Source organism: Dermacentor andersoni, chromosome 5 (genome assembly GCF_023375885.2).
Source record: "Dermacentor andersoni chromosome 5, qqDerAnde1_hic_scaffold, whole genome shotgun sequence".
Classification (NCBI taxonomy): domain Eukaryota; kingdom Metazoa; phylum Arthropoda; class Arachnida; order Ixodida; family Ixodidae; genus Dermacentor; species Dermacentor andersoni.
In genome coordinates, this window is record NC_092818.1 from 144,026,357 (window position 1) to 144,098,445 (window position 72,089).

Below are 72,089 nucleotides of genomic sequence, written 5' to 3' on the forward strand. Positions count from 1 at the left end.
TGGACATCGCAGGGCCTTCGTCTGCAGTGGACATAAAATAGGATGGTGATGATGACTATGACGACGACGATGATGATGATAATGATGTATGCGACACTGCCTGTTTCTTTACAAGCGTACACGTTTTACTGCGACAGCAGGTAAAGGAATACTGACATGACATTGGCGACTTGTCTTTTTATTTTTTTAAAGGCGAAATCCTTTTTATGATCATGGTGAAGTTTGTGTCAGCAGACCTGACCGCCGAGTGTCCGCCGAAGCGTCATCACGCCATCTGAAGACAGATTAAAGGCAGATTAAAAAATGAAAAATGATTGATAGTGACAGTTAGTGAGGGATAACGTTATAATAGAGAATCGTAGAGGTTAATAATGACTAGTAACGACTAATAATGGCTACTAATGACTTGCAGTGACTACTTATGACTCCGAAATGACCAATATGTCTGACGACGGCTTGTAATGAGCACAATTGATTACAAATGACTTTTGATTACAATTACAAATTGATTAAATGAGCAGTAATGACTAACAATGACTGAAATGACTTGTAATGACTAGGAAATGACCAATATGTCTAACGACAACTTGTAACGGCTACAACTGACTAGAAATTACTAAAATGCTTAGTAATGACCAGTAATGACTAATAATGACTGAAATGACTTGTAATGACTACTAATGAATATGATATGACCAACATGTCTAAAGACGGCTTGTAATGACAACAACTGATTACAAATTACTAAAAAAGGTTAATAGTGAGCAGTAATGACTAAAAGAAACGAGAGAAACAGATGAGGCAAAGAGAAAGAGGCAAATGATAAGAGGAGAAAGAGTAGGCTTTCGCCGTCCACCTGTTAAAAGAGAGTTTAAGAGACCCTGTATTTCCATAACCTAGCATTATACAGCTTCGCTGTAAAACATTTCCCATCGCACGTGGGAGATCAATGGCCTAGCCAGAAAAAAAGAAATTTTTCATGGGGGTGAGGGAGCACGCCATTGACCGGAGACGAGGAGGGTGAGAAAGGTGAGGGAGGGTGCTTGGCAGGCGGCATACTAACCCCCAACCCCCTCACCATCCTCTGGCTACGCTACTCGGGGGAGTTGCGGGCCTTATACGAGTAAACACTATATCTCTGTCCTTGTACCTTCTTTTTTCATTAGCATGAAAGTCCAAACCCTCTGAACCTTCCGAAAAAAAAAAATTGCTGACAAACGCCAGCGCAGCCCAAACAATATAATATGATTCCCGTTTCTACACGAACGATTTTTTTTTTTCAGCAACAAAAAGGTGTGTGTGTGTCATCACGTCACGATACATTGGCTCGCTCCTTTCCCGCGATCACTGCGACTGACACGAACGAGCACATCGAAAAGGAACACACGCCGTACTCTCGTTTATTAGTACTTTTTTTATTGGGAACACTGCCATACCTAGCCTTAACTATTGAATAGGCAGGAATATGCAAAAAGAGAAATTTGTTGAAGAAAAATACTGTGCGTAAACGCCACTGGTCGTTCTGCAGTGCAGCTGCTTTGTGTACGGCTCGCCATTCAAGTTTCGGGACCGTAAGGCCCGGAAAAACTATTTTTGGCTGCTTGTGCGGGCCTCAGAGTGCATTCAGTGCCTGAACGACTGGTGCTCAAGATCACATATCTCATTCATACATAATGCTTTGACTGGACAAGGAGACGACGTCACATATCAGTGACTTCGAAATCGCCGCGGCCTCGTAGCATATGGCAACTAGCCCGCCGATAACGGTGCTCTGTCAGCTTTCGAGGTGTGCACCCAGATATCGATGCCACTGTCACAGTCAGATGCAGGTAAAATACTTCGCTTCCTGGCACGACACATCGTGTTCTGTATGTGGAACACACAAATCTTTTAAAACAACTGACCGCATCGCCTAGAGTCTTTACTAATGTCTTCGCATTCCGCCAGGGCTTCACCGACGCGTGGCTATTCTGCTTTGTCGGTTATGGCTAGGAGTAGCCTTTTCAACATATTTCTCCTTCCATGTTGGAGTGACCGACAGAGCTGCTTGTGATGAATGTGGTCGCGAGGAGACCCTTGAACACTTCTTGTGTGACTCTTCTCGATACGTTGTACAGATACGATCGTTTGCGAGCGACTGCTCTAGCTCGTATTATTGATGGACATTGTCAGAACAAACAATTTTTTTTATCACCGACCTCCTAAGTCGTCTGAAGAACAATAAGCCTGCACGAGCGAATTTAGCAAAGACTAGTGTTAACTTTTATCATGTGCTGTGAAAGGCTGGGATCGTATGCTTGTCATCTGTGTGTGTCTCTCTATATTTCCATCTTATGTTTTTACCTACACCGTCCTTCAGTGCAGTGTGGCAAGCGAAATTCTCTATTCTGGTTAACCTCTCTCTCTCTCTCTCTCTCTCTCTCTCTCTCTCTCTCTCTCTCTCTCTCTCTCTCTCGCTCTCTTCATGCGTGCTATTATGCAGTCAGCGTGCCCTGGCCAACAGAAAATTCAGGGCTTCTCTTTCCTTCCTCTTGCAACCGTGGGCCAAAGGATCTTATGAGTGGGTGTCCATTTATATACCACATTTCTGGAAGCGGGCATCCTTGCGCGCTCCGTTTTGATTGATTACACACGAGCGGGAGGCCCCTTTGCAGCAAGTCTGAAACAAGCGCGCCTCCTCGGCCATACCGGACTCTGACGAGCAAGAAATGTTCCCTTACGCGCACTCGTCAAACGGCTGGCGCCTGCGGGTCGCCGAATTCTCGGTTAATCGGCTCCGGTGCGCGGGACGGACGTCCTTGGTACATGTGACGAGCCCTTCGGCATCGCCTTGAGGCCCGCCCTTCGGCTTTTGTGAGGTATTGGCGAACGCTTCGATGTGCCTTTGGAGCAGACGCTGCCCACGCGCATTCCGATAGAAATGCAGTTGCGTAAGAGGAGAGAATGCGTTATGCGCCCTCAACGAAGGTACGCCCCTTCATAGCGTTAAGGAGTTGTTCCCGAGCTTGCACCCGTGGTGGTGTTTATCAGCAAACCAGTGCTCCTTTTGTTCAATCTCTTTGAACAAAACAAGAAAAAGGGAAGACGGGGGGAGGGGGGGAAGGGAGGGAACAGCGTTAAATATTTTGTGCCCACTCCAGCGTAACAAAGGCGAACTCTTAATGAGTGAAGAAATACGAAGAAAGTTAAATTTATCCTATACTCGAGTACTCAGTGTCGCGGGCCTGTTATTCTGATCAAGCACCTTACTTAGGAAGCTCCAACCCTTTGTGCAGTCGCCGAAGCACGGCAATTTTCGCGCGAGATGCACACGCGCACACAAAATAAAAATAGCAGGGGAGGGGGAGTGAGGAGAGGGGGGGGGGTTGATTCACGCAAGTATGCCACTGGAGGAGGCTGGAAGAACGCACATGCGAATGCAGAGACACGTATGGTCTCTGCATTCACGCGGTGACACGCGGTGCAAGCGTTCAGTGAAGGCTGCTTCGTTCTACGTCAACTGACGCATCTGAATCTATCTCGTCATTAAATAACTGAATGGTGCCTAAAGGAAGTTCACTGGGAGTAAGTGCTTTGAGTAGTTCACTTCAGACTTTGTGTTGGTTTACTCGCGTCTTCCTGTTGGTTCACTGCTGAGGCCGAGCCTGAGCACGACGCCGTTGTGCTTATTGACGTTGCTGTTCCTTTCGTCGTTCATCGTATAGGAACTGCTCCTCAGGCGCCCTAACTCTGCGTGGCTTGCTTTGAGCAGGAACCACTGCGTCCTGCCTAGCCTGAGCGCGACTCCATTGTGCATACAGGTATTGGCGTTGCTGTTCCCGTCGCCGTACATCGTGTTCACACTGCTCTTCGGGAGTATTAATTTTGCGTGGCCTTTCCATAGAGCTATCACAACACAAATGAAATCAGTTGCTAGGCGAGTTATTCTTTTACATATGAAGGTGTAGTGACGTCTCTCCCTGCTTCGTATGCTACGGTTGCCGCTTCCTGGCAACTTCAGCTTATGCAACCGTAACGTTTACCGGGAAACGCTTGCGGCGAACGCTATGCGCGAAGGCGAGCTCTCTGGTTCTTTTATTTTTCTTGCCGCGGATGGATAGATGGATGCTATGAGCGTCCCCTTTGGAACAGGGTGGTGGGCTGCCCCCCCCAAGCTGTTATTATGTTGCCTAATGTCCTACCTATGTTAAAAAAATAAAAGAAAAGGAGAAAAAACCCACGATGAATTCCCATAACCAAAGTTTCTGAACCCTTATTGTGAACTTTGTTCTTGCACGCCTCCGCTGTCTGTCGTTTCCCTACTTTTCTTCCTCTAATCTTCTAATCGTCTCATACTAATTTATTTTATAAGTGCCTGTTCTAAAGCATCCTGATCTCGCTTGGAAAAGTAATGAGCTTTCCCTTGAGTTATCGCAAATTGTTTTTTTCCTGATATCGTTTTTTCCTCTTAAGTGGTTACTCACGGCAGGTTTCTTTTCCATTGCCACCACCCATGAGATTATATCAGCCTCTCTGACTTTCCGCTTGACGTTCTTTGTTGCTATGTTGCTCCCCATGCATACATGCCGCATACTTGCTGGCAAGCTTCCTAGTTCTTTTCCTCCACTGTGCATCAATGGTATTCCTGTACAAATACCTCAAGACTCTCCCAGCCCATTTACTTTCTTCCATATTCCTCAGTCGTTCTTCACAATCAATTCTACTGTGAGCTTCCCTCACTTCAAAACTTGTACAGGCCATATCACCCTGCACAGCTTCATTTGTAGTCTTCCCGTGAGCGCCCAATGCGAGGCGTGCCACTGACCTTTGGTTGCCATCGAGTCCTAATTGTAACCCTGATTTCAAGCAAATGGATGCGCATAGCCGAGCGCCATCTGGTGATGCTGCGAGGAACCCAGCACCGCACGCGGCGCGCCTTCCGCTATGATTGGTTGGATTGTCTGTGGACGGAGACGAAGAAATCCCAGGATCCTAGTCATACACAGCTTCGCTGTAATAATAATAATAATAATAATAATAATAATAATAATAATAATAATAATAATAATGATAATAATAATAATAATAACAATAATAATAATAATAATAATAATAATAATAATAATAATAATAATAATAATAATAATAATAATATAATAAGTCGCATGGGAAACTACTGCATAGGCTAGAATACACTGGTCTTCCCTGCTATTTAGTGAAATAAGTGGAAGCCTATTTGCAAAGTAAGAAGCAATTAGTTGTGGTGGATGATCACGCATTTGATATGCTCCCTGTTTCTTGTGGTGTCCCACAAGGCAATGCACTGGGACCATTGCTCTCTTTAGGTTATGTAAATTATTGAATTGAATTAGTGTTTGAATACGTGTTTATAAAACATTTTGCAGGTGACTGTACTATATATAAGGAGATATCGTGTGAGAGTGATCATGTTGTTTTACAGGACCAGTTGTTGAAGGTAGAGCAGCGGACGTGGAAGTTAATGTCCAAAAAAACAGCCTTACTAAGGATCACACGTAAATTACAGCCTAGTTTTTATTCTTACGCAATTTACAATCAAGAAATAGTACGGGTTACTAAATAGAAATATTTAGGTGTTACACTTCAAACTTATCCTAGTCGGGTCATGTTTCGGACGTTTGTGCATCAGTCTTTAAGAAGTTGTGTTCCTTATGGAAGTAACTAAGCAATGCTCCAGCAAGGCTTAGGTTGCTTGCGTACAATACTTACATAAGGTCCAAAATAGAATTCGCTTCCGCGTTTTGGGATTCTCAAATTAAGCAGAATATACATAAGCTAGAGATGATACAAAAGAAAGCTTTTAGATTCATTTTTGGTAAATACAAGATGTGTGACTCCCCTACTAAGCTTACACAAGAAAATGGCATTTTAACAACGCAAATGCGTCGTAAGTATACTCGTATAGTACTCTTGCATAATATATTGAAAGTTAAATTAGACATACCGTACCTTCATATGTTCAACACTTAAAAAGTCGAAAGACTCGACACACTCATGATCATGCACTGAAACAGATATTTGCTAAAACCAATGCATCTAAAGATAGTTATTCTTTTTCACAGACAATTTCCGATGGAACGCTCTTCCTAAATTCATTTTTGAAGTAACTGATTTTCAAAAAGCACAGGAACAGACGTTCTTGCTTTACGCTTATTTGTTTGTTGAATTTTTTGACGGTGTCAACTATTTGTGAACTCCTTTTTGTGAACCCGCATTTTTTTTGTACGAATTTTTTTTGTTTGGACATTCCACTCCTACTCGGGCCTATCAGGCCTGCAGAATTGTAAAATAAATAAATAACTAAATAAATAAATAAATAAATAAATAAAAGACGGAAGACACTTTGTCGAGACTAAAGTGTGAAACGGCGGAAGCCTGACACCATTGCCAGTGGCGATTTGTTGCGTCGGAAACACCACGGAGGCACACAAGTCGTGCACTCTTATGTGAATGTTTGTTTGTTTATTAAATGCCTGCAACGTCGTTTACTCTATGTCTATCGTTTCGATGTCTTCCGAGTCCATCATTTCAAAGCTGTCATCTGGGAGGATGTCGGCTTGCAACTCATGGCCGGTGAACTCATTGTGCTTTAATGGGTCCACATCCAGGATGGCTGCTTTGCAGCGCCGAGCTGTTGCAGCACCGTTTGTGGATCAGGAGGAGACGCGTCTTCCATGGCGGTGTCGGGGTGTAGTTGGCCATCCTCATCATGCACTTCGCTCGATTGACTTGTACTTGCTCGGCAAGATGGCGGTCACGGCGCTTCCGAGCTTCATTTGCCTTGGTACCCGGAGATGCAGCGAATTGCTTCAAATGCATTGCCTCTCTTTCGTTGGCCCGTCGCGTCCCTGGACTGTGTGGTGTCGGACGCGCCTCGCCACCGTGATACATGCGACGTATACGCTCAGCCTCTATGGAGCGCCGCTTGCGTTCAGCGGCTGCCACACGTCGCGTGTTGGGAGACACTGGTTTGGCGAGACGAGGCATCCTTCCCACATGATACCGCAAAGTAAACTGCCGCCACCGGCGCCGCCACACCACACCCAAGCAGACGGTCGCCACGCGCGCGGCGCCGAACCACCCCGACACCCGCACTTGACGACAGTGACGTCACGCACGCGAGCTAATCAGGAGGCGCACACCTGCGCCTAGCGACAGTGACGTCGCGACACAGAGGAGACAAATCAGGAAGCCGGAAAGCTGTGACAGTTTCTGCTAACGGCAGATGACCTAGACAATGAGCCATTAAAGGCTTCCACCCTAATAAATAAATGAATGAATGAATAAATAAATAAATAAATAAATAATAGCGGCAGCTGAGTTGTCATGTCATCCGAGTGTATGAGGCCCGACATGCACAAGACCTCCAAGTAACTTTGCCTATAGTGGTTTTGTCTGCGGTTTGCAATTCGACACGGCTTGGCTCTACAGACACCTAAAGACGCACATTGCCCTGCATTGCTGACACCTCCGAAAAATCCCAGCCAGGACAGAGTGCCGTGAACACGCGTCATCGTGCCAGCCTGCATCCACCGGCTCACCTATCCTGCGCAATTAAACGACGCGCAGGCAGCAGTGGCTGAGGCAGAACCACCGACTTTCACGCATGACGCACCTGACGCACTGCTTACTCGGGTAGCCGCCATCTGGCCTGAGAGAGAGAGAGAGAGAAATAAAAAGGAAGAAGAAACTATCGCGTTTCCGCGGGTGAACGACATCATCGACCTCACTCGCGCATGCACGGTAGCAAAGCGCATCTCTCGCGGTGCGACCTGGAGCGGCTTCCGAACGTCATAGCGTCGGCCTCTTCCTTCGCTCCCAGCGGGAGTCCGAGATTCTTGCGCCGGTCGGGAAGGTGCGGGCCGGACGACCGCGAGCTCAATTACCGGCGCGTCGACAGTTCTCGGTCGCAGAGCAACAAAGTTCGGCGCTATACTATATGCATGCCAGCAGCTGCCGAGGATCCTGCCGTCCGGTCAGACCCATTTGCTCTCTTTTCGTTTTTTTCTGTCCTTTCGTTACCTCAACCGGCGAAGGATAGGCCGCTCTTCTGTGGCCACGGAGTGAACTCCATCTTACGCCGATCTCGCGCTTGACGGCCCGTCCGTCCGTCTAGAAGTCCGCACCCACTCGTCGACGCAGCACGGCGCCACGCTCCTGCTACTGTACGGACGCTCATTACACGGCATGTCTTATTATTCGCTAGAGCGGACTTCCCTTCTTCTCTTGTCACCCTAATTACGGGTACGGGTCGGTTCAGGTAGCAGCTCTCAGCTGCCCAGGTGTGGCGGCTCGGTCGCCAAGGCGGTCCCGCTGATGAGCGAGCACGGGAGGCGGCAGGCATATAGGATTCCGAACCGCGTGGGAGGCCGCGCGCGTTAAGGTGCGGACTATTCGATTACCGAATCAGAGTGGGTAACCACAGAAGCTACGCCTGATGAGCCTTTTCAGGGCGCCTCGAGGTAACTCAAGTGCGCCCACGACAACAGGGCACGGCGGCTCGAATGTGTGCCAGTGATGACGCAATGTCCGCTGAAGGTTTTAAACGTAAGATACTGGGAGGCGTAGCCATAGGAGAGGTCTGCATTCCCTGGAAGTGCTCCTTCGTTCGTCCTTGCAAGCGTCGGCTTATATCGTAACATCAAAAGCATGCGGGAGGTGCCTTTGAGGACCGTGAAAGCTGAGGTAGCTTTTACTTCTGTGATATTGCTTGTTTCGTTTCATGACATTGAGAGCTGCGCAAGTACATATGATGGACGGTTGGCCATGGATGTGTACAACTTGTTATTGGGCCTTTGTCCACCACACCTGTAACGGCCTGTATTTCTGACTTCTGAGCTCTGTTCTCCGTAAGGTTTACGCTGTAATTTTTGCAAGTGCGAACTGGTCCCAGCGCACTAGTCCGAATAGGAGTGTTGGTCCGGGAAGAGAAGATAGCATTTGACCACTGTATTTGACACACCATTCGTTTTTTCTTGTTCGAAATAAGTCCTGACGCCCACTGTTAGTCAGTCCTGTCTCGATCCTTGCGAACAGATTACCCCTTGGGCAACAGCATAAACCTCGGGTGGCCTTCCCTGAACAGTGTTGTCCATCTGTCAAGGAGTAACATAGCCCAAAGCAAGGTGTATCCGAAGGATTATTTAAAATAGCCCCTGTGACTTGTGAGCATGGATTATTTGTTTCCGAGTTCGTACGGCTCGTTACTGCCGTGACTAGCATTACTAAACGTGGTTACAGCGCTAAGGAAGAGAAATACATAAACACGAACTGCACAGACTACACGCCTTCATCCAATTCCATTCAAATTTTGACCAAACATCCATAGTGTGCATGAGCGAACAACATAAGGCAAACAAACAAAGAACCTGCGCAAGAACAGCGTCTGTCGTCGTCGTCGTCGTCGTCGTCGTCGTTGTTGTTGTTTGAAAACATGGCTCGTATCCTCGAGGGGGATTGGCCACACTGGATGAATGAAACCTACACCCAACAACATATCAAAAGGGGTAAAAGGCGAACATTCAGAACGAAGCATTTGGCAACTAAATTATAACACAGATTTTGACAGGACCTATACATAAACTTATGGAAAAAAAAGAAAAAATAAGGTTTCCCATTGTCGGTACCCTAGCAGCGTAACCTTCTGGACACTTCAATGAACTTGTGCGGAGCAGTGATCATTGATCCATGGCTTGTGCGCCTGTCCAGTGCAGCTCGTCATTATGCCGTCGTATTCCTTAACGCTGCAACCATCATGCTTCGTAATGGCAGTAACCAACTAGCCCAGCTTCCAACGTTCCGTGACGAGGAATTGGCTTTAAATTCGTGCGCTGCACATTCTGTAACCTCACTGGGGCGTTATACGACGTTCCCACAGGCACTTACGCATACATGCATGCGTCAAGCCCGTATTGCTTCCATGTCACGCTGTCATCCCAGTGTATGCGTTCACTTGTAGGTTGCCCATTTCTTTCGAAACGCTGCGTCATATATTTTTATACATTGGAGGCTATTTTTGAAAGCCGTGTACTGTGATTATTCTGTCTCCTATTACATTGTAGACATCACCCACCTTGAGACTGCTTTCAGTGAATTGGAATTTCAAGATGTTCAAGATGTTCCCCTTCAATATGTTCAACCAGTACCAACTCGCCCAAATGTCGATCCTTCTATGGAACTTTAAGCACGTGAATATACACCTTTGACCATTGAGAAGGAACAGCGAGTTCGTTTTCAAAGCCACAATAATTCGTGACCTGGAAATCTGAACTTGATATTTGAATATGTGCCACCTAGATCTCCCATTAAACAAACAGGGTCGTCGAACAAATTTTATTGTGGATTATTCTTTGGCTCATCCAAGGTAGCTTGCGATAGGTAGGTAGGTATTTAGGTAGGTAGGTAGGTAGGTAGGTAGGTAGGTAGGTAGGTAGGTAGGTAGGTAGGTAGGTAGGTAGGTAGGTAGGTAGGGCAGGTAGGTAGGGTAGGTAGGGTAGGTAGGTGGGTAAGTAGGTAGGTAAGTAAGTAGGTAGGTAGGTAGGTAGGTAGGTAGGTAGGTAGGGTAGGTAGGTAGGTAGGTAGGTAGGTAGGTAGGTAGGTAGGTAGGTAGGTAGGTAGGTAGGGCAGGTAGGTAGGTAGGTAGGTAAGTAGGTAGGTAGGTAGGTAGGTAGGTAGGTAGGTAGGTAGGTAGGTAGGTAGATAGGGCAGGTAGGTTGGTAGGTAGGGCAGGTAGGTAGGTAGGTAGGTAGGTAGGTGGGTAAGTAGGTAGGTAAGTAAGTAGGTAGGTAGGTAGGTAGGTGGGTAAGCGGGTAGGTAAGTAAGTAGGATAGGTACGTAGGTAAGTAGGTACGTAGGTAGGTAGGTACGTAAGTAAGTAGGTAAGTATGTACACAAGTAAGATCCGTATACGTAGGTACATATGTACGTATGTAGATTGCGATCTCGCCTCGTTTCGTCAAAATGAAATTCGTGTCCAATGATAGGATCAAAGCTCTGACACCAAGCACAACAGCCCGATGCTCTAATCGTCAGGCCATATAACACAGTCATCGTGACAATATTAAAATAGATTCAAACATGCCAACCAATCATTGGCTGATTGGGAAGTTTCAAAATTCTTTTAAGCATTCCAGCTGCTCCAATTGGTTGAGCCATGCTGCGGCACATGGTTTTGCTGTCTATATACTTCAAGAAATCTTGCGATAAGTTCTCGTAAACATTTACGAATAGGTCGAATCTCAAACATCTACATTAAACACCGCCAAGCGCTTTTTCCAATTGTTATGCAGTGCAAAGAGCACGACAGCATGCATCAATTAGTACATCATCTCCACAAGGTCTTGGCAAAAACCTTCTGCCGTACGCATCGAGCGGCAAGTCCATTTTATTAGTTGTTCGTTATATGTCCCAAAGGAACTAGACCTCCCTGCAGTCTACGAAGACTTGTTCAGTGGTCTCAGGCTTGCGGTATGCATAGCAATTGAATTCCAAGGGTACATGCAACATCTACTATCGCGCTCAATATGAGTTACAACACGGGAGTCCTTTCTTTTTTTTTTTTTTTTTTGACGACGCTGCCATGCTACCATACAGTACCCGTATGGTAGCATGGCAGCGTCTATACAAAGAAAAATTGCTGATCACCGTACCGATTACATTTATATACATAATACCCTGTTTACAAGAAAACTGACACTTGTCATTTCTATTATTGAAATAACTTACTGCTGTATGCCAGTGTTGCAACTCATATTGAGCGCGACAGTACATCACACGCATGTTTCTCTTGCGCCAAAGACATGACTAGCCAGAGTTTATCGAATAGGCTATGGACTAGCTCGTTGAAACGATTGGCGCGTGCGTAACGTGACATAGCACCAGCTAGAGCACGTGCGCGCGCGATATAGTTTCCATTCGACCACAGTCTTGCAACTATTTCCTTTGCGTCACTGTAGAGGGAGAGGGCCAGCTTTTCCAATTCTGGCCTCGTAGCAACTAATGCTTTCAGATGCACTGTTACACTGCACCGCCTTCGGTATCAGCCCAGGTCGTAACGGAACATATTGCGACGTTTCATCCCAGAGAGAGAGAGAAAAAAAAAAAAAAACTAAGCTATCGTAACGCCGTCTTACTGTCGTCGTCTTGCTTCTGCCGTCACACACACGCTCGCGTCAAACAACTGTTTGCTTTAGACAATCACGTTGGTCCATCTCGCAACTTTACGAAGAAACCCAAACGGTGCTGAAAAGCCAGCTAGCTGTAAAATGCTTCGCATAACATCGATTCCCACAGTGCGTGGGATCTGCATAACTTGATCTTTGTCTTGGATCTTGAGCCGCAGTCACCGCTTGCATGCGAACTAGCCGGGAGTGGCTCTGAGCAGACTGAACGGCTGTTCTCTGTTACATCTTGCGCAAGGCGTTTCTCGTCAATGAACAAGGGATTATAAATAAAGGCGTGGGCATATATGAATATGCCCAGGCCTGACGTGCAACTCATTACCATCACCTTAAGTTATGAGATGATCCTATGCCACCATATATAATTTCAGTAGTGCGCCGTCCATGAATCAGAGAGAGAGAGAGAGAGAGGTTATGAGGGAAAGGCACAGAGGCTAACCAGACTGACCCCAGTATACAGAGAGAGAAAGAGAGAGAGAGAGAGAGGTTATGAGGGAAAGGCACAGAGGCTAACCAGACTGACCCCAGTATACAGAGAGAGAGAGAGAGAGGTTATGAGGGAAAGGCACAGAGGCCAACCAGACTGACCCCAGTATACCGCTACCCTGCACTGGAGAAAGGGGGCCTGAAATATGCGAAAGAGGAAGGAAGTTCACTGTTCGCACGGGCACAAGATTGCACTAAATGTGAGCGCATGAAGAGCCAGGGCAGCTTCCGCACGAGCCGAACGATACGATCAAAGGAGCGAGGTACGTGGCGCCATCTGTGTTCCTTTCATAGAACTCAGTGGCCGTCGTCTCTGGTTATTTGCAAGAAGCGGTTTTGTTTCAAACGTGTCAGAGGAGTGCTCGAGCGCAATCATAGTTTAGAGAGCTAAGAAAGTGCAATATGAGGTGCGCGTATCTGCGTGATCCTATAGAAAGTAGTCGCAGTAGTAACGGCTTCTAGATTAACGAAGAAAAAGCGCTGTAACTTAGTTCAAGAGCAGGCAAAAGAAAGAGGACAAGAAGTCATACTTAAGCGCCAAGGATATCCTGAGCTAAGTTTTTCGGCGCAATTTAGGAACGAACTCAGGTGCGAATGAGCAGGATATGTCCAGACAGCGCGTCAGCCAAATGTGTAAAGCATGTCGTTTGTATTCGAAGATATTGTCAAATGGAGGGACATACGTTTACCTAGCTCTTTTACCCAAGACATAAAGTATGCGCAAATTGCCTCAGAAACTATGGATGAAAGCATGGATACTTTCTGACTTGGTCATGCCGCTTTGACAAGAGCATCACTTTCCCAGTGCGGCAAAATGTAGTAACCAATGTATAAGCTTGACGTATAGCTACACAGGTATGTAGCATCTACTACTTTCTAAATAGCCCGGAAATTGTAATTACATCGGTAATAGCATCGGATACTGATACCGCTAGTAATCACTGACAGGGGGCAGCTTAACAGAAACATGCAATGCCAACTATCGGTCAAAAAATATTCACTGAACCGCATGAATACCAACCGCTCATGCGAATGTCATATGCGAAGCGCCATATGCATAAAAAAACTCGGCTGTTTGGCAACTGATGCCTGCTGATCTTAATTTTTGTTATCTCCTTTTGAATTCGTTCATCTGCTTTCAATTTTTTTTTTTTCAGCTATAGCGCTCGGATAACACCCGTGTTGTCAACTGTTGCGTGCCCGTGCACGTCACGTGTAGTTTTATATTGAGGCGTCAGTCATCACCGTTGTCGCCAACACCACCACCACCATCACAGTAGACGGCACAAACTTTCTCTCTCTTCCTCTGGGACTGCATGGTATTGAGTATTTATAATGTAGGGTTTGACATGTTTCAAGGAAACTGCGCAGAGGGTTATGACGGACGCCGTAGGGGAGATCTCCGGATTTATTTTTTTTACTGCCTAGGGTGTACTTAACGTGCACCTAAATCTAACTATCACTAGGACAATTTGCATTTTACTCCAATGGAAATGCGGTCGCTGCGGTCGGGAATCAAACTGACGACCTTAATGTGCTCATCAGAGAACGCGGCAGCTACAGCGTCTCCAGTGCGCGTGAGAGAGAGCCGACCTATTGTAAAACCAATGACATATTTTGGATGGCGTATCTGCCACACTTATCAGTCATGGTATAAGTGGTGCGTGTTTTATTTAGGGCAGTTTATAGAGCCGCATGCTGCGGAGCTATACCTCTGGAGAACAGGAATGTATTACTTGCCCGCGGGTTTTGTGCCGCGCTCGCCATTGCTCTCAGTGCAGCGTATACTATATATAGTTACCTGTGATAAGAAACGAGATGTAGGACACCTGCATCTGAAACCCCATATGCAGCCGATCCTCAGCAGCTGGGCGAATACGATATAGGCTCAGAGCACGGTGTCCCCACAACTTTTCGCAACTTCTTTCCTACACAACCTAACGTGCCCTAACGTAACCTCCTCCGGAGCTTTTGTCTGCCGGGAGTTCGCGGTGCCAAGCTATATCTTCGCTCGCCTCTCCCGCTGTCAAGAGATGTCCTCAACAATTTTTATGTCGACAAAGCTACCGTGCTCGATCGTACATGGGTGGCACGGCGTTGGCCGCAGTGCGGCGACGCGATCGAAATCAAACGTGATCAAAGCAGCAGTGCGTGTGCGTCGAGTTATGCACGCAGGAAGCTTTGGTCGCCCTGCACGTACATAGCGTTCGCCGTCGTACGTGTGGTGTTTGCATGCTGTTCCGTGCGCAAAGCTCGCATCGCGTCTCCTAATTTACGTCCGGACCTTATACGGACGACCCGAGTAGGTAGCCCTGTGAACGCACATATCTGGGAGGTGAACTTACGGCCCGAGTAGCACACACCGGCTTGAGATATGAGCGGCTCGGATGTGTCTCGCGCGGTGCTGCTTAAAGTTTCCTTTTCCTTTTTTTTTTCAAATCGCGGGTGCTTCCTCGAGTGGCGCTGGGGGAAGCCGAGAGTGCTTGCTATGCAAATAACCGTGCATATATTATGTTCGCCCGAAAAAGATAACGTGTAGCTTTCCTCGACGGATGCCTATCGGGGGCACTTCACTTGTCTGTGCGAGAAAGGAATTGATGCGAGTCACATCTCCTTCTCTCTCTCTAGGACTCAACCCGGGTTTCTGAGCAGTCGCCGCTATGTATGTATATCGCTATCGTCTCCTCAGTTATCACAATTGGGTCGTTTGCAATTCCGCCTTTTGCCGCTCTTGCCTGCGTCCTGCCCCTCCTTCCCCCACAGGAAGCACCAGCGTAAACACATAACATCGATAACCTTTCGGCGATGTAACGTCAGCGGTATCATAAGATTCATCGGCCTTCAATCATTCAACCGGAGTCGAAGTGCTCCGTTCGCATATTCAAGCGTCGAACCTCTCCCATCCTTCAACGCGTGGCTACGCCCGCGAATTTGCGCGTGTCCGGTGGGAACGCGTCGCAGGCGAGCATCTTCTTTGGAGGACAACGGCCCGACCGAAGTGCCCGTATATCTCGGCGACAGCTTTATAGTGCACGATTGGAATTCGATTTCGGTTTGGCGGTTAAGGCTCGCGTTTGCACGAGCCGCGTTTATCATCGCGTATAAATGCGACCCACTTCGTCGCTGTGACAAATTGCATCTGGCGGGGCAGCTGTCCGATGTGTTCCAGCTGGCTCTCTGATCAGTCATCTGCGTAGTCGTATGTATATATCAACAGACGAGGGAACACGTTCGTTAACGAGTGAACATATAAGGGGACACTGTCCGCACACCATCACAGAAGTCGCTTCGTCTCCACGCAGAATGCGCCCACACGCGAAGGGTATATGGGCTGGTTCGATGTTCGCGTATCGGCTTTTGAAGGCGCGCTCTCGAGAACCAGTCCGCCGTGAGACGATGACCGCGCACGCATGCATAGCGCGCGCGTTTTACACGTGCCGACGAAGCGCGCGCCAAGATATTGGGCTGGTTTACTGTGTCGGACGCTTCGAATGACGCCAAGTGCGCGTGTTAATGCATGGGGTCAAAAGAAGGTCGTTGGCAACTAAAAGCTCGGTCCGTTTCTTCCTTTCTTTTTCTTTCTTTCTTTCTTTCTTTCTTTCTTTCTTTCTTTCTTTCTTTCTTTCTTTCTTTCTTTCTTTCTTTCTTTCTTTTTTAAACCGCTCAGAGCATTGTGCGATTAGAGGGAAACCGTAAATGACGACGAAGACGTTAATGCAAGCCTGAAGCGAAGCCATGTATCCCCACCGTTTTGGGACCTCTGATAGCGCAGATGAGGAGAAACACACGCGCGCAAGCTCTTCTCACTACAGTAGACGGCGAATGGCATAAAAACGCCAATCGGTTCCTTTTATTGGGATAAGAGAGAATTGAGTGGAACTGGCGGCACGCGCGTAAGCTTGTTGACCGGTTTGGTTCAAGTGTCTTTCTGGAAATAAACAACGTATTTCGTTTTGATTCACATGTTTTTTTTCTTTTGATTATCACAAGCCTTCACTTAGTATTGCGTTCACCGTAGCACCTGTCGATGCGGAGTAGAGGTCTAGTCGCTCAACGCAGGTAAAATTATAGAGAAAATGACTCCGTGGCGGTCAAAAACCACATTTACAACGTTTTTGTCTCCGTGATATTTGAACGATCGTGAGTTATGGTGAAGTGCACAAAATACACAACCGCGCAACATACCACAAAGTCGTCCTTACTTAAACGCTCTGTCCTTCAGAAACACTACTCGCGACGAGGCATTTCTTCACTTTTTTCTCTAAATTTGTTCCGTAGATATAGGCAGTGCAAAACTAACCCTTACCGGTATACATTTGTATCTAAACACGTTTGCCCTTAACTTTAGCATGTCTCCTTTTCTTTTATTTCGACGTAAGCCGTATTTGGTTTAGAGTCCTGTTGTTGCAAGTTAAAGTTATTAAAGCAAGCATTGAGGGCATATCTATATACGCAAGGTATGCCTCAAGTGTGAGAGCATATCCTTGAGTTAGCATGCAGTGAAACTGGTGGCCGCTCTGCGGGGGGTTGCTTCAATCATTTTCTGCCCTTCGATGAAGCTAAATTAACAATCGCGCATTGCTTAGCGGCAGGTGGAATGAAACTGCAGCAGATTTTTACGCATATGTACGCAGATGACCGCGTACTTGCGCTATAAGAGCAACGGTGCTCACACAGAGGCACACTGCTGCATTTTCGCGTCCAGTACCCGACAAAGCTTTAGCAGTGGCCTCCCACGAGGCTGTTGCAGCGTCGAGCCGAAAGCGCACTCCTGCTTCTCAAAGCTCTCCCGCGGCGCGTCATTGGACGCTCCTGTTCGCGCGGCGCGCAGGAGCACCGCTCTCTCTCTCCCTCTCTCGCATCACACACTGCCCTCTCTTTCTAGCCACGTCACTTCGAGCGAAGGGTGGAGAAACCGTTAGGGAAACGCGGCGCCGTTCCAATTAAGCCTAATTAATTACACCCGGTGGGCGCTTAAGCGCCGCGGCCGCTTAACGAGCGGGTTTGCTCCTGCAGCACTGAATGTGCCGGTGAAAGGGGGGGGGGGGGGGGTAGGAGGAGGAACCGTGTTCTCGGGACGCCGAGCTCGAACGCCTTCTCGGATCCTTCGTCGCTGTCGGCGGAACGAGGCAGTTTCGAAAGAAGAGCTGGCGCGTGGCGCAAACCACATTTTGCGACCAGCGGTGGGTCTCCCGGCTGCACTATTCGTGGAGCGGAAAAATGCAGTGGCTTATGCAACGTAGTTATAGTTCCCGAAAACAAGTGCTACGGAGAGTCACGTGTCCCAAAACGTTTCACGCTAAGGCCCTGCTGTTCTTCACTACGGCCAAGAGAAAACAAGGGAAACATAACCGAAACGGTAAACCTGCGCATTCTTACTTTCGTCAAAAAGCATCATTGAAGTTCTGCAGCGCAGCCTGTACGTGAAGTCATCACCGACAATTTTAAGGGCCTGCGTGACACTGTCGACCGAAATTTCGTTTCAAAAGTAGCCGTACTAAATGTTGTCATCAATTTTGCCTCACGCGGACTTATATTGCTCCTCACTGAGTGTCCTACTCTCATTTTAACTGACGCACGCCGTTAGCTCACTTAGCAACTCATTCGCCAAGCGTCCACTCGCACTCGCTCCCCCTCAATCAACCATTCGCTCATGCACTCCCACTCACTCACTCACTCACTCACTCACTCACTCACTCACTCACTCACTCACTCACTCACTCACTCACTCACTCACTCACTCACTCACTCACTCACTCACTCACTCACACCGGTAGTCGCTGTAGCTCCGCTCCGTGCAAAGCGCTGCTCAGCGCACCTCGCAGGACGCTGGCGCTGTCCGCGTACGCGCGGGGTCCTCCGCTGCCTCCACGTGAAGTGCTGAACCCCTTTCGCGCGGCCACTTCTCAGGCGGGCGCCGGGGTGTTGGGTGTAATGGTAGCTTTAAATTAGCAGCGCCTGGCTCTTTCAACGAACGCAACGGACTCGCGCGAGGATAAAGCGAGTGCCGTCGCTGCTGCTGCTATAGCGCGTCCAAGCGCGCACACACTCGTCAGCGGCGCGGAGAGAACGCTGTGCGGTGAAGAAACCGCTCAGCGGCGCGTGTGAATGCGTTGCGCCTTTTGCTTCCTCCGCGGAAAGAAGAGGACTGCCCCACACTTTCGGCACGTGCCACAGTCCGTGATACAACGTGCCATTAAGGCGACGAAAACGGGTTTACCTGTTAAAGCGAGCTTTATAATTTACGCGAGTTCGTCAGAGCGAGGCCCCGCTCCTGCTCAGTATGCATGCACACGAGGACGGGAATAAAGTATGCCCCACTATGTGCTCTTATTGTACTTCTCGCGAGCTTCGAATGTTCCTCGCGTTCCTTGTTTACGTGTCTTCAGCTTCTGAGACTAAGTGCCTATGTGATTTCGCTAATTTTGCTTCATCGTTAACGGAAAGCAGAGAAGAACAAGCTGAACGATGTACCTTGTACTTCAGACAAGTTAGCTGGATAGGACATGCAGGTTAAGCGTAAGTACGAGAAGCTTATTGTCGCGTGAGCGTCATTAATGCACTGCGCATGGTCTTGACGTGATAAACAAATGCAATACTTTTTGTTTTCTGGATCGATAATTGCCAAGGTGGGCTTAACGAGATATTGTGATGTTATAGTGGATGAGATTTTGACTAGAAAGCAACACTCATCATCATAAAATGATGAACCATACAGTCGAATGATGCGTTTTTGTAGACGTGCTAAGGCACATCATGTGTCATGGGCTGTTATCACTGTATTGATAAGCTTTCTTAACAACAAACCGCAGTTGCTACTATTGGATAAAAGTTGCAATGCATGGCATCCACTTTCGTAACGGAAAAGCTGATGGTGCATGTAAGCGTACACAGTGCAGTTCAATTTATTTGTTCGCCTTGGACAATGTAAGATAATTCGCAATCGGCAATCAAAATTTTACTGCGGCATGTGTCTTTGAGAATATTATTATAACGCTATTGTCTTATATCGGCCGATAATGGCGCTTCAATCGCGCGAATTTGACCGTTTATATTGCCGAAGCATGGTGACCGAAAAAAAAATAAAGGAAAGAAACTTTGTATTCGTCTTTTGTGAGTACTTTTTAAATTATTTATTTCATGCTTTAGCTGAGGGCAAGGACACCACATCTGCGCTGTAACCGTGACTGCAGAATCTACAAAGCGCTTTCTTATTTATAACTTCATCAACGCGTGATGGCGAAGCTTCTGTTGTGGCCTTTCACACCTTACATTTGTTTCGCAGGCCGTAGCGGGGCAGTGCACCTAGTTTAAGTGTGTCAGTTCAGCACGATTAGTTTTAAATCTCTAATTAGTTTAATTTCCTAATTTATTTATTTTATTTATTTTCAGTTACTGCAGCCCTATTCAGGGCTATTGCAGGAGAGGAGTACAGCAAACATAAGAAACAGAAACAAAGGCAGTTGAACATAATAGGGAAAAAAAAGCATGGGGAAGCAATCTTATCGCACTAGTGCTTCTATAAAATCACGCAGTGTCGATTCACGAACAGAACCGGGTAACTCGTTCCAGCACTAGACAACTCTCGGGAAATAACTGTGTTTGAACATGTTAGTAAGTGCAAAGAAAGGCTTTATGTTGAAGGTGTGACAACGTCTGGTTGGAATGATACCGTAGTTGGAGCACTGGGTCGAGAATAATGAACTGAACGTTTCTACGAAGCGCTGAACTTAGCCATCACAGCTAAAGGGAGTTTGATATTTAATTTGCCGTCCTCCGTTTCTGCTATGGCAATGAAACTAACAAATCTGGATGCGCTTGCGGTTGAAGCATTCGGTTCTGAGACCTGCTAAGACCGCGAGTCTTCGTCAGCCGATCGTACGGCTAGGGATCAACTTTTTAATTTTTCATGACATCTGCGCTTAGCCCTTAACTATATATAACCGTCACTCCTGACCCAATTGATACAGGTTACTCCAACGGCGCCCAAACTTGACATAATCTGTGAACTGTTTCCCGAAGAATCAACTCTGGGGAGCGAACAAGGTTCTGACCGTGTGTTACTTGAAAAGCTTGTTCGAAGAGACCGTGGAACCCGACGCGTTGATTCAGTGGTAATAGTGTTCCGCTTCCGAGCACGAAGTCGAAGGTTCTATTTATAGCCACGACGGCTGCATTTAGATGGAGTACGGAATGCAAAAAAAAATAAAGGGAAAAAAAAAAAGAAACGGCTTCTGTGCTGCGCTTTGTATGCAGGCTTAAGTATCCGAGAATGCCAAAGTTATACCGGATCACCCCACCGCCCTGCTACATCGTGCGCCTTATACCGAACGCTAAGCTTCGCAACCATATCTACGACGCCACGGACACTCTGGCTGCCTCGCTCTGACACTCTTCGCTCTGACACTGACTGCCCGAGACAATTGTCACAGCTCCAAAGGTTGTGGGTACTATTAAAGGATCATCATAGTGGCTTAAGAGGAAGATGAACAAAACAAAGCTGTCGGACTAGAACTTAGCGCTCTGTTGAAAGAGTAAGTCGTAATAGATGTGGCCAGACTCTCTACTAGGATTGCTTACATTCAAACGTTCGTGCCGTGGTTGACTTCTCTGCAACAATATGCCCATTGCGGCGAAGCATCCTCAAAGTTAATAAAATATTTCTGCAATGTCCCCGGAGTCGTTCAGGAAAGACGCGCAGAGGAGCCGCGGCTGCAGAACGTTACGACTGAGAATGTGCTTGTCAAAATTCTTCTCCGATTTAAGACTTCAGTGTTACGTTCGTAGCGGAAAGCGCCAGAATATTTGACGTGTTCAAACCGTAGTCAGCATCTCTGTAGTAATAATGGTATTGTGGTGAAACATTCTTAATATTCGAACAAGGAAAAAGTTAGTCATGGGTACTGAAAAGACAATACAGTTATTGTCCTCACTTCTATAGTGACTTGCTGCAGCATATACATATAGTTATCGTAGAGGGGCCAACTGTAGCGTGGATGTGTGAAAATGTCGCAGTTTCGCCCGATAGGCGAGGCATCGATTGCGATAGTAAATTATCAGACTGTTATACGAAGTAAGGATAGTGCTAAGGATTGTGCTAAGGATAGAAGATAGTGCGACGGCGATGCCGGAACTGTGCTAGGAGTGTCCATATAATTTCTATAGCAATAAAAGCGATAATTAACTGTGGGCCATATGTCAGGCGAGCGAGTCGTTTTGAGCCTTGGTGCGCCCACCCTTCTTTTCGTTTAATCTCCGTTGCTGTGATGTACTGAATAAAATACAATTTTGAGGAGAACGAGCAGCCCGCGTGACGTGGGCTATGCGTGCGAGGACAAGCTCGCGAGGGTGAGTCGAGAACGATGTTGGCTTGATGCGCGCCGTCTTCCCAAGCGCCCAGGGTAGAAGTCACGTGATCCGACGCGCGCTAGGGGAGGATGGCGCACGTGTCCTTTTCTAGCCTGGCCTTGGCTGCGCACGACTGTCCGCACGGTAGAGCACACACGTGACCGGCGTGCCGTGTGTTGGGGATGGTTGGAGGTTATCTGCGACGAGTGCCAGTGATAAGTGCGAGCGAGATTGCTGCTGGCTTCGTGCGCTGTCTTGCCGCGCGCCTAGTGTTCAAGGTCACGCAATCTAACTTTTTGGAGATGAGGCCCAGTAGAAGTGGTGAAGCGAGCGGTAGCAGGAAGTGTTCGCTTTGGAACAAGCACGTGCGGTCCCCGCGGCCGGCGTGTTTCATAACGCCACCGTTGTGTCGGCGAGGGTTCGTAGTCATCCACACAGTAAGATCTGTATATGTGTGTCATTGTGGCCTTGACACCATGCATATTTAGCAAGGAAGCGAATGTTCACTCTAATCTATACGGCCTACAAAACTAGCGACTTTAATTCGTATGACTGTCTAATACTTTGCTATCGCTATCAACGCCTCGCCTTCCGCGCGGAACTGCAGCTTCCGCAAATTCGCACACATAATTTCTTTAGCCACATAAAAGCGTGAGAAGAGCATTTCACGGCTCTGTTACTTGGCTGGTCTATCACAAACCCTGTCTCACCCTTCTTCTTCTTAAATATAATTTCTGGTGACGTTTAATTGCTTCAAAATGGCCCGAGAAACTGTAACGGCTGAAAAACTGTTCTCTAACTCAGAAACCTACCAAACGGCGTGAGCATGTATGTCGGAGCGCCACAGTGAGCTATCCGAAGACCGAACTGCGTCGATTTCTCCGCCCAGTTAAACCTATGACACCGACGATTAATCGCGCGCGCTGAAATACGCGCCGTATAATGCGGCATTTTGGATCCGCAGCATTTGCTCGGCGCATCGCGCTGAAAGAACTCGAGCTGCAATTATGGCTGAACAATGGAATAAAGCGCCCCTGCCTGATAAACTGGGATAATTGGGCAGTTCCAATGACTGGCTTCTTTGTCCGAGCGCCCATCGTGGCGCTTCTAGGCGGTCTCGCCAGAAGCAGCCTGCATTGCTCTCGCCCACGTTATCGCTCTGAATGGCGAATTATGCCTCCATCGTCACCTTCCACTCTTTTCTGTCCCTCCTTCAAACTTTTCTGACGCAAGACTGAGTTGCACCTCACAGGCGAGTTAAAGTGCCCGATTGAAAAGCACTTTGTGATTTCAGTCCATAGTCCCTCACTTAACATCTTTGCTTTGAACATTGGCCCATGTATATCTCTAGTCCCTATAGTAGCATGTCGCTTATTATGTTTCCTTGAACATGTGCCGATGTGTTTTTTAAATATACCGAATGCAGAACTATGGACTTGGGTCAGAGAATCCGGATCCATCCGCTACAGCATTTGTGATCATCTCGCCACGTCACTGATACACAATACGGGCAACATACTGCGACGGTCAAGTAACTCTCTTTCTCTAGGGCGAAGATTAGCTAGTTATTTTTGCGCATTGGCATTCTGAAAACGAGCCTTGGCTACAAAAACCGCATAAATACTGGCAACAGTGGCGTTGTGCCGCTCATCTTTCTGTGATCCTGTAGCCAACGCTGTCTTTCATAATGTCGACGACTCTGGCTCTTTCCGATTTTCGTCATCGATGCTTTTTATTAGCGATTTAGCACTAGGGAATCTTCTGGAGGAGAGACATCTCAATGAGAGAAATGCGAAACGCTGGGAGAGTAATCGGATTAGGACGTCCTGGTAGCACGCCTGTGCGAGCTAAAGTAAGAGAAGAGCAGGGCACGAAAGACGGACACGCTCATGAAAGCACGCCGCAGTGAGAGAGAGGCCAGATCAAGTCAATTCACCCCAGGAAGAAATGTGCCTGGTAGGGGCAGGTGAAAAGGCGGCATTCAGATCAGCGTCCACGGATATCTTAATTACCTCGCTCAAGGCAGGCACTTGAACCCGAAATGTTTGGCTGCGGAATGTAAGCCATAAGCTGACTCTGCGATTTCACAGGTGGTGTATTTTTCGAAGACTGAGCGAGTTTAATTCTGCTCAGAGAACTGGCGTGTTCAGCGAAACAGCTCAACGATCCAAGGTTCAGCGCGGCACATCCAATGGCTTCCTGTGGAAGCCAATAACATCGCAATCGCCGCCTAATGTGGCCGCGACTGCAGAGGAGGGGCACTTCAGTATCGCCTCTCCCAAGAGCGGCCGTTCGTCCAGACAAGCTAGCATGATCGCGACCGACCGTCTCTATGCGCTGTAGTTGGGCAAATCACGTACTTGTTGATGTTTTTTCGCGGCCCGCGGTCGTTAAACGACCAACGCGAGAGCACTCTCCCAGGTTTCAAGCAGGCTGAAATCAGCGCACTGAATATAACGAACATCCTGGCAGTGGTATATACAGGCATATGGACAGTTAAGACAAAATAAACAACATTCTCTCATATAGGCAAGAAGCAACTCCAAAACAGAAAATATCGGTTTTGCGCAGTTGCGTTAAAATTGTTCTCTCCTGCCTAGTGATTAACTTTTTTTTTATGAAGTTCTAAATATCGTGCCAGTAAAGAAGGTCCGTGGCCTTCTTGCGCCGCAAACTGTTTGCAGCATATGCCTTTTACTGCGAGGCTTTAGTTTCAGCCCCCGCCGTGTGCGACAAAGAACGCGGCTTCGGCAGGCCCATCAGTCATATCAGCGTGCTTGCGAATGGTGGACTCGCCGACGGGTGTTTTGTACTCTCCTTTTCGCTGATTCAGTTAGTAAGTATAGTTTACCCTTTTCACTTTTATTGCCAACTCGTTCGCATTAGATAAGCGTCTGTGGAACCTCTGATGCAAAAGCCTCACAATATGCTTCTTTTGAACAGGCGCCCGTAGAGCAGCGTCGTTCCATTTTGTCGAGTAAACAGCACTTCGTCGCTGCATTGTCGTCGGTTTTACGTGCTTCGACTCAGCTCCGGCCTTTGCGGGCGGTTGCTTGCGTGCTTACTTTGATGGCCTACAGGCAAAGGCATCATTTCATTTTCCGCAATGTTTGATACGCGCGTTTTGGTATTATTCGATTGACCTTCAGTGCAACACCCGCTACGATGACGCTCGAGCATATAGGCAAACGCGCTTTCGCATTGCACAGACCTTCATTAATGATGTCCTCGCGTCGGCACTTTGTTTAGTATTAAACGAAGCGAATCGCACTTTCTCCGGCCAAGCAAATCACGCTAACAGGAGACAGTATTTGAGTTTCGTCGAGTTGTAGGGCGTATAGGTTGAGTACGTAACTAGTACGGTAATGGAGTGTTAGGTAAGTGCGCATTGTGAGTTCTATCTCGTTTTCTCCTTTCTCTTTATTCATATAGAACTCCTGCCGCGAAGCAAGCTTTATTAATGACATGCAGTGTGTATACACTTGTTTAGTTGATAGCCCCGCCCTAGTAACAAATATAGTGGAGGGTTGTTCTTTGTTTGACGGCCCCAAGCATACTTCGCATACGCGCTTTTTGTGGCTACTCATCTAGTTTCAATTTTTAAAAAAAATTTTTTCCTGCTGTAGAAACAATTTTTTCCCCTGCTGCCTTCTAACAGAAAACAACCTTTTCTTAAACTTATTCACAAAATGCCGTGGAATAACCAGGGTTTCGATTGCCACTGCCAGCACTGCTATGCCGAATGAGGATGGCTTCGACAACTCCATCATAATAGTAATAGCCATTCTACGAGTCATACAGATTGGTACTCGCGCCGTTAGGTTTCTCAGTGCTTGCTCACAATATGGCGCTGCGCAGATAAAACGCTTACCTCTTGGCCAGTTTCGAACAAGGTCGAACTCTTGATAGTTCGGTTGCGGGCCAGACATTTTGTGAGGACCAGATGCTTGACCGGAACCAGATAAGACGTCGCCATCGATATGAACGGGCTTGTTGTAAGAGCGCAGTCAGCGGCAGTCAGCGGCAAATGGAAACCGAACCAGGAAAACCTTAAATGAACGGTTTGTGTTTTCGGTGCACGGAGTGTATTCTTGCGTTTTACCTGCGTTTTACCTAAACTTCATCGTGCGGTGCGCGAATATATTGTTGTCATAAACCAAAATCGTCTTTACGTGACATCCACAACCCAAGCGCACTGCGTCTTTTGCGGCAAGGCTGTGCGTGACTAGCCAATTCGTCCGTCCGTCCGTCTGCCGCCTGTACACTGAAAACATCTCCGGCGCAACCCCATGCGCATGCGCAAAAAAAAAAGAGAAAGAGAGGCGCGCGATTGGCTGCGCCAGTAGTGACGTCATTGCTCTCGGTCGCAGCCGAGCGCACGAGCAACATTTTCTCTCCTCCTCCGAAATGGGTAGACCACGCTTCATGCGTACTCCTGAGGAGCAGGCAGCTTTCCATCAGCAACGCCGCGAGAAGAACCGGGAATGAGCTCGTCTACGTCGTGCCGACACTGCAGCCCGGGCACAAGAACAGGCTCGTTCAGCCGAGCGCAAGCAGCAACTGCGTACCGAGAGTCCGGCAGCCTACCAAGCCGTCATTTAATGAACCGTCGGTATTAACCAGTGACAAATACTGGGGCCTTAGGTTTTAGATTCGCTGGTTAACCATCTGTACGGAGGGCTTGGGCAGTGATTTCTTAAAGATTTATTTCCCACGTTCGCATTTGATTTTCCTCTGACTGTGCCTTAATGAAAAAACGCTTGGAAGGTCCCGTTATATACATTTATTATTTATTCAGTAATCAAGAGAGAACAAAATAAAAGCTACGGGAAACACAACTAAAACGAAATAACAAGATCACCGCGGAACTTCGATCCATTGTACGAGCACAAGCTTCCCCTTATTATTGCACGCTTCGCCCATGTGCTTAGAAATATTCGTTTGCTTCACTGCTCAGAGACTCGTCTAAAAAATATCACGTGTGGGATTAGCTTGCATAATCACGTGAGCTTTTTAGCAGTGTTTGATCTCTTTTGTTTAGCACAACTTAATAAAGATTTATAAGCAAAAACATAAAAAAGAAGTACTAACTGTGTTACTTACTCATCGCCGCGCAGTGTTTCCAGTTCCCGATTTATAGCACGTGAAAAATTGACACACTCCCGCTGTATTGTAAGGTTCTCATTTGCTTCAGAAATGACTGTAGGCCATGGACGAATTTCTCAAATAAGCGCAGCCTATGCAATGTTTGAACAAAACCAGGAAATATGCTTCAGCGTGCGACGCAGGACCTGGTTCAAAATAAAACTTCTGCCACCGTGCTTGTGAACTGACCTTTGTGGCGTGCAGTCACGGCTAAACCATTGCTTTAATGATACTAAAGAATAAAATGACAGAAACCGGCATCATCACGGTCATGATTGAACGCTGTAAATTATTTAAATTAATTGTTGCGCGTTCTTCATTTTCTATGCCCTTGTTTTACTGAAAGCTTACTATTTGCAAGCATATTGCGGTGCTCTCTGCAAAATACGGGATTGCACATTAGGTATTCAGGTGCTAGCGCAAGTGATCCAGCGCGAGGCTGTATGCCATTTGATATCATGACATCAAAAAGCGTCACGAGAAATGCAGCTTGCGGGAATGCCTAGACCCGCCGTTTGGCACAATGTCGATGGCGTTCTGCTGTCGTGCACGAGGTCGTGGTTTCGGTACCTGACGCGGCGGTCGCATTCCGATGCTGCTGGAATGCAAGAACGCCAGCGTAGTTTAATTTACATGCACACATAAAGAACTCTGGTTGGTCGAAGTTGATCTCGAGCCCTCAATATAGTGGCGTCTTTTATAGCGTGTTTCTTAATGTATTAAACAGCCCAATCTGACCTGATTTCATGCACTGCTATGCGCAAGACCTCCTATGCCTCGTTTTTTGCCTGTCAGGAAGGTGTTCGTCGTTGCAGCTTCTAATGAACCAACCTACCAACTCAATTCGCTTGAGATTGTTTGCTTGTGTGTCAGCAAAGTCAAACATTAGCTAGACTGGTTGTGTGCTTCGAGTCACTTGTCCCTAAACTACCAATCCTTCGTCTTCTATTCCGTAAGGTACAGAACTAACATAATCTGCTGTGAGACCTGACGAGCCTTGACTGAGAACTTCCTATTGAAATCGAAGTTAGCATGTTATTAGTCATTCTGTAAATAGCGTCTCACCGTGGTAAGTGTAGGGCTACACCGTGTGCCGGAGCTTCTTGTGTTCAAAGATTCATTGCTCCGTACGAAAAGCTTATCAGGGCTGCTTACGTGCTCGTTTAAATGTCATGCCTTCAATTATTGCTAATGACTTTCTTTCATTGCAGCATACCCGAAGAGATACATCCTAATCCTGCAGTGTAGGAGGGCTAAATCAGCGTAAGCTTGCTGACTAGGTGCTGTGTTGGAATATCCGTACAAGAGCACGTGCTCGGAGCTAAGCAGCAGTCGACTTTGAATGCCACATCGGACATGCTTCCATCACGGCTCTCACTACGCGTAACCCTACCTTCGTCCAATCGCAAATATTCTATTTCGAAAACAAACCACAGCTGCCGTTCTCTCGTAATGTGGCCCACGGATAAAACATTACAAGTGTGCATCACTTTTCTTCGCGTACAAACGAGTAAGAAGAAGTTCCTGCATGCGATCCATTTCAGTCGATGCTGTAGGCTAGTATCACATTTAACCTCTGTAAAGCGCAACGCAGATTAAGGTGTCCCCAGTTCATCTGTCACCTGGCACACAAGCCTGGCACATAAGCCTGGCACACAGCACCGCGCATTCAGTGAAAGGTGCAAAACCGCATTCGTGCGCGCACTGTCTACAGCACGCGCACGTGCACTGCGCAACGCCGCGCGTCTGCTGCAAAATTTCGCTGCTTGCCCGTCCTTTTGAGCAATCACTGCAGCCGCTGCCTGCAGCCGAACTGCGAAGATGCATCGTTCGCGAAAGAAGTCCACGATCGCCGCAACGCTTTTTTCGTGTACGTTGCCAGGCCTCAAGATGGTCCAGGGCGTAGGTTTGTCCCATTTCACCTTGCCAACGTTTCGCCGTCAAGGTCAGGTCTGGTGATTCGTGCTTGGGTCAGCAGGTGCGTCTCGGTCTCGCCCCGTCAAGGGACTTGCCAGTGTACGCTAGGCGGTCTGGAGCGTCAGCATGTCGCGCACTGTCACAGGGCGGGGTCTACTTGTCCTCTGTCGAGCTGTCGTCCCTAGAAGGATCTGGCGACGGGCTTCGCTCTCCTGTCACCGGGTTGGCGGCGCAGGGCGCGGCCGGCGGGGCGCCGTATGTGAAGCCTGCGGGCGCGCCCAGAAAGGACCCAAAAGCGTGTCCCGGCGCTGCCGCCAGGTAGTGCGGAGCCCACAAGCCTTGCCGCTGAGCCAGCTTCATGCGCGCCGTCATCTGCTTCTTCCACTTCGTCCTGCACGGGATAAAACGCAGCCGCGCAAGATCTGATTGATTGATTGATTGATTGATTGATTGATTGATTGATTGATTGATTGATTGATTGATTGATTGATTGATTGATTGATTGATTGATTGATTGATTCCCGGCGAGATTCCGGAAGTGTCTACACGTAGGTGCAAAGCTCTTAGGTTCTGGCTTCTCTGCATATCTAGACATTGTGAGGAGAAGCCAACTGCCGGGGAATAATCAATCGAAATATTAACAAGCTTATATCATGATGCTGATCGCTAATTGCACCTCTCTGCATCGCGATGAGAAACAGTCACGGAACATGTGTGAGCTACATACGTGTTTCCATATCGTAATCTAACGTTCTGTTTATCTATATTCTGTCTTATAAAGTTACCTATGCTTGTGACGATCCCGTCCACATTTCTTCCTTACTTATTTTCCGCCAATACTGCAATTATCACACGCTGATCTTCAGTGTTGAGCAGTTAACACTCTTATCAGCGTTGAATTTCAGCGCTTCTGGAAAGTGGACGCTCCCTACGGTTCTTTTCATCGTGTTGCAATGCACTTAGTTCTCTGCGAATTGTTTACTGTTCTGGACATAGGCTTCGGCCCTACTGCGAATATAGGTTCGTGTGGGTTCTTGTTCCCAGGCAGTCAGTTCGGGCCTCACAATAACGCAAGGCACTACGCTTTGTACTATCGCACAAATATTTGTGTTTTTTTTTTATTTCTTGTTTGCCATCTTTGTGAAACTTTTATAAACGCACTACAGCGCCGCAGGGTGGGCGCGACCACATTTGTTCACATGTGCGAGCCTCCATCAGTGGCCTTGTGCTTTTAAAGGCCACAGGTGGAGCTTGCGAGTGTTTCTTGCAAAAGTTATTCGTCCTATTCGTTTTTTTTACGTCGAACAAACATTGTATCTCAAAAACGCTACGCACACTTATTGACCGTAAGAGTAAGCCTGACGTTTCTTACGAGTAAGCAGATAATCTCGACTGGAGCGTATGATTCTTTCTTGTTTTTACGTGGAAGACACAGTCTTGGCTTACCTTCTGTTTTGGAACCACGTCTTGATTTGGACTTCCGTCAGATTCAGCGTTGCCGACAGCTCCATTCGCTTGCTAACGCTGAGATACTTGTCAACCTGCGCATAGTTTATTGTCCACTGGACATAAGTAGTTGCTTAAATATTGCTTCTTCGTTTTGACATATTGCTGCCTTTTCGGCTTATCTGTTTTGTTATGTATGATCAAAAACGACGGTCCAGCTTCTTACAGCGCGAAGTTTCAGGAGCCGTTGATTTAATGGGCGCGTGAAGACAAGATCAGTATTTTATGTGAGCCTGAGAGTAAAAATTATTAAATCGCACTTAAATTAAGAATAGCTGCCACGACTCATAACGGCAGTGTTGTTTTGACAAGCGTTTGAATGAACTCAATCGAATATATATGCTACAGGGTAAAAACAAAAGCTTCTGAGAGGGAAGTACAATTGGTTTCCCGTAAATACATTTTCAAAATGTAGATAGCGCGACACAGACCACATTTTTTTGTAGCGTATCATTTAAAAAAAGAAAAAAAAAAGACAGACCGTGTTACCATAGGTGCTCCAAAATCATTCGCTGAAAGGCGCATGAGCACAGTTTGTCGCTAACATGCACGCACCGTGATTATAACGAAGCTACCGCCAAGTATTGTCGCGTTCATACCAGAGTGCAGTAGTCGTGCCCTATAAGTGTGGTTCAGGTCCTTTCCCGTAATGGAGGACAAAAAAGTGCAGAAGTGCAGAGTACAGAAGTTGTGCCTCGCCCTTTCATCGCTCACCTTGAACTCCGCCTCAAGCCTTTCGAGTTGCTTGGCGCTGTAGGCCTGTCGTGGCTTCCGTTCGACACCCGGTTTCCTGGGCCTTCGTCCAGAAGGTTTTGGGGCCCCGATCCCGTACATCTCTGCACCTCGCAAGAGAAGGGACAGACAACAGGACAAAAGTCTAGTCAGCCTCTCGGCCTTTCCTCCTCTCTCTCTCTCTCTCTCTCTCTCTCTCTGCCCTAAGCGTTAAAAGAGAAAACTCTGGCTCTGAGACCGTTCATTTACCACGCCAATAACGTCATAAATTTCTGTATGTCTGTGGCTTCAGACAATTTATTACGTTTAATTTGTTTTGTTAAGTTTTTCAAGCAATCGTATCTTTCTAAGCCCACGAAAGCAAGATCCCACATACAAGAAGAACTATCGCAAAGTGTTGCATGCACAACACAATATGTTTTTTTTAATGATCAATTTTCGAAGCCACAAAGTCACTTGAAGGCAAAATGGTCAATTTCAGGCAAATCCGTGCACGCTACCCATCGTTCCCACTAAGCCGCCATGCTTTAGACGCGAACGCCAGAGTCCCCTCTGCAGCGAGCTCTTAGGCAACTCCACGCTCCCTCTCTCCTCCCTCGTGCCTCGCCAAGTGTACCTGCTAGCGTGAAGAAGAGCGGCCTGCCCGCCGCCAGCCACGCCGCGGGCGTCGTCGCCGCCGCCGCCGTCGCCGTCATGCCGTACTGCTGCGCCGCTGCCGCCGCAACGGCTGCCTGCTGCTCGTAGCTGGACGCCGGCACCGCGTGCCTCAGCGCCGGGTGGTGCAGCGCCAGCGGCCGCAGGCACGGGGCCCCGCCAACGGACATCGCTTGGTGCGGGGCGGCGGCGGCGGTGGCGGGAGCGACGCGACCGGCCAGCGCACCGCCCGGTGAAGGCCTCAGGTCTAGCGGCATCCGGCGCGACGCGTCCTCGGCCAGCAGGCTGTCGATGGAGAAGCTGCCGCTTCGACCGCTCGCGCTTCCGCCGCCCGAGTGCTGGAGCGCCGCCTTGCCGGCCGCCGACAGGAGCATCGCGGACGCTGTGGGCGACTCGGGTCGCCTGGCCGGGGACCACTGGCTCGGTTCCGACCGCTCCATGCGTCACCGTGTCTCGCGCCTGGACGCTGGGGAGAAAGCATGGTCCCCCTTCCTCGCTTTAGCACAGCCGAGAGTTCGTCGTTGTTGCGCTTTGAAAGAGCACTAGCAGAATCTTTTCTGGTAACAGCTTTTTTTTTTTTTTTTTTAGATCTAGCAGCCCGAAAAAAAAAAAATGGAGGACGCTTAAGCTTCGTCTTTAAGAGTGGAACGCGATGGCATCCAAAGATCTCTGACTGCTTGTCACGCTTCCCGGCAACCGCAGCTTTCTTGCGGTTGCACGGAGGCGAGAGCCATCTGGATGGTGGTGTTGCAAGGAACCGAGTGGGCCGCGCCGCTCTATGAATGGCAGAAACGCTGGAAGAGGGGTTTGTTTTATAGAGTTTACACTTAACAGAACTATGATTTCTGGTATCTTCAAATTACGATCCGGCGCTATCATGTCCGTAGGTTGTGTTTAGGTCGTACTTTACTATTTTTCTGGCGCCTTTTACTTTGAGGAATTCGATTAATTCAGTAACGCCTCTGCGCCACGCCGAGGGCCTACGTGCATGGTTTTACGTGGTTCGGAATCATTTTTCGCGAAACGACGTCTGACGCCAACACCTGATTTATTGCGACACTGGGTCCTTAACGCTATCGCGTTAAATGAAGGATCTAATAAAAGACACAAGAATTCGACAACTAATAATCTTGAACAAAGTAGGCTTCACGATTGACTTTAAGAAGGCCACCGCCCACCCCTCATAGTGCACGCGGTTTGTTTGTGATCGCCTGTCTTTTTTTCTCATCCTGCCCCTCTCTTTCTCTTTTTAACCCCTTACTCCCTCCCCCGTGCAAGGTACCCAACCGGAACTACCTCTGGTTAACCCCCCTGCCTTTCTTTGCCCCATTTCTCTCTCTCTTGAACAAAGTACGATTAAACGGGCGTCTGTTTGCTGTTATTATTATAGCAGTAATTTCTTTTCTGGTCATCTGAAATAAGCCTGGAAGTATACAGTATATTATCATATGTAGGTTATTGAGATATGTTCCTGTAGAGATAGGACACTGAGCCCGGTTCTGTCTCTCTTCCCGCCCTTCTTTATATATTTTGCGCAGTACGTTATTTCTTCAGTTTGATAGGTGCCCGAGAGGCGGCGACGAGGCAAGGCCTCGAAGTCCCCTCATGGGAGACCTGAGCCCGGGTCGTCAAATTTGCCGGATTCAGAATAAAGTTGTTTCCATCCATCCATCCATAGGTGCTGGTATTTTAGTCGAGGCAGGCTGCTCGTATTTTGTTATTTGGTAGCTGCCATGATGCCAATCTCAAATATCAGTAAAATCTGCACATTGTAGAGCCCAAACGTCCTGAGTACACGTGTTACGCATAGTTTCGAAGTGCGGTAGCTGAAACATGCATTTTGCTCATCACCATTCAAATGCGAAGCAAATATCACGGACCAGAACGCCTGCTCCGCGCAGTTACACGGAATAGGGACTTGTAATTGTTCTGTAGCCGGTTTCACAGGTTGGAGTAGTACTAAACGTAAGTTTGGAGTACGCCTAATTTTAAGCGATTGCTACAAATGCCAGGGTAACCTAGAAACGCAACAACACATTTGAGTCGTATGCGTCATCTTCGTACTTGAATTTATGTTGATAGTATGGTTACTGCACGCACTCGTGTCCATTTTTTAGTGCAAGCAAGACACGAGATAGCCAGCACCGTCAGAAATAAGGTACTGGTTTCCGAATGCGACCGCTGTGTGATGTAATGCATACCGCTTTTTTTGTGGAAAGATCAATATGTGCGAACATACCAGGATGACTAAGAAAACTTTAAACAAGAGGAAAGGGTTGTACTGGTTTTGTGAGATTTATACTCGATGTTCTCTTTTTTTTTTCTTTTATTATAGAAATGTTTATTAGGTTATAGCCCATGTGATGTTTTTGCAGAGTAGTTGTAAGCGAGGGGGACATACTTTTTCGCTATCAACTCCGCTAACGCAGTTAACGTACCTGACAAAATTTGAAGTTCGTGAAATGACTTGCCGTTTTGCCTAGAAATCTATACCACGACGTGCCGTCGTTAAAGCTTCGTACGCTTTTCGACTCGGGACGTTTCCGTTTGACGTAATAGGGGAGCTGCCTTTCCGACGCGATTGGTGTCGATATTGCCTGTATTGTGCGTTAAAATACTATAATGAATGCCTCAAATTATGTGTGATTTTTCAGTATCTTTCATTTTAAATGGAGGTGCCTTAAAATGTGACTAACTCCAATGTTGCCTGTAAGCAACTGCCCCAGGGATTCTAATAAAGATAATAAGAATTTTTTTTCTTAATTGGCTTTCTCAAGCTTAATTTAAGAGCGGCAAAGTATGTCCGCCTCGCGTAATACATCTCCTCTGCAAAAAAGAAAGAACGAAATAAAGAAAACGTCACGAGCACTGAGCTCGTAGCTTTCTTGTTTAAAATATGTAGAATCTAAAAAATTAAATCTGATAGCGGGCCTAATGTACAAATAAAACTGCACTGCGATGGTTCTTGTTTTGGGAGAAGTTCGGCACCAAGGTTTCCTCATTCGAGGTTCATTAGGAGCATGCACGTGATAACTATCACATCTCTCGCTGTCAACGCCTTCTGAGGTAATCGCCATCTTGGAAGCAGTGGACCTCGGAAGTGTAAGGACTTGTTTGATGTCTGCGCACGAAAAGTAAATAATGCAGGAAGTAAGCGCGTCACACAAGTGACAAACAGTAACACGGTGAAGTCGCATGTAATCGCCACCTTGGAAGCTGTTGACTGAAGCAGTCCATTTCGTACTCCCTTCTTTTTAAACCAGGTAACTTCACTTTTATTTCTGTACGAATAATTTTCGAGATCTCCAAACTTCGCTACCTGCTGACAATTTTGCCTATACTTTCGACACGGGATGCTATTTCTTTTCACGCCGTGTCTTGGCAGTGCTACCGACTGAAAGCGACGCTGTAAGCTAGGGAATCTATATTTTTGTTCATTTGGCGGGAAAGCATTGACTGAAGGAAACGAAAGTCAGGCTTTGATTGTCAGCCGCCACAGCAGCAGCCCATGGGCTGTGGCGTTGCACTGCTGAGCTCGAGGTCGCGCATTCGACACCGGTGGGCCGCATTCCGAGGGCGCGGAATGGAAGAACACTCGGGTATACGCCGAGCATTCGCTCCACGTTAAAGAATCCCAGCTGGTCAAAATTAATCCGTAGCCCCCACTTCGGCGTGCCTCATAATCATATCGGGGGCGAGCTCCACCACTGGAAAAGCTGGCGCTACCGTCGACGTGACGTGGTATGAGGGATCACGGCTGCTTCGGAAGCGCCGAAGCGAGCTGAAAACGAAAGCTTAAACTCCCATCTACGCTGCGGTTACGATTAGGCGAGGAGGTTTTTCCGCTTCGGGTGTCTGCTTGACAACACTTGAAAGCACTATAATAGGTAGTAGCTGCCTTTGAAGGAGTCCGACATAGTAGGCTACTGCTCGGTGCCGCAGTGCCAGACGTACGCAACGGAGCCCGGTGTCAGCCTTCGCACGTGCTCACAGGATAAGAAGCGTGAAGCTCGGATCGCGAAACTTAGAACCTGCAAACGGCCATTGCCTACAACTCGGGTGTGCAGCAAGCACTTTCGCGAGGAGGATTGTTGCTACGACGTCGGGGCTGTGATGTTCGGTGAGTAGAAGAAAGCGCGCTCTGAGACGCTCCACCGCGCGCTGTCCGGCAAATGCCATGATGGTTTGGTCTGTGAACTTGTTAATGCTAGATGTTGGCAATTTCACTGGAATGAAGAGGAAACGGTAAGAAGCACATTTAAAAAATATGTCATTGTACGTGTTCGGTAAATAGATATATAGCGTCTGTAAAACATTCTGTGTTACAGAAATGTCCAGGACGGCTCCCGCGTGGTGTTTTTATTGGGCGTCGACAGCCAAACCTATGAGGAGCGCGCCGCGTTATCCTTCATACTACACAAGTGAGGCGCTTCCGACAGGTGGCGATTCCGTAAGTCCTCGCCCCTTATAGTAGCTTTGGCACGCGCGAAAACCCAACATTTTTTAGACTTTCGTTGTTCGAACTTCCTACCGAAACTTTAGCGTCGTCGTTCAATGTACGCCAGGGTTATCAATGTATTTTTCTCGTGTTTGTGTCAGTCTGGCTCAAAAAAAAAAAAAGTTTTCGAAATCTGCTATGTCGCCTCTTTGAATAATTTAGCAGCCACTCTTTACCAATGAACAAATAACTGTAGACTTGCGCGGACGTCAAAATCAATGACGTCACGGCTAGCTGGTGCAGGAACTTAGAAGCGGCGCTGCCACCTGTCTCTCTTTTCTGCGTCTCCTGGTTTTACCCAGCCTTCTCTCGCAGTAATGGTGGTCGCTTCACTATTGCAGATGCATAAATTACAAAACGCAACTCAATAATCCTCTTTAGCGTCCCTTTTACAGCGAAGCTGTCAGCCTTTAGTTGGTCGGTATTTATCGCGGCGTCGTCCTCGCGGAAAAAAAAAGAATCCTTCAGCGATTGAAGCTAAATATGCATGTACTCTTTGGTTTATCACGCATACAACATACAGCACAGCGCTCGTGCTAACATTGCGAAGCACGTATAGCGCCCCCCTCATACGTTTCGCGGCAAAGATTACTGTTGTGCAAGATGCCGCGGCGACGGCAGCTTGCGACGTGGGTAGCGACGTCACTAGCCTTTCATATAAAAAAGAACCTGCCTAGCCACTGATTTCATTGTTGTTCCAGCAGCGCTATGGGTAGGTAATGCATAGTTAGGGCTCCCAAGGAACAGCGTGAATACGACGAGCGGCAAAGGGAAACGAAAAGGCAATACAACCAGTGGCGGCGTGCTGCCGCTAATCGTAATGGCGTGCGATTACAGCTCAGGGGAAATTTGCAAGTCCACGTTCTCCTGTGGCTGAATAATGCGACGGAAGAGCAATTGAGCAGTAAAGCATTGGATACCCATCTCATCACTTGTAAAGGTGGTTTTCAACAGCTTCGCTGGTCATCCACATTATCAGGGTCGGGATGGCGACTAAATTTTTTTGTAGCTAACGGTGTCGGAAGCAACACTGAATAAGAGAGCTTACCGGTGGGAAGAATGTTCTGGGAAAGAGAGCCCCCCGAAGGCAGATCTTCGAAGGTCAAGTTCTTACCGCTGTAGTCTTACCCCCCGTATTCAGAAATGTGCCCCAACTTGAAGCTCATGTTTGACTTCTGGCTGGCTTGAGCGTGCCTAAGGAAACGCGGTAAGCGTCTTGGGCACGTTCGCGCCAGGCGGCATCTGGATGAAGCCAAGCAATCAAATGAGTAAAGTTAAGGCGCATTTCTGAAAACGGAGGTTAGTGCTCTGCAGTGCAGTATGCTGGGCAAACAAGCACCGCCACTCGCCTGTTTTTGCCCCAATTACCTGTTGTCTGTCCCTCCCAATTGAACCTCCCCACCTCTCACTTCAGCACGGAGACATGAGAAACCAAGTGTAGTTTAAAACACCTACTGTGTGACTAGCCATCTGCGAAGACGAAAGTCTTGTCCTCCGTACAGTTTTATGGCAATTAAGTGACCGCTTACAGAAGAGACGATTCTGGAAGCGTGGCCTCGTGTCTGTGATGTGCAAAGCCTCAAGAGAGAGACAAAAGGGGAGGTAAGACAGGGAGGTTTGCCAGCGTAAGCAACGGCTGGCTACCTTGTGCTGGGGAAAGGGTAAAGGGAATAAAAGGAGACAGAAGAGAAAAAAAGATGCTGCTGCGTTTATGGAGAGGCATCAGACTATATGACCGCTTGTGACGAAATGAACGATGAACGCCTCGTGGCGCGCGCGCGCGTGTGTGTGCGTGCGCGCGTGTGTGTAATACTAAGAACTTATCTCCTCCTTATAATATTTCAGACCTCTTTTCCCCTTCCCCAGTTCAGGGTAGGCAATTGAGCTAATCCTGCTTAATCTTCCTGCCTTTCACCTTATCACTTCTCTCTCTCTCGCAATAAGGGCTTCATTACACATTAGAACGCCGATGGACACTGTTCGCAGGGCCATAGTGAATCGGTTGGCAGCCGAAGAAGATAAAAAAAGAAACGAGAAAGAGGGGAAAAGCGGGAACTTACGAAAAACGCCCATCCACTTCTCGCTCAAATCGGAAAGGTCTTTATTTGATCGGACAGTAAGAAAAGGCGCAGCGTATTTGAGCAACACTTTCGAAGCGCCTCGCTCGCCATATTTGCTTAAAACGTTCACCGAGATTACAAAACGTCCACTTCAATGGTCCTAATTAAAAAAAAATATATAACAATAAGCAGCGTACATTTCTTCGCGCGGAGAGACATCCAAGACATTTATGGCGGGGCCTTTTTGCGAAGCGCATAATGGCTCTGCCGGTACTATATAGCTACGTGCGGACGCAAAACGAAGATGTGCGTGTGAGATCATAATTCTCAAATCCCCGACGGGCAACCCTGCCTGCCCCAATTGAAAGACTCGATTTGCCGTTTGGGGCAGCTTTATTTCTCGCCGCGGGCTTCCACCTCGCTTCCGCGGGCGGGAAACTAATGGACGGGGCCATTCTCTTCGCTCATGACGGTCTGATGGAGCGTCTCTGTCCGCCGCACCGCTCAATAGTGCTTAGCGCGCACTGCGCGCAATCAGGGGGAACCGCGGGATTGATTGCCTTCGGCACTCCGCGGACAATGTGCGCCTGCGTTCGCGTATACGCGCCGCTGGTGGGAAGGCTGTGGAAGACCTGACGCGCGCTATTGCCTTGCGTGTTATCATGCTGCCACGTTATCAAGTTTTCGACTCCTCGTCTCGGCTCAGTGAAAGGTACGGCGCTTTGACAAGGGCGTCATTCCAGAAGGAGGACTGGACGAGTGCGACATTCCAGAAGGCGGATTGGACGAGTGCAACATTCCAGAATGGAAAGAAGAATGATAGGCGTAACGTTAAGGGATAAGAAAAGAGCAGATTGGGTGAGGGAACAAACGCGAATTAATGACGTCTTAGTTGAAATAAAGAAAAAGAAATGGGCATGGGCAGCACATGTAATGTGGAGGGAAGATAACCGATGGTCATTAAGGGTTACGGACTGGATTCCAAGGGAAGGGAAGCGTAGCAGAGGGCGGCGGAAAGTTAGGTGGGCGGATGAGATTAAGAAGTTTGCAGGGACAACATGGCCACAATTAGTACATGACCGGATTAGTTGGAGAAGTATGGGAAAGGCCTTTGCCCTGCAGTGGGCGTAACCAGGCTGATGATGTTGATGATGATGACATTCCAGAAGGCGGATTAGACGAGCGCGACATTCCAGAAGGCGGATTGGACGAGCGAGACATTCCAGAAGGTGAAGGGGTATCGCATCGCGCTTCACTCCCGGTGATTTGTCGGGCCCCCTTTCCCTGTGCCGCTGCTCTTTCTTTCTTTCTTTCTTTCTTTCTTTTGTTTTTGTCTGGGTACGTAAACGTTCCGTTTATTTACTTCGATTTTTATTTCTTGTAGATGTTGTAGAAAAGCAGACTGAAAGAAAGTAGCCGAGTTCGTTTCCACCCATGCTTATCCCCCCTGTTTAGAGCAAATAGAACGCGAACGATCACGCGTCTAAACTTGCGGTCGCTTGTATGCAGGGTACATCTAAAAGAACCATAGGTACTCACTACCACTTTTGTGGAAGTTCAGAGTGTAAATACACAACATTAACTACAGTGAGGGCGGAAAACAAATTGCACAAATATCGATAAACCATATGAACAAAAGTCCGAAACAGCAAATTACATTCACCGCACCCCCCCCCCCACCCCCCCCTGCAAGATAGCCAAAAGGGAAAGCACGAATCTCGACCACCTTCTCCACTCATTAAATGCTTTGTCCCGCGTGACTCGTTTCTGAGGGAGTTGGGTACAACCTAATGAACGTACAGTCGCGGACAGAATAAAATGGACCAAGGGATTTCCGAAAACGTTCAATTCCCGAGCAGCCTGTAGCAGTAACCAGTAAAACTGCCCATGACAACGTTGTTAGCATATCCTAGTCCAGGTCCAAAATGCAAATACCAGATTGCGTTGTGAGGTTGCGGAGATATTCCGCTTTTTCTTAGATTTCAGGGTCCGTAATATTCTGTCCGCGACTGTACGTGCATTCGCGCTATCGTCTTGTCTTGCGTTAGCGCTTGCTGGTATCCATTAAACGCTCGCCATGTTCTCTATGTTATTAAGGAAACCTAAGCGGAACGGCGCGGCTGCAGCGACGTTTTGGCAAGGTTAATTTGGCGATTTTGTTCTCCACGCGATGGGAATGGCAATGGTGATGACGTTTGATTAACGAGGAGCATGTCACTACTGATAGGGTCAGTTTTGCTAGAATGTTTTCACCTCCACTGGCAAGGTCGCCGAAGCTCGTTGTTGTAGCCATCACGATGCCATCAGAGGTCGCAGTCGCCGATGCGGTGCACGTAATAAACCATCCTCGATTCGAGTTAAGTTATTGAAGTGCAATTACAAGAATGAACGACGCGACAGGAAAGCAAGTGAAGCAAGATCTATAGTTATCGAAAGTGTTAATTCCTTTATTCTTTTTTCTTTCAGTGTGTCAGCCTTAGACGGTGTCAGCCTTAATGCGTGTAATTATGTGTTTGATAATTCATATCACTGCCACTTGGGCGAGGTTGTTTCTTTGTGTGTGTTTTTGCTGTTGCGTTTTTTCTACACTCGGTAAATCGCCCCCCCCCCCCCCCCCCCCCCTGGAACTAGCCATTGCCAAACCACTACCCGCCGTTACTGCTCAGCACGAGATCGCAAATTCGATTGACCCGCCGTGGTTGCTCAGTGGCTATGGTGTTGGGCTGCTGAGCACGAGGTCGCGGGATCGAATCCAGGCCACGGCGGCCGCATTTCGATGGGGGCGAAATGCGAAAACACCCGTGTACTTAGATTTAGGTGCACGTTAAAGAACCCCAGGTGGTCGAAATCTCCGGAGTCCTCCACTACGGCGTGCCTCATAATCAGAAAGTGGTTTTGGCATGTAAAACCCCATAATTTAATTTAATTAAATTCGATTGCCGGTGTACGTCGGCTGTATTCCGATGGAGGCAAAATTCTAGAAGGCTCGTTGTACTGAGTGTTGGGCCCACGTTAGAGAACTCTAGGTGGCCAAAATTAATGCGGAACCACCCATATTGCGGCATCTCTCAAAGCCAAATTTCATCTATTGGGCGTAAAACTACCTTAATCTCTCTCTCTCTCTCTTATTATAGAACGCAAGCCGCACTCGGCTCTAGTCTTGTTCCGCGTTCTTACTTCCCCTGAGTGGCCCGTTATCTGTCGTACTCGTTACGTGAATTGCCTTTTTGGTGCCGTAAACGATCAGAAGTGAAAGCATGACATGTGTCTATTTCGAGAAATAGAGCACAGCGTCACTCCTTCATGCAGTCCCCCAAGGCAGTGTTCCTCTAACTTTTCTCTTACGTGACCACTTTTAGTAGTACCAAACTTGCCATGACGCCCCAACTTTATAGGCCTTCTGAAAATAAACTTTTTTCAATGATGCGGATGCATTTACATTTTATTTATTCAAAGGATATTAACAGCATCAGGTAGAGCTACGAAAAATGCTTGTTCTTGTTTTAACAGTGGTTGATTTATTAATCTGTTTTAATGGGAATCTTAAATTTAGCCCCTGAGGGCCGGGCTTTAAATGTGATAGCATTTCTTCGGCTACATCCCGAGTAAGATTTCGTCGTCTCGCATCGATAAACGAAGGAGTGCGAAGAGGGATATGCACAGTTTAAAGTTTGACATCAAAGGTTGGTAACAGGCATTGATGTCATTGGTGATAGCGATAGTTTAACGTTCCATGACCCTAAGAAAAAGGTTCATGACTCATTTGGTGGTCATGACCCGCAGTTACAAAAAAAATACTGCCCTAGCCGAGCACCCATCTATAGGCCCTCTGCCGGCTTCCCTAAAAGCTTCCTTATCCCTTCCCTCCTTCCTTCCTTACTGGAATGGTTAATTACCCCATATATGCGGCCACTGCAACTGGGAAGAGACCATCCAGCAGTTCGCCTTTGCCTCTGCACCCGCTTCGACGTCTAACACCAGTCTCTTCGGAGCTTTCTCAACCGACTGGATGGTCGATCCTATGTAGAAGCAAATATCCTGGGTGCCCAGGATGGGTAGCGTGCTTTAATGTCTTTCTTGAAATCAACGGTCCTGAGAAGATGCGCACAGACCTGCGTCTGCTACATTGCCTGTGAACTGTCGCTCATTTTGCCTTCTCGTTCTTTCTTTCAGTCCTTCATACCCCTTCCCCCGCGCAGGGTATCCAACCGAACGTCCGTCTAGTTATAACCTCCCTGAGTTTCCTTGTTTTCCCCTATCTCTTTTATGCCCTCCCTTAACAGCGGCGATTTGTTCGTGCTCATTCGTGTTCCGCGCTGTGTCGTAAAATCGTGCAACATCAACTGAGCCAAAAGCCTATATACACCCAGCTTCCCCTTGCCGAATAAAGCTATTTCTTTTTTCTCAACAGATTGAACTAGTAATTTAGCTCGATAAAAACCACAGACACAAGACAGGTGGATCAAGCGCTTGTCTTTGTCCCTCTTTCTCGCGTCTGTGGTTTTTATTGCGCTAAGTTCACTTATGGAGAACCAACTAGCCCAAAAATCAGCTCTTCTCGACAGATGACACATTTCGTTCACTGCGAGTACGCCTTGTCACCTTTCTCAAAATTTTCCTCGCAGTATACCACCTTTCAGAAATCAGTATGCATTACTTCTGGTTGCCGTCGTTCCCTCCCCCTTCTCTATTCTTCGCATGTGTACAGATTGTGGTCAAGGCATGAATCACAATTAAAACCAGAAACGCTGCTTAAACTTAATTCATTTGTACGAGAAAATCGCCATACAGGCTATTCGATTTACTATGAAACAGTAGTATAGTCTTCACGGAACGTGGGCAGTAAAATAATTTTTTTTAATGTCTTCAGTTTGAACTCCGTTGAGATTCTTGCGCATACCCTCGAGTACCGTGTCCTGGAGTTACTCACCTGGGTTACTCTTTGGGATCCAAAAATGTTTAATTGAATTTAAATAAATTGATGTTGTTGGCTCCCGTATGCCCATCGCAACTTGGTTTTACTATAAACTTCTTGTAACTGCTTGTCTTTTCTTGTTTATTTCTTTTTTTTTTCATGTGATCGGAAGCAAACAGTAAACGTGAGGGCGAAGACAACACAACGCGTCACGGATAATGGTTTACTAAAAAGAAACAACATAATCACTTTTGAGTGGATAACTGAAACCTTGATCACACTAACACCGAGTTGCAGCCATGGCTTGAAGGAGGCTTCGTAGCACGCTGAATGAAGTGGGCGGTTTAAAACGTGTTACGCAGTGCTAAATATCTCAGTATAGTAATTACGTGACCGAAACGGTAACTGGCCTGCGCCAGGATTCATTATTGTAAAAACTTATAGCTCCATAAACACACAGGACGCAGGGAAGCAACACACACCACAGCGCGTGTGGTGTGTGTTGCTTCTCTACGTCCTGTATGATTACGGTGCTCTAAGTCTTTATGATAATGCAATACCGACTAGCCCACCTATCCATCCTATCCATATCAGTGCGCTGTCGTAGTGTTGAGTAACGAGTTAAAGTTTCAAAGAATTTTGATAATGTATTTACAAACGTCACTTATTTCTGCAGATATGTACGCTCCTGCAGGTTCTTAACGGCTTTGGTTTCCTACAGAATCAGCGCACAGAATGTATGAAAAGCATTGGGTAACCTCTTAGCGCCCGCGGGCAATGACAGCAAGGAGACGTGGACCGCACCAAGCGTCTTCTCTTTTGAGCATCTTTCTGTTTACGTGTCCTTTCTGTTTTTGTCCGCTGGCGCTACAGTGTTATCCAAGTTCGAATACCAACATGTCCAACATGCTGCACAGAATTCGTTGTAAAATGTTACTTTTAATCGTTGCCACTCATTGACTTCTTTTCCCACGGTCCGTCTGAGAAATCTGCTTTACATGCGTTTGTTTCGTTTAACAGTGGGTCTGCCAGTTCTGTCGCTACGTTAGTCTTGGTCTTGTAAGAAAACTCAAAACAGCTACTTTTGCTAGCGTGGCGGCTAAAAGAAACGTATCGGGCGCAGAAACACGTGGAAGCGGCAGAACACTCACCGACGGTATTCTTCTGAAGTCCACTCGTGCTTCTTCTCGCTTGTCCAAAGGTGCCGTGCCCACAGAATCCTGCCGTCCTTCGGCTTTTGTTTTCCGATGCCGCGAGGCAGGAATGAAAACACCAACAACAACAACAAACGCGCGGTGACAATGCGGTGGCCCGCCGCGATAAGGCGGCGCTGCTCTTCCAACGGCCACGCGCTTCTAGTCCCCACACCGCACGGCGACCACCGGCACGACACAGCGCCTGAACCCCAAGTTTCCCCCAACGCGCCGCGCATCCCTTTTCCTCCCTTCACCACGTGACGACGTCGAACCGGCCAATCGAAAAGCTGGCGCCGGCACAGCGGCGCCCCCCCATTGGTCGACCGCCGGCCGCGGCCCCCGCCCCGTCTTTCCCGCTCGCTCCTAAGAGCCGTAGTTCGAGAATCGCCGTCGCCGGGTTTTTTTTTTTTCCTTTTATTTTTCTTCTTCCCCGCGTCCGGCAAGTTTTGAGGAAAACAATTAGACTCGGTCTCCCCTAATTCCAGGCAATGTCGTCCACGCCGCACGCACGAAATAAATAGCAGACGCCGCTCCTTCTCTAAATAAGGGTGTTCCCTCGCATCGATCCTCTTATTCCGCTTTATACTGACTCGAACGCGCGAAGCTTGGAGACGCGCAGACTGGCGCGACCCTAAGCGATTTATTTGGGCGGTGCTGTGGCCTCAGTGACACGGAGTTTGATTTGATTGGCTTCTTCGACGGGCGCCGCTTTACAAACGGCATCCGGCGCTTCCGTCGCACTGCACGGAACTCTGTAGAAACGGTGATGGGCCAGGCCGTTTCGGCGTAGTTGGCGAAGTGGTTTCGGCGTTTTAAGTCAAGGGGCGAACGCTTGCGCTTGCCTAAAACTTTAATGGGGTAGTTGGGGGCTTGAAAGATGCTGGCAAAAGGGGGGAGTCCCAAAAGGCTTGGTCATCATGGCCAGCTTGCGGTCTTTAGAGACCGCACAACGAGACACAGATGCCGCGAGCGCATGTGTGTGCAGCGCCGCCTGAAGGCCGCGTGTGTCGTCGAGGGGTCGCCAGCCGTGGACAGATGTGCGAAGACATCACGTGTTTCCGCCCGGGCTGCACAAAATAGGCGCGTCGTGGCTATCCTCTCGTCGTCTTCCTCCTGTTCTGTTTTGCAATAGGCGTGGTTACGCTTGTGCGTCACCTCTGTAGTGCGTGCAGAGCTCGACAGCCACGGACCGTTCGTTATCACTTCGTGTCTGTGGCGACCGGAAGGAGCTGCGAAGTGCCATCGATTTCCCGCACACAGCGACCTTGCGGGCGCTTTGGACGCGTGACAATAGTTTAACTGCCTAAAAAGACGAAGCAGGCAGTAAACGTGTCCATAACAAGGTACGCTCGTCAATAATCGTTTGTTTTTGTCTCTCCCCCAGCTTGTTTTCTTTTTGCCAACTCAGAATCCTCGTGGACTGCCCCGTGCCTATGGAAGGTAGCGCTTGCGTTGCAGCTGATGTTTATAGCGCATCTTGTATTTTGCGAGCATGGTCTTTTTTTTTTTTTTTTGAGCAATTCAATGTGCCACTCTTCACCAAATGGTAGTCGATACGAGTGTGCAACCAGCGTTGCGCGAGGTGGTAGCGAGAAAGAAACTTTGGCTCTGTGATGACGTGTATCCTAACGGGCAGGAAGCAAGAAACTGAGGGTATTTGATGAAGCGCGGCACATAACATTCTGGAGAACCAGTACGTGTTACAATTCATCCCACGCGTTGCCATGTCACAAAGAATCGTCACAATATGCGTATCACGGCGAGCGCGCATGAGCGACAAGGACAGTGGGGCTGCTTTATATTCTTGGTGAACTTGCCGTGTGAAGCATTCTAAGCACGGTTGTCGCATGTCAGGCTTATAAGTGGCCGAGGTATACCGCTTGAAGTCCTACCGCTGGTCCAAAAGTTGTGGTTGTTTTGAACGCTTGATGCATTTACATTTTTTACGTGCGACATTTACTCACTTGAATTTGAATGTGACAAATGGTAGTTAGCCATATCAGACAAGCAGACAATGAAGCCAGGGAAAGAATAGGAGATGTTAGCAGTTCTGTTTAATCAAGATGAAAAAATAATAAGGAAAACTTAAGCGACGAAAGGCAACTTGATGGAAGTGGGGGCCGCGTGCGGTGCGTTAACGTTAAGTTACCGCGACAGCCAGACTCCCGTCAACTTTCCTGGGTATTTGACATAATTAAACAGCGCAAAAATAATTTTAAAAAAACTGACACAGCATGAAAGCTTAGAAAAGGGTCGACAGGAAACAAGCGCTTACTTTTGTGTATTTGTGTACGTGACAAGATTATCCGGCACTGTTGTTTGGTGCCAACATCTCTATACATAATCATGTTAATATGGAAAGAAAGGCTGCTCTTGGCGAAGAGCATGCACCAGCGAAATTCACAACCTAATTCTAGAAAAGTTGAGAAACGATCCGAAAGCTATAGATTGCGTCCATACGATGCCTATATAACACGGTTTGTCCAAAAGCTTACACAGTTGTATACAATGAAATACACTTTTACTGAGGATCGTTTGAATGAAGGTTTCAGATCAGTGGACTCTAGTTATATTACAAGCTTCATTGAGCAGCAAAGATGAGCACTGGACCTCTGCTTCTTAGCGCGTTAGAGCACTTGGAAACATTCTCAGTAACAAAGACATATACTGTTCGACTATAGCCACACTTTTCGTTGAGGCATGAGGCCACACGAGCACTGCTGCAAGGAACTTATGAAGTAGACTACAGTCTCTGTGATAGCAGTGGGCTGTGAAACTGCGTATGCACAGTAGGTTTATTTCTCTATATATCGAATTTCTCTCTCTTTCCATTCTTTGATTCTATACAGAGCAGCAGACGATACGTGTGTCTGATTGTCGTCTGTGCCCATGTTTCCTTCCCGCTATTCCTTACTGAGAGCGCACTGTTAAAATCGCATCAAGTTTGTCCAGATGATTTTTTAGAGAGAAATGAACAGGAGCCTCCGTCGCCAGTATTCACACACACACACACACACACACACACACACACGCACACGCACACGCACACACACACACACGCACGCACACACGCACGCACACGCACACACACACACACACACACACACACGCGCGCACGCACGCACGCACGCACAGCAATGCAGCAGTGTTTCCAGGTGCCTTCAGTTTCAATTCCAGCGGGCATGCTCAGACATGGAGACGTGTGTTGATATCTGGAAGTGCGCACATTACCTTAGAAGTCAGCATGTACTGTTGTAATTCAAATAAGTTCCTACGGCAGCTTGTACTCTATTAGAAAGTGGACCATTATTTGCTTCAGTTTAAAAAGAAACGTCATAAATGAAAATTCCAAACTGAAAAGACAATGTGCACTTAGTAGCCAGTGGTGTAGAATTTCGTCTGCTTCACTGGGAAGCGTTTTCACCATTGGCAGCAGAGTCACCAAGAAAATCAAGGGCAAGCTGTGCAAAAATGTTTATTAAGTAACAGTTCTACCTCATAGAAGATAAGGTACTCCATTCGCGTGGCACTCTATACGTTTTTATAAATTATAACTGCAATGTAACATCAAGGTAATGAATTACTGTTTTCAAACAGGCGCTTTATTCAGACATATTGAATAGGTTAGATACGTCAGGGCAAGCCAGGTTGAAGAGGTCTGTAGACGAGAAAGCTTAATGGTGAACAAATAATGATCATGTTCATCCCTTTGTATGGCCCCTCACCAGGCCACGCAGCAAAATTTTATAGGCTGAAAGTTGTTACATGCCGTCTAGGGAGCATAATACCACAAGAATTTTTCAAATTGGTTAATTATTAAAAGAGATAAAAAATTTTGAAGCGTCGTGAACTCCGGATTTGAGGAGGCGAGCTTCACTGCCAACATCGACACTCTCGCCACTTGCCCCCGTCTAGCCTCCTCAAGTAAAGTTCCTTAATTCCCTGCCTTCTCGCATGCCGAAGCCGGAGTATCGCAGTACGTACACGTGATGATTCCCGCTTTCTTCTTTTTTTCTTTTTTTTTTCTTTTTCCTCGCCTTTTTGTTGCACGGTGCACTTCAGGTGATGGACGTGCCGGTCCGCAAGCTGTTGCGTTTGTTTCGTTTCACTCTGGGCACGATCTTGCGAGCTTTGCCCGCGGACAGCTGCATTGTTATATGCATGTTCTTGCGAAATGTACCCCCCCCCCCTCTTCCCAATGCGCGCAACTTTGGAGATGCCGGCCCGCCTCGTGGATTCTTACCGTGATGCACCGCGTCGTTGTACCGCTGACACCAGACTAGCATCTTCCTCAGTGCCGCATGAACACTGAGGTAGACCCGAGCGGATCAGAGAGCATTATCGGGTGCTGGAACATGGTACAGAAAATGCCCGTTTTGTTCTCTGCGTAAAGTAACTAAGTAAGTAAAACAAAGACACGCAGACATTTGGTTTGTAGGTTCTATTATTTCTCTAAACTTTCTAAACACTCTAAGCTCTCTAAAATGAATGCCAGCAGAATAATAAAGAAAATAGAATATACGTAATTGGTCATGTTGTAATGACGGGCGAAGACGCAAACACTCCTACGACTGCGAATTTGGAATTTGTCTAGTTATTGGGTGAAGTAGTGCCCTTAAAAACAAGCAACATTCAAAGCACAACGACAGTGAGTGAGTGAGTGAGTGAGTGAGTGAGTGAGTGAGTGAGTGAGTGAGTGAGTGAGTGAGTGAGTGAGTGAGTGAGTGAGTGAGTGAGTGAGTGAGTGAGCGAGCGAGCGAAAACTTTATTGAGCTGTAGTAATTGTGTTCTCGTCCTCTGTCGCAATTGGCTCCGCTGGCTTCTGCTGTCCCTCGTGCAGGCCTCGCTTGGCCTAGCTGGTCTTCGCAGCGGTTGCTGGACAGAAGTTCCTCCCATTGCTCCGCACTTGGGTGTGATATGATTGAGACTACGTCAATTTGTTGACATGCCCATGTTTATTTATTTACAGTACACCCTGCAGCGCCGAAGCATTATAGCAGGGGAGTGGGTACAACATGAAGTGACTAGCACGAGAATATAATTACGCAAAGGGGAGGGATGACAAATGAGAAATGCATCAAGATAAAAAACATGAAAAAAGTACATTCAGCCTGCAGTCTGCAGTTATGTGGTGTAATGTGGTTATGTGGCAATGGCGAGCACAGTCGTGGATGGTCGAAATCTGAACTATAAACGGGTCAAGCCCGTCTTGTATTTACATTTATCGCCGTACATTCCAGAGTAATCGTCGGTGCTCGTGCACATTTGAGAATCTATAACACCATTTGTGTAATACTTGTTGGGGGGCTAGTTGGTGCGTGTTTCCAGAAGAGGGTTGTAGCGCCGAAAAAACACAACACACAGCAAGCGCCTGTCCCGTCTCGCTTGCTGTGTGTTGTGTTTTTTCGGCGCTACAACCCTCTTCTGGAAACACCATTTGTGACGCGTACGCACTCTGATTACATAAGGCTGTTGCGGTATAGAATCGATGTTAACATTCAAGAAGTTTCGATTACAGTATGCGCGTCTTGCGCCGAGCGAGAAATCGGTGGAAAACGGTCACTGTCGTAAAGTGACACATTGTGCGCGTGATAATGTATCGAGACCAAAAGCTCCTTTGAGACGTATGTTTTCGCGTAAATTGCAAACTGCATAAACACCGCAAGTAAATAGTGTATTGGTGCAAGCACAGTATTGAAAGTGCTGCTTCAAGCTTTGAGCAGTCCACTCGTATTTGCTTAGAGATGTTCTCTGCCGAAACACATTGCTCGAAACAGGTAAACAAATAGCCCCGTTTTTCACTTGGTGTATTTTGCGACGGCTTCTCTTTTCTTTTGGTCGGATCCCGCGTGTTGTTTCACTTACTTCGTTCCTTTTTTGGTATTGGAACTCTTCGAGAAAAGGAAGGTTTCGAGCACGCGGGTGGTCGCTCTCCGTGGTGGTGTTGACCCCCCAAAACGGGCGACATAATTCTTCCTCTCCCATGCGTCCTTGAGTCAAAGTGCTGCGGTTTGGAAAATCTCTCCTTGTCTCGTTTTTCTCCGCAGCTTGCCATTTCCTTTTTTTTTTCGCTTCTCTTTTTTATTACTACTAAGCCACAAACGCCACCGCCTACCCCTGCCTGTCTCGCCTGTCGGCAGCATTCTTTCCAACAGCCCTCCCCACTTGGCCTTTTCACACTCCCGGTTAAGAGCCGAGACGTTTGCGGGTTCACAGCCAGCGGCGCCACAGGCGGGCGATCCGCTCTGTTCACTGCCCTTCTTTCGCAGTCGGCACATTCCGTGTGTTTTGAAACGTGCTTTACAGTTGCATGCAGTACTCGGACAACTTGGTCCAAACGTTCTCAAGTATTGCAGAGAGGTTTAACAGATACACACGCACACGCACACATATACACCCACCCACACAAACACGCACACTGCGTTTGTAGTGAGCGCTTTTACTGAGGGCGTCGCAGAACAGCCCTCTGTCTTCACTTGCTCACGCATGGAATCGTTTGCCTGGCTCTTCTATCGCACCGCACCCAATGCACCACGTGCGGTCACAGGGCCGAGCACGTGGTGAAACGACGTTTGGGCGAATAGCTTGACCAGACGACCGGCGTATATTTCACCCCGCGACGTCTCCTCCTCCCTGGGCGGTCTTATTCCTAGCCCAGCTTACCCCCCTCCCCTTCTCTCGTGGCTGACGTCTGCTATCGTGTTCCACTGACCTCGCGTCAACCGTCCTTGCAGAACAGTGTCCTTGGGAATACCGTGGCGACGAGGCTGTAGAATTGGGAGCAGACGACTTTCTGTAGGCCGGAACGCTTATGCCAAATATGAGGCTAGTGACCGTGCGTAATAAACGAGGTCGCGCATTTCTATGTCTGTAATGTCGGGAAAAGATTCAGCTCACCTCTAAATTTTAGTGTTCTTATGAGCAAATATGAGCGACCAATCGTCTGTATATTGTATCTTACCAATTCATTATATTTAAAGAATACTAAACTGAAACTGAAAAAACACTACGTGCAAGTATAAATTGCTTTATTCTCCGCGAAGTATTATGTTCGGTTATGGGCTTGACGTTTAATGTAGCGCAGCTATATACTACACGGACACAGAAGAAAAACTGGACACACAGAGGGCTGTGTGTGTTTTTTCAACAGTGATTCGCTATCACAACGCTGATCGACTATCTGCTTGAGACACGCCTACAAGAGCGCAACCCGAAGCGCACCTTCTTCGCTTTATGTCATTTTTTCTCCCATTTCCCAGGACCTGTGCAGTTTTGTTTAAGTAATAATAAGCTCGATATCGGCGCTTAGTGTAGTGCGCGTCGTTTCTAGGCATTTACCTCTCTTGTGCCCAACACATGCTCATATTTGGAAGTACTCTTGAACCAAATGACTGCCTCGTTAAGTGGATTCAAGCTCCCTTTGTAACCGCTGCTCCGGTCATGCGTACTCTAATCCACGTCTCTACATTATGCAGGTACTAGATGCACGAAGACAAGTAAACGAAGTCAACCGTCCGGACTTGCCATTTACTGAAACCATTCACAGAAGAACCGCCAAACAACATGGTCAAAAAGAAAAAAAGGGCGCGGTTCCCTTTTGCATCACGTGATCGAGGCTCACAGAATATAAATCGGGTGTTGACGACGGTGTATTATACCTCTTTATGCGTCTAGAGTGCTTGGTGCAGCTGCGCTGCCCCTTCTATACACGAGTTGTTCACGACAATAACAGATAAAATACTCGCATGTAGGTCCCACACCCTATGGGAATCGCAGCTTTCTTTGGTATTTACGAAGAACGATGTTCTTTATTGTTTCCACAGACAGTAGTCGGACACGTTTTAACCTGGAGACGCCTCGCTCTACGTGTGGCGCTTGAACCTCGCCGACACATCCAACAGGAACCAAAGTCTGTCACACAGGCGATACACATTGATCTGAGCTCGTGCTGTGCAGCGTTTCTCAAAGTACTTATTTGCACGCGTAAACGGCGCAGTCCGGATCCGCTGCTCTCTTATCACTACGTATCGACGACTGCGGATTCACGTTTACGAGCTAGTGAACACTAACTACCGTTCCAAGCCATTCTTCGCTGCGTATACCGACGCTGTGCCGCTTCGCGTTTCGGTGGGCCGAACTGTTCGCCGCTCTCGTCGGTGCTCGTAACCGCCACTTGAATCTGCTCCACTTCGCGTGTACGAGCCAACATGCGCTCGCGTTGAAGACATCTCTGTTTCGCTTCCGAGCATCTGTCTCCTGCGTACTTCAGTAACATGGTTCAACCTCATTTAGTTTGTATTGAAGCTTATGTCTGCGTTTGGAGCAGCCCCTGGTTGGCGCCGAAGTGCCTCGGTTTTTCGCTATCTCCTGGACCGGCTCATTGTGCAGGACAGCAGCCAGTAGCAAGGAGTGAGCAGCCGTAAAGTGAACGTAAAAGGCAAATAAATGTTCGCTCTAAATGTGGCACTGTGCTAATCGAGCCCTGGACAGTTGGAGAATATAGTTATAGAGCCCTGACCTTTGGTGCCCCGTCTTTCAAGACATCTAGCAGCCAGCACATGCAAAGGGGAGTGAAGAAGCAAAGAAAGCTTCTTTTTAATGATCACGGCCCTGAGACATAACATGACATGACCCGTCGTGGTTGCTCAGTGGCTATGGTGTTGGGCTGCTGAGCACGAGGTCGCGAGATCGAAACTTGGCCACGGCGGCCGCATTTCGATGGGGGCGAAATGCGAAAACACCCGTGTATTTAGATATAGGTGCACGTTAAAGGACCCCAGGTGGTCCAAATTTCCCGAGTCCCCCACTACGGCGTGCCTCATAATAAGAAATTTATGATACGACATGATAAGAACTTCATTTGAGTCCTGAGAAACTGAGAAGACTCCCCCAGATCAAGTCGGTGGCTCCGCCCACGATGGGACCGGGAGACGAAGTCCCTCCGCAATGTCGTGGGCCCTCTGGACAGCCTGGAGTTGAATGTGAAGATTCCTGCTCTTGAGGAATTCCTCCCATTGCTCTTTCGTGATGGGTGGAGAGGCGTTAAGGGCTGGGTACAGCCAGAGCAAGTGATCAAAAGAGCATGAGTCATGTCCACAATTGGGGCACGACTGTGAGTGGTCAGGGTCTATCCTGTTAAGGGACCGAGGACTGGGAGGAGTGGAACTTTTAGTATAGACAGAGGCTGCATTAACCAGGTTGCCTCCCGCATCTACAACCAAGACAGCGAACTTATCCCCACTGTCATATCTGGCAGCATCGACAAAGAGGGCACCTAATTTGTACTGATTGATCTTTTTAAGGATGGGCTTGGCTCTCGCGAATCTTCTACCTTCGTTATGCTCTTGGTGGATGCTTCGCTCGACGGCATCAACCATGATGCGAGTTGTGGTTTCCCGGGTCAAGCTAACTTTGGTCGCCGGTTCATGTCTGGGTTATATACCCGCTTTTTCTAAAATTTTGATCCCTGGCTTAATGGATGATAGTCTTATTATTTGAACCGCTGTGGGAGGTTCTATTAGCTAGCTCGCCGATGGTATTGTGGAGTCCTAGCGGCAGCAGCTTCTCGGTGCTCGTGGACTGCGGAAAGCCGAGCACACGCTTGAGGCCGGTTCTGATTAGGGAGTCGAGTTTGATCTCATCCGCCTTGCCCCAATTAAGGTACGGTGCGATGTAGATAATATGACTTAGGAAGAGCTCCTGATAAGCTCTGAGCAGATGTCCTTATTGAGACAGCCTCTTCGATTTGAGACGTGGACTACAAGTCTCAGGACATTACTAGCCTGTCCAGTGAACCTGTTTATGCCAAGGGCTGTAACTCGATGGACATGGAAGTCGCGGAGATTCCGTGGGACGGTCTTATTGAACGTCCCGGTGAAAGCCATTTCTACGACTTTGAATGCTCGTAACTAAGAGACACTATGCGTCTGAGCTTAACCTGGCTCAACATTTTTCACGTCTCTTTCTTGCATGCATTTACGTGTTTCTGAGAGTAGCCTGTATAAGCACTTAACGGTGCCTGGATGGCGTGCGTATCGAGGCGTCGCGATTTTTTCACCATGCTTAACGAGCCACAGTATGGGGCTTGGAACGGAGAAAATAATGCGAAACCTTTCGTACCTGCATTAAAGCTCTGCGACATGGTGCGCCCCAGAAAACTCTAAATCAGCTATAGACCGAACACAGTTATCAAAAAATACTTCTGGGTTTTCAAGTCTTCACTTTTCTTTATGACATTTTGATGACGCTGGAACACTTTCCTCGCATTCAATCCAATCGATGGTGTGATCTTATTTCCGCTGATAGTATACTACAAAGTCATCTGCATATCACCACTACAGTAACCTACTCTCCTTGGCATGGCGACCAAGGAGGTTAAAACTGGTCGCGACTTGGAAACAGCAAGCGTGACAAAAGACAAGTTGGGCTTCTATAGCACTTAGAAACACTTCTCCAGATTCCTATCTGCTTGTCGTGACGATTCCTTTCATCCAAGGTGCAAATGCATTAAGCCAGTCGATGAGGCTTTCTTTCTGGCGCGCTCCTCGATTCACGCTATACCGATCACCGCCTACTCACTCGTCGGCAACCTATACAGCGTGTTCCACAGCACAACCGCGGAGAGCTTGCTGCCCGCGCCGTGTTATACGTGGCTTCTAGTAGGAGGCTTGGAAACCCCTCTACTTCCATTCCAGCTCCGTTAGACCCCCCCTCTCCCTTGGGCGTGGGAACGGGACATCTGTGACGGGGTTCTCCCCAGTGGCGGTACAGGCAGCTACGGTGCTGCAACCTTGGAGCCATTCGCTCTTTGCTTCTTTCTAACGCTCGACACCCTTTGTGTGAGAGGCCCAAAACCAAGTTGCCTGCATAGGCTACTCTGATGTGGTCACTTCAGTGGTCACATAAACATAACTCACGCGACACCTTTATTGTATACGTGTGGTCAGCTTCCTGATACACGTACGGCGTCACAGGTCCCAGATGTTCGTATAACGGTTCTCATTGGGGTGCAAATGAAGCAGATATAGGTCTTCGAAAGAATTCTGCGCAAATGGCGGGGCTTGCATGTTTCTATTGAATGCCGAAAGCCACCAGTCGCGCACGCTTAGTGCCCCGACGAAGGCAAGTTCCCTCATCAAACCGTTGGTTCCTGCGACGTTCCTTGTTCGACCAAGCACTCTTCATCATTTCTTGAGCGTTACGTTCGGATTTTGTGGGAACTAGAAGCGCTAAGTTTTATAGTTTGTTGTTAAGTGCTGACGCACCCTATCAGGAACGTATACGTAATGCAGATCGAGATAAATCGCGGTGCGTAACGTCTACATGCGCAAGTGGGAATTACAAGAAAACGAATGCTCCGAGGGGCTTGCAAAAATGCAGGATACGCACTTTTAGACAGATTGCACACAAAGTCGCCAAGCAATCTTGGCGACTTGGCGATTTTTGCACTGCTGTATTTCTTCTCTGAAACTTTCTTGGCGGCGACTCGCGCGTAAACGAGGTTCGTCTTTGCAAACGTAGGGGATGCAGAGATAAATTTAAGGCTACATATAGGCATGTCTAGGAATGAGCTTTTTCTGAACATTTCCATGTAAGAAACATTTTTTTTAGAACGGCATCATTCATTCATGATGAAAAAAAAACAAGGACTACGAGCAAAAAAAGTATACTTAGTGAAAATTAAAAGACGTTTCGGCTCCCGTGTCGACTTTTAATTTTTCACCAAGTATCATTCTTTTAATTTCTTTTTTTTTGGCCGACGTCGTCCTTTCTTTTTCTTTTTTTTTCGTCATGCCTCTTCCGGACCAGACGGAATTTTGTCAAACACTGAATTCCATCTGCTTTCATTCATCATTTGTAGTGACATCGATCTTGTCCTTTAAGAAAACGTTGTCGTTTTGTAGGAGATTGCCTATTCACGCTTCTGACTCATATACTGCCGACCAGGTAAACACACGATGTGTAGGGAGGTTCCTATCAAAGTCGTCGAACCATGTTTTAAGTCAGACATTCGTTATCCCTTGTCCAAGCTCGGGCACTGGTCTGTGCGAGCGTGCGCGACATATCTACACTACGAGGCCTTTCGCCAAGTATCACCTCGTTCACAAGCTTAGCAGGACCGCTTGCTTGCCGAGTACCCGACCGCAAATGGAAAAAAACTCGCCCACCTCGCCCACCTCTCTCGCCCACCTCTCTGCCTGCCAGACACCACCACCGCGAGATGCACTCTGCTGGGCACCGAGTGATGGAGCCCACAAAGCTAATAAACATGAATGCGAGCTTTTAGTGTCCTGGGCACGTTAGTGAGGTAGTTTTGTATCATCGACCATCGCCTCCACTTTGAGGTTGTCTTCACATATTTTTTCTGCACTTCGATTCTTATTCGCTTTGCATGCAATGTAATTGTGTTTATTACTGACCTGCATTGAGTAGCCTCTATAAGCTTAAAAGAACACTAACGAACAGCAGTAGATCAGGTTAGACGGGCCAAGTACTTTTTTTCAGAATTCTATTATTCAAGTGGCGCAAATTGTTTGATTATATAGACAAAGTGAATGTAAATGCTTCACTTCGTTATCTTTTCATTTCTTGTTTCTCTTTTTAGATTACGCGGCGAAACCTCACCGTCAGTATGTCATTGTTCCGTCACAAATTTTAAACTTTCTTCTTTTCGTGATTGAGGGCATTTCTTCCTAACTTTTTTTTTTTTGGCACCGAAATAGTCATCAAAATTTACTAGACAGAGTATCTTATTCATTTGTATTGCAATGTAGCACTTATTTACCGATAAACAGTTAGCTGGACCTGAGTAAACGCTGTTGAAATTATGGTAGTTTTACTACCTTGATGTCTTGAAACATGGCAGATCTTGAAACCTTACGGTTTCGGCGCCACCTGTTTTTCTTTATCGTATCTTTTCTGGTTCACCAAACCTCCTCTGACAGTAAGCGTGCCCGTTTCCCATTTGCAGAAGCGTTAATTACTAATGCAGATTACCTTACTAATAAGTGTCCCTTTAAGAGTTGCTAGCGCAGAGCAAGGGATGTGTCACGATAAAATTAACACATAGGACGGGCAAATACGTACGAGCAAACGCTGTTCTTTATTTAAGGCTGGTGCTAACACAAGCCCAGCGGAGCGATACTCACACTACGCCGTATAGGCCGAGTACTATACGAAAGCGCTACATTCCCCGATCTTTACTCTGAATTATGCTTTACATTAAAATTTTTTTTATTTCCGTTTCTCTCCTACTACGTGGTGCTCACCTAATGGCAAATATCAAAACTGCTATGTACGCAAAACTTTTGTTTCCTTCGTGAGTGTATTGAGTTTACAGTATCTTATTCTACATCGCAGCGACAAAAGCTTCCAACACAGTCCACCATAATCGTATGGTTAATTAGCGAGGTAGTTGCGGTTGCTCGAATTGTAGAAACTAGCGCAACAGGCAATAGCATTACGTCATAAGACTGAAGCCGAAGCAGCTGTGACGCAACCATGGCGTGAAATACGCTCACGGTGTCTTGTGGACCTGCAAAGGAAACCCGCTGTGCGGTCTCTCCGCCTTCGACCGATATTTAACGTCATGGTGAGTGCAGAACCGCCTCCACAGAACAAAAGCTGTTCTTCAGAAAAAGGAAGAAGTGGCATGTGTTCAGGAAGTTCGTGCGCGATCAGCTATTACAGTTTTGTCATTCAAAGCACAAACAAAACTGTGGCAGAACCCATCTCGCGATGACTGTCGACAGCAATGCGTAAGCATCGAATCAATACAGCGATACAACATATTGCCACCGTCGTAACGAGTCATGTATGGGTGGTGTACTGCAGCGGAACTCCTCTCTCGAGCTTCCCTAGGAACACTCAGCGCCATCTAGAGCCACCGCCGCGAAGCCTGCGCTTGGCCTCCGAAATGCGCGCCGGCGCGTGCGAAGGCTGATCATCACGTCATACGTAAACCGCACCCCTTTCTAGCGCTTTTTTTGGACATGCTGCACCATCTAGTGGCACTGTTGAGAAGTCCGCGCATGGCCTGCGAGATGAGGAGCGTGGCGCCGGTTCCTGCGAACGCTAATAATTGTTGACTCGCTTGGCCACTCGCTCAGTGGCACATACTAGTGACCCAAGTTGACGAGAAGTTTATTGGAGAGCGGCATGTTGTGGGCTCGATCTCCACCGGCGAAAAGTTATCTTTTCGTCCACTTTCTTTTTTTTTCTCTTTTTCTTTATTTTCTACATTTCAATTTCAACTGCAGCTATTTACCCACATGCATATATATATATATATATATATATATATATATATATATATATATATATATATATATATATTGTGGCGTTCCGGCACGTTGAAGCTGGCAGCTGCTACCCCGCTACTGTTTCCTTGAGCAGTAGAGAAGGAGTCAACGACTATACTCTTCAAAAAGTTAGCACCCCTTTGGTGTTTATCTAGTCCCACAACAATAATCGTCATCTGCCTTGCTTGCGTTTCCTTTCTAAAAAAATGTGCGCTCGCTACTTTCCTGTGGAGAATGCTCTGTCACGTTGATAACGCGCATGTCGATCATGACCTGGATGTATCAGACGCGCAGCGTTAAAGAAAGGGAAGGCGCATAAGACAGGTGATGATTATTGTTGCGGGACAAGATGAGCCTCAAAGGGTGTAAACTTTTTTAAGAGTGTAGTGTAATGACGACCTCAAGAAGATTTTCACTTCGTCGGGGCGGGTGCATATATGCTCGATATTCACTGCTTCGGGCCCCCCCAGTGCATCAAGGTAGCTTCTCTTTTACGAGCGTTCGTCCAAATAGGTGTCCGACTACACGATCGAGCGAGGCCTCTGCAATACCGAAACTGTCTTAATATGGGCGCCACGGAAGCGCTGTGCGTTGAAGCGATGTGACGTGCTATAGCATATTGCGGCGGAAAACATGACCTCGCCGATTGTGGTGCAGCTCCTTATAAATGTTTCAACTGTCTCAACTCTCACGAAGCGACGTCGATGCATTGTATACAAATACTGCAAGAAGCACATAACCCTCGAAAAATGGCAAGGCGCAATTGTTCCCGTATAAAGGCTGCTCAAGGTGTTTTGTCAAAGTGAACAAGAAGGGTCAGCGAGCTGCGCTGGAACTTTATCTTAGCGGCACGCAGCCACCACAAATACCTCATCCTGTGTCTGCGCCATCGTCAAAACTGCAAATATGGGTATCGATGACTGCGACCACCCCTACAGCGACTGCAAGAACGACAGAACGCGAGGCGACTAAGAAATGGTCGCTTCGAGCTCGTGTCGGTCTGGAACTTGGCTGGAGTTTTTTTTTTTTTTTTTTCCTGATTGTGATGTACACTCTCTTCAGTATTTTCTAAATAAACAACAAAAAGCGCAGGGCGAGTATTCGTCACACTAGGATGACACGGACATGGAATGGCCTTCGCTGCCGTCCAGGCTCACGGTCGTGACACTGCGTTGTAGTAGCGGTCTTCACGTCGAGATGCGCACGGTCGGCCGGGCGATAAAACTGGCGACACCGTTAGGCAAGCAACAAGGTGGAAATGCTGGCAACGCTTGAAAAAATGCTGAAGCATCTGCTGAAATCGGGCCGCTTAAGCTGTTGTGCACGTGCTCGCCGCACTGGAAGCCGCTTATCGCAGTTCTTAACGAAGTGAAAAGCATTTTCTTGGCGCCTGTGCTGCTCACGCACGAAGTAGCCCTGACGACATCAACTTCCTGCCGCCCCCTTATGAATTTTCATTTGAATCGATGGTCTCAGTCAAGATCTGGAACCCTGATTGTTAGGTGGTCTTTATAAAGGACTAGTTGGGACTTTAGATGCGGAAGCATCAAATTTGCCCATTGAGCAAAAAAGCCAGTGTCTGTATCGAAGAAGCGGCGCCTAAATTCTCCATTGCCTGCGACGCCACTTTACGAGGTCGCCTCGACGGAGCAGAGCAGGCGAAATCGAACTGCTGGCGCGCGAAGTGTTGCGAAAAGTATTCTAGTACACTCTAGTGTTGCATCAGAGGAGGGGGCATAGCCGCGACACCACGTCACCCTCGCTCTCGCTTTCGGAAGTCGGCGGCGCGCGGTTCGTATATATATATATATATATATATATATATATATATATATATATATATATATATATATATATATATATATATATATATATATATATATATATATATATTAATCTCTCTCTCTCTTTTTCAACCCCACTGGGCTTAGCTGCTGCGCGCGACTGCCGGCCTTGGTGGCGCTGCTGCTAGTTCGGTCTCTCGTCGCGCAGGGCGTAGGTGGCATGCGGTGTAGGCACCGCAGGCTGCTGCTGCTGCTGCTCTTGCCTGCCGGCTCGGGCAGCGCGTACCACTATGGTACATAACTCGCAGCGCAAAACTCGAAGGACCGCTCAGTGGCGCTAAACTGTGATTGCTTTCGCATTCACAACTCGTAAGAAGTGTTTAGGTGTCCCAGAATTTTTTGCGTGATCAGCGCAGTACCGAACTGGCCCATTGCACCCTTTTATGGCATCACGTTTCCTTATCAAATCTTTACTTCTATTTTCAATCTGCCCCGCGGTTGCAGAGTAGTAGGCTAGAGTGCGCTAGTTCAGGCCAACCTGTCTGCTCTCCTTCAAATAAATTATATCTCCAGCGTTCTAGGCAGTTTTGACGTTCGTGCTTCACAAGTTAGCTAAACAGCGCGGAAACGAAGAATCAAGAGACAAGGACGAGCGTGGACTCCTCGGACTAACTCGCAAGCTTACTCCGGTCATTGCTATTTGAATAAAGAATCCGTTCCGCTGTCCCTGCTGCGTGAAAAACAATTTCAGCAGCGCTTTGCAGTTGTCGACATTTAGAAACGCGCACTTTATCGTCTTGCACGGCAGCTGATTCGGCAGTAACCACAATGTGTGCGCTGCAAGCGCCAAGGAGGGACTCTCCCATCTAGCGCAAGAAATGAAAGCTTCCGGCACCCGTGAACGCGAGCTATGCGACGACGTAGACCTGCAGAGACACGAAAAACCAGGGCCCGTTTCGGAGCAGCGCGCTCCTCGCGACACTGTGTTCGCAGTCGCTACGGGCCCGAACGCAAAATTTATATCGGAGAGTTGTTTTACATCCAATTACACGAGGGCCACGTCGTCGGCGAGTCCCGTTCGCATGCATAATGGATATGGCCGAGCCTCCGCTGGCATGGGACACACGCAAATCGAGGAACCCCCCCCCCCCTCCCCCCCTTCCTCTACGCGCCTCCCCTTCTTCCCTCCACGCAATGCATCGACATTCTTTTCTCCCTCCCCTTCCCTTCGCTCTCTCTATCTTTCTTTCTTCGCCCACCCCCGTCCCCATCCCAAATATTTCCTTGTTTCTGTCTGCGTTCGCTTTTTCTGGTCCTTTACTTTCTTTCCTTGTATTTTTTTTTAGGCCGGCGAACGGAGCGACGTGTTCGGAGGAGCCTACGAAATGCAGGATCGTTCTGCTGGCTTTGCTTCGCGTATTTCCGCGCTCGTTTCCTCTTACTTGCGCTTTTGGTGGACTGCAGGCTTGTAGCTAGCGACGGAACAAGAATTCTTGCTTTCAATTAAGCATGGGTGGAAGGCGGTGGTATATTAAAAAATTGCATACACGTGAAAAAAAAAGGGGAAGAAACAGCAACCCCTCCTTTTTTTATCCCTACGCTCCTATGGTGCTTTCCTCACCCCCCCCCCCTTTATTTATTTATTTATTTATTTATTTATTTATTTCTTGAAGGGAAGCATGCAGGCGTTGTAGCTGCACGACCCAGTAATTTCCAGAAAAAGGAGGTACGGCTTTGGAAAAAAAGCAAATAGGAAAGCAGTGCAGGTTGCTTGCTTTTTTAAAACGCGCATTTCCTTAAAACGGTGAATAGGCTCGCTGGTGATTATTGTTTTTCGCAAACGGTGGAAAACGATTGCCGTGGGGTTTCCCTTTCTCGCACGACCCTATAGCTAAAAGGCCGTGTAGACGACCGCTTTAAAAAACACTCCATTTTAGTTTTTTTGTTTTTTTTTCTCTTGCGCGCGTGTGTGTGCACGCACGTAGTAAAGAAATAATTTTGAGCGCTAACGATGCTTAATTTGGTGGGGTAACTGTAAACATTCTCAGAACACGTGCGCGCGGGCCTCTTCCCACCCTCTCTCTATTTCCCCTTCTCTCTCTCTTCTTGCGTGCCCTTCCGGATTTTGTTTCGACGCGTTTTTATTTGACCTAGAGGGACATTTTTCATTTTTCGTGCGCGCAATAGGAACGCTTTGTCTACAGTCGCATCTTGTCTGTTGTAGCTCGGTTCGCGTGATGTTGGTATTGAAATTGGATGCACAATGATGCCCATGCGAAATGGCCTAAAAGGAGCGCCTCTACCTTTCTTTTCCTTTCTTTTTTCTTTTTTGTCAACCGGTCTAGAATTACAGTTTAGGTATTGGTACAGACTCATGCGTGAATCAATATTTTCTGTTATCTCTATAGGTAATTTTATGAAATCTTTGACTCGGCACACCGTTAAAAAGTGGGCAACACCTTCCACCACTTGTCGGCACAAAGAGCGCGAATCATCTGCACCGTTTCCAAGCCACGTGAGAATTTCAATCCATACGCTAAGTCTGCGAACAGAGTGTGCAGGGGTATGTCTGCTGGTCGCCCTTGATCGAGCACGAGGTGAACGTTTACTTGAGAAAATGTGTTTAGGTTGTGCTGCCGCGACAACAGGTAGGCATTGATCGGCCCGTTAATGGCGAATCTGAGCATATCGCTTATCTTTCGGGCTTATCTTGGGCACTGAGCGCCTCGCGTAGTAGGCAGCACTGGAACCTGGCTGAACAGCCGCGAGCAGCCCGTCAAGCCCAAGGGGGCACCGCCACATCGACGGTGGGTCAGCAGATTACCTGTCATCTCGTGCAGACATACGGCTCAACCCCAATGGGGTCCTCTGCTGTTGACGACGAGGTCGCGGGTTTAAGTCCCGACCGCGTATCTGATAAGAGCGAAACGCAAGAACGTTCTGGAATTGAGGTTTCGGCGCACGTTGCATCAGTGGTTTTAAATTACCCCCCAGAACCTTACGCAACACCGTCTCACGCAGAGCAAGCGCATAACTTTAGAAAATTAGACCCCGTTAATTATCGCCGACTACCGGCCGGTGCCCATTGTGCGCAATTAAGAGCCTGACCATCGGTATAGGGAGTCACGGAAGAAAGAGAATACGTTCGTATTCATTCTAGGCACAGCCACATTTCCGCTCGAGTGTACATATATATTGCACACGTCGCCTTCAGTTGTACTCGTGAGAACAGCGCTAGAACTCGTGAGCCACTGTTTAGCACCGGAAGTGTGCGCCTTGATAAGCAAAGGAGTTCGTCGTTATAAAATCGAACGAATACTCTCGTTGTATCGTGACCGTTCTAATTGCATTAGTTCCGTAAGGATATCATTCCATAAGGGTATAGGGAATGCTTCCGCTTGAAAAGGAAACTGGGAACATTCTCGTGTTCCACAGGCCAGGAGAAAACAAAGAGAAGGACTGAGGACTCGTCGAAGATCGAATATTTCCTAAATAAAACGTTTCGGTCGGTCCGGCCTTTCTGTGTGCTTTTTTTTTCCCTGAAAACCCGCGCGCTCTGCATGCAGGGAGAGAAGGAATCGTGCTACTCGCGAGAGGCCCCTCTCCCACGAAGACAGCACACGTAAGCGCGCCGCCGCTCCGCGCCTTTGTCGAGTCCATTAATCTTTACCAAATTTGTTTAACTTTCTTAATCGCCCGCCCGCGACAGACGCACGCGCGTATAATACAGAAGCGCGCAGGCGCGGAAGGCACGTCGCTCCGCGTTCTCTGCGTTTAAGTGCGCGCGGAGAATACTCCCGACCGATAAATGAGTTCATAAATGGAACTGGGGTTTGGTTTTGCGGAAGGCTGCCGCGGCGCGGTCTTGCAATTACCTTGCTGGGAACAAAAAGCGCGCGAGCAGGACGCTGCGGAACCAGAAAAGGAGGGGAGGGAGTTCGCGAGCGGGCCCCTCCCGCCAGGCGAAGCAAGACGAATCATATTGGGTCGCTCTCTCCCCGTGGCGCTCTCGAAATACCGCCGTCGTTGTTGTTTCGAACGTTTATTAAGCACAAAGGAAACCAGAGGCTCCTCGCCAATGTTTGTCTGCGCAGTGGATAGCGCGGCGTGCGCCGCCGTCTGATTGAAATTCATCGGTGGAGAGAGCGCGTGCTGCTTATCAAATGCAGTATAGGAAAGCCGCCGCAGACGCAGCTCGCTGCGTTTTCTTCTCGTTGAGGCGAGCTTTTGCTTCGCGTCTGTGAAAAAATAAGTAACCGGCACGACTGCTTGTTTAGCGGCGTTCCTCCACTGATTTGATTCTAGTTTACGACCGCGTATACCATGCCTTTCTCGCAATCTCCTCAGCAAGCGTGCGCGATTAAAGGTAGCGTGCATGTGTACAGCATATAGAGCAGGACAACTTGCGATATGCCACGTGTATTTGCCCGCCTGTCTGTCGAACTGGGTTCCGCAAGACCCGACGGTAGCGTCGTCTTTGGCGCTTGCGGATGGGCACGAACCTCTAATACTGCCAAAGATGAGTGGTGAACGCTGTGACACGTATTCACGCCCAACCACACAACCGCAGGAGTAATATGCAAGAGGGGGGCCACAGTCTCATGCCTATACAGCTGAGAGAGAGCGCGAAATTGGCTAATGTTGCCTGGATTTTTTACAGCGTTTCGTGACAGGCGTCGTTGACAATGCATGAGGCGCTCAGACCAAGTAACTGCCGGCCTATGTCAAGCTAAACCCGCCTGCAGTTGCCACATATCTACCACAGCCATCACTACGCCACAAAATCCTTTGGCTGAACCGCTGCAGCTACTCGTGTCGAGTATGAAAGACAGCCATATACAATGTAAGCTGCTCCTATATACTGCTCTGTATAGCCCGTGCTTATTGGGGTCGTCGCCGCCATTTTTTTTTTTTCAAGTTTTCAATGTAGCTTCCGCCTTAAGGGACTTTCCAAGCTTCTTGTGTGTTGCGTTGTACTGCTTTCGTTCTATAGTCATCGCCACGAGACGACGCATACTTGTCCAGTGTGGAATCCTTAAATGACCTTTCGCCGTGTTCACGATTCCCCTTGTTTCGTGCCTGACTGACGCTTGGTCGAGTATATTTACCAATCCCCTCGGCGGCACGTGAATTCACCGGAGTTAGCTTATCGTGCTGCGACTTAGTCCACTCGCGCTGTGCTCGAGATCCGCTGCGCACTTCCCCTGATGATGTCATGCACGCAGGCGTTCTGCAAAGCGCACCTCGAAGGCACAGAGACAGAGAGAGAGGGAGAGTTCCCGCATTGTCCGTTCGGCCCGTGCGGTCAGCAGCCGCTGCCGAGCCCCCGAAGTAAGGCGCGAACCACTTCGCACGGAGTACATAACACACACGCACGCACGCGCACACGTTCGCCGTCATGCGGTGCGTGCGGCGTACGAGCTCCACGCAATTTGCCCGTTTTGCCGTCATTAATTATCGCCTACCCTGATTAGAAACGAGCAGGCGCCTCCCGAAGCCGCAGCAGGCACGTCGCGCGCTCTGCATGCCGCGAGGATTCCGAGGAAACACAAATAAAGCAAAAAAAAAAGTGGAACCGACAGGGAACGAGCATCGGACACGACTCGAGAATCCGCGCTGGCGTGACCGCCCGCGCCGGACGCGGTTCGCCGAGCGCATGTTCTTTACGCGAGCGCGCGCATTCGTACCACGTATATATACTTCGGCCGACGCCGGTGATAACGCACGCGTCTGTGTGGGCGGAGAGGGGCTCCGTGGCCGGACGGAAAGCGCCCGATAAAAACCCTTTGCGCCTTGAAACCGATACGAGAATTCTTCCAGATGCCGAAGTTTCACGGAGCGGCGAGAACGGTGCGTGTTGGCGCGGCGCGGCCGCATGCGTGTGGACCGCGGCTCGGAAAGCGTTGGGTGCGATGGGGGAGAGGCAGGGAAAAGTGTGGTGCAGCGGCGTCGAAAAAACAAAGAAGGAGAGAGAGAGGGGGAGAGATGAAAGAACGGAAGCTAGGTCCACGCCGCGGTCAGTTTGCGTGCGCGCTGGCACGATGGGGCGTTCGCTGGCTCGGAGGTTTCCACGTGCGTGCGGATTCGCCTCAGTGGCAGTGGGCATCACCGCCCGAACGGATGCGCGTCTTCGGCAAACGCCTCGTGTGTGTGTGTGTGTGTGTGGAGGGAGGGGGGGGGGGAGAACGATAGCTGTTCGTATTCTCTCACGCGGTTGCGCCACGCTGCGCGATCTGCGAGTGGTCGGGTGTTAGGTCTGGCGCTTGCACTGAGAGCGCATATGCACGCTTGGCCAGTGTGCGTCTATTTATGCTGGTGCCATCGAGAAGGCTTGTGTCTAAGTGCAACTAAGCGGAAAGCTCGCCAAAGAGAAATGCCGCTTTTGTATGTGTGCGTAAACCTCAAGCTTTGGGATACCGTTTGGCAGGTCATTTATTCTTCATGTGACATATACTTACATGATACTCGAAATGCCGATGCGTTATTTTCCTTAAACCCTCCAGTAAAGTTTCGTTCGTTCTCTGTCCTCGCTTCACCGTTGGAACTTGAAGCTTCTCGGACGATGATCGGCAGTTGTTGATCAAACGCAGGCAGGAAGCGATGAGATCAGATGTACAAGAAATATTTATAGGTAAACTTTTCTATATACATGGCAGGTAAAATAAATACATTACAAACTTGAACAATTGAGAAACAAAGTCTCACTCTTCGACTGTCTCATTCACTGTTAGAGCCCAGACTCGTTTTAACGTACATAGTACGGAGGCTCACTGATCTATCAGCAATCCTGATTTCAGCCAAGTCTAACGTACATGGTACGGAGCCTCACTGATCTATCAGTAATCCTGATTTCAGCCAAGTCTGAGGGACAGCATGTCGTCCCGATTTTTATAGCCCAAATATACAAAGAAAAAAAGGCGGTAGGGCCGTTGGCCCGTCCCACAGGTTCAGTTGCCAATCAGAGTCAACCGTTTGTTAAGCCACAACCCACAGGGATGGGCTTACTCTTAAAAATAAACATATTGGAAAACAAAGCTCTTTTCCTTCTTCCCCAAAACTCCGTTGCCCTCTCGTTTCTACGTAGTTAGTGACGGGCTCAGCAAAACACGCCAGGCCCGAACAAGTTATCGCTAGACCGCCTCAAATCCCAACGGCGTCTAGGCCGCAAATGTCTCGGAAGCAGGGGCATCGACACCACGTAGTGCCGCTGTACTCAAAGTTTGGCCGTGTGGGAGACGGATGGCCCTCCTTGTCCTTCAAACTTATTGTCTACAAGACAAAGTTCTCCGAGTGCGTGTTTACAAGACGCCGCCGTCCGAATGCACTCTTCACGTGTGCACCGCATCCCTACAGCGTGCACTGTAAGCTGGCCTTCGACACCACACAGGCAGTCGCACCCAACAACAAGGCTGGCGATTGCGTTCCGGACGCGCGGCACGGGGTCAAGGTTGCTAAGCCCTTCTTAACCTCGGCGGCGCCTCCAATTAGTCAGGTACTCGGGCGCCAGACCCACAATACCGTATACAGCGGTCCCTTTCAAGGCTGGTCTGTGTGGACTCGTGTGACCGTCGGCAGACTGCCAACACCCTGCGCACAATACCGACTTCCCGGAATCGGCACTCGCCCTCCTGGCGCCTGCCGCGACGCGTCACCCAACACCGCGCGGTCCGTGACCCCACATAACACAGAAACGGTTGCCCCGCTGACATGGGGGGGGGGGGGCGGCAAGTGCACCCCCTCTCTATACACACAGCACGTGGCCGATTCGTGACACTTAAGAACACGAACAATCAGAGCGACCTTACACCTCCATCTCTCTTTTCTATTATCTTTCTTTCTTTCTCTTTTTCCCATTTTTGATGAAAAAAAAAAGTATACATCTTGTTCTTCTCGTTCACCATAGCGGACTCTTACTGTCGGACTCTGTTACTGTGTTAGAGCCACTACGCGATGTTTTCTGAAAGTGAAGTTCCAAGGTGGGCATAAATGTACTCATTCATGCTCGAGAGAGGGGCTCCGTGGTGACTACGAAAAATGTTGGTGACTCGTTTTATCCTGGCGACGTATGGGACCTGCGGTGGTTCTTTATAGTATACCCGAAGCACGGCACACGGGTCCCTTTTCCATTCCGCACGCATGACCTCAGCAACAGGACACCATATATCCGCTGAGCTAGCGCGTCAGGTCATGCGCTATTTTTCTACACACCCCTGCAACGACGTTTGTCCGCTCATCTTATTACGGCAAGTTCTATAGTGCCATGTTACTCCAGCACAATAGAAAAAAAAAGTGGTCCAATTAGGCCGTTGCAGGTTTCTTGAACGCCTCCGACGTCGTTCTTCATTTTTTTTTTTTTAAATTTGATATTACTTTCCTATGGTTTAGGTGGACTCTGTGCCTTGCAGCGCCGAGTGCAACTAGTGGTGGTGGAGGTGTCTGCTTTTCAAGAAATTAAGAACGATGCAATATGCACGTTGTGCGTTGCTTGGATAAATTTCCTCACGCTGCCGAAAATATACTTTTACTTCAGTGGGGAAATTAACAAAGCCTTAAATGTGACATAAGGACGTGCATTTTGACCAAAGTGTGCTATTATGTAGCGTCAGGAGGTGTTTCGAAACTGTCGAAGTGCGTTCTGTCACTGTGTGAGTGTCCTTTCACACGCATAGTCCTTCTTTTTACAGAATGTCGTCCAATATTTCACAGTGGAAGCAATTTATTATGAGTAAGCAAATATTCAGCGCTGGTTCGGAGCAAATTCAGCATTCACGTTGCAGCCTTAAACTGCAAAATCAGTTTCGTGTTCGTTCACGTGCGTGCCTCTGAGTGCCGTCACGTGTCATGCCCGCAAGGGCACGTGCCTCGAATAGGCGGCCGCCAGTCACGCTCCCCCCCCCCCCCCCCCCGCGCCTGCACACACAGCCCCTCCCACTCCTACTTCCCCAGCCCATAATCCCACCCGAAAGTTGTTCCGTGCACGCCAAAGTCGATCTTGTGGCTTTTAGGGTCCCAATTTGGCGGCGTGTCACTTTAGTAACGCTTCGTCGAGCTTCTCACAGTCCAGCGCGTTATTGCGCGCGTCAGCCGTCGCCCCTTGTCGTTTCGTGTGGGAGCCGTACGTGTGGGCTTTTTTAAAGCGACGCTTTCGAGGGGAACGGAGCGGTTGCCGGCCTCGATCACCAGGGCCCGCTTGTTGCAACAACTCACCGTCACCGCCACGAATCTTCCCGAACTTTGTTGACCGTGGCTACGTGCTGTGGTCCTGCCGAATAGCTCACACACAATACAGCACTCAGCATAACGAATCGGCGTATACGTGCAGCCTTACAGGTACCACCCCTATACAGGTGTGCCCGTGGCCAGCTCTGATCTCTACGAAATTAAGCAGTGACGGAAGAAGCGGTACCCAAATATTCACAGTGAAAGAAGTATATGCGCTCTCATGCGCATTCCTTTATCAAATGAGAAGCTTTCTATGCCTTCATTCCCGGGGTGCACGTGGCCCGCCTGCTCAGTCTTGCTAATTTGCCCGGCAGGCACTGAAATGCTATGTGGTGCGAAACACGGTCCATGAGATGAACAGTTGTACTGAACTTAATTAACCGCTTCACGTAGATTTCAATGTACGCGTTGGATCGCGGCGTAATTTCTGTGTTTTTGTTGCCTCAATCGCTGCGTTGGCGCCATAATGCTCTTTCGCCGCTTACGATTTTATAACGCAGAAGGGGCGTTCCGCGACGACAACACACGCAGCGATTCCGCAGTCGAAAATCAGGTGCTGTGCTGGAGCACAAGCACTTGAAAGCAAGATTAAAAAAAGAAAAACTGTTCGATTTCCGAACTATATCCAAACCAGTAGATGACCGAAAAAGCTGAGGCCATGCGAGCACTGCACGAACAACGAAAGTAATCACAGACATGCTGTTAGCGGTTAGTTCCAGTCTGTGCGACTAACGCCGTCACAGCGATTCTTGCTCGTTTAGAAGGCCCTTGCTGATCGGCTCTAACCACATTTCCCCACGCCTGCGGCGTTTCGGCTGCTGCTGCTGCTCCTTCTCTCCCTCTCTCACTCCACTTTTCACTCCCATTCCCGCCTGTGCAGCGCGGTTGAGGTGTTCTCGTCGGAGACGCAGTTACGGCGCTGCACCTTATCCAATATTTTCAACCCCCCCCCCCCCCTTCCATTAAGAATCTCCATTAGAAGGCCCTCCCCCTTAGCTTACTCAGGAGGTGCTACCTAACTCGATCCGCTGAACTCTTTGCCGTTAAAGGGACCACTAAAGCAAAACACTAAATCAGTTTAGACCGATAAAGGGTTGTCTTAAAGATCTGTTGTTGTTTTGAAATATTAGGCTGATTATTAGAAGAGAAAATTAAGGTTAAAGTTCTCGAATGTCCCGCCGAATCCCCAAAGCCGGTACGTCACTGTGACAAAACGGATTTCAAAGCATCTTTTTTTTTTTTCTTATTTGGGCCGCGTTGGCTCAGCAAAAGCTCCCGAAACTCGCCATGTTCATTCAATCTTTGGCTCTTTTAGAACACAATGCGGACTATCTCTGCTCTTAAAGAATGGATTGTGCCTTAGAAGAGGCTGTCCGAATCCGTGACGTCACAGGATGTTGGTGCGAGAACTTCAAGGAAGCGTTGCCACCCGTCTTTTCTTATTGTGCTTTTCCTGGCTTACGAAACGTCTTACTCTGGTAAGAAAGGTGTTCTTTTTATATTGTAGAAGCATAATTTGCTGACTACAGTAGAAATCATTTTTTCTCTTTAGTGTCACTTTAATGCAGCCCTTCCTGACGACGAATCAATGGCGTGTTGTCGTGAAACACGGCTAAACTGTAGGCACTTCCCTGCAGCTTAGCTGCGACCCATATATGTATAGCTGAGCACATATAGCGTTTGTCCACCGCCCAGTCAGTTGGTGTAGCGTAATTTTACATAAACAGTTCCCCTTCTTACAATACAGCCTGTAATTCCAACGGAACGCACACAGTAAATCAGCGTAAGTTTCTGACGATTAGTACGAAATGAAGTAACGACAACAGTCATATTACAAGCCAACGTTCTCACGTCCCCGAATGATATGTGCATTATAGTTGGCGTGCTTTCTAGTAACACTGACTAGAAAAACGACACTCTCGTCAAGTCAAGTCATGGCAAGTCATGTTTATTTTCCTTCACGAAAAGGAAGGAACAGTTGCATAAAAGCTGCAATACATGCAGCAGCTTGACCGCAGAAAAATGATGGCGCCAACGTCATTTCTTGCGGCTGGTCAAAAATAATCAATTTTCCATACTAATGCATTCATCTGCTCTGTGCACCAAGTAGCCATCTCAGGTGCTGTGTT

General features: G+C 48.0%; 1 protein-coding gene across 1 annotated transcript; it reads right to left on the bottom strand.

Moving 5' to 3' along the window:
- Positions 1 to 26,799: 26,799 nt before the first annotated feature.
- LOC126531325 (motor neuron and pancreas homeobox protein 1-like) lies at positions 26,800 to 46,634 on the bottom strand. The gene is made up of 5 exons (XM_050178824.2): positions 44,610 to 46,634; positions 31,948 to 32,451; positions 31,314 to 31,435; positions 30,540 to 30,634; positions 26,800 to 29,484 (listed from the first exon to the last, which is right to left on the bottom strand). Exons 2-5 carry the CDS (start codon positions 32,423 to 32,425, stop codon positions 29,247 to 29,249), a joined length of 933 nt encoding a protein of 310 aa, XP_050034781.2. The 5' UTR covers positions 32,426 to 32,451; positions 44,610 to 46,634; the 3' UTR covers positions 26,800 to 29,246.
- Positions 46,635 to 72,089: the final 25,455 nt, after the last annotated feature.

Bases quoted from the DNA above. Each gene is read 5' to 3' on its own strand.
- LOC126531325 (XM_050178824.2), bottom strand. From the start codon at position 32,425: ATGGAGCGGTCGGAACCGAGCCAGTGGTCCCCGGCCAGGCGACCCGAG. The intron at 31,436-31,947 runs GTACACTTGGCG...TGCGAGGTGCAG, and splicing joins GCTCTTCTTCACGCTAGCAG to AGATGTACGGGATCGGGGCC. The intron at 29,485-30,539 runs GTAAGCCAAGAC...TATCCCGTGCAG, and splicing joins ACGTGGTTCCAAAACAGAAG to GACGAAGTGGAAGAAGCAGA.